Source organism: Zootoca vivipara, chromosome 13 (assembly GCF_963506605.1).
Source record: "Zootoca vivipara chromosome 13, rZooViv1.1, whole genome shotgun sequence".
Lineage (NCBI taxonomy): Eukaryota > Metazoa > Chordata > Lepidosauria > Squamata > Lacertidae > Zootoca > Zootoca vivipara.
The window spans coordinates 32,334,476-32,406,099 of NC_083288.1; the positions used below are offsets into that span (position 1 = coordinate 32,334,476).

General features: G+C 40.9%; 5 protein-coding genes across 5 annotated transcripts; 1 reads left to right on the top strand and 4 right to left on the bottom strand.

The window, feature by feature from the left end:
* The first annotated feature begins 2,740 nt into the window (after positions 1 to 2,740).
* Positions 2,741 to 3,631, top strand: LOC118095427 (vomeronasal type-2 receptor 26-like). The gene has a single exon (XM_035136677.2). It carries the CDS (start codon positions 2,741 to 2,743, stop codon positions 3,629 to 3,631), a length of 891 nt encoding a protein of 296 aa, XP_034992568.2.
* A 17,010-nt stretch (positions 3,632 to 20,641) lies between these two features.
* Positions 20,642 to 32,462, bottom strand: LOC118095429 (vomeronasal type-2 receptor 26-like). Its single transcript, XM_060281216.1, has 6 exons — positions 32,275 to 32,462; positions 30,350 to 30,641; positions 28,983 to 29,065; positions 26,241 to 26,427; positions 22,859 to 22,985; positions 20,642 to 21,546 (listed from the first exon to the last, which is right to left on the bottom strand). The coding sequence occupies exons 1-6, from the start codon at positions 32,460 to 32,462 to the stop codon at positions 20,642 to 20,644; spliced, it is 1,782 nt and encodes a 593-aa protein (XP_060137199.1).
* A 1,370-nt stretch (positions 32,463 to 33,832) lies between these two features.
* Positions 33,833 to 43,533, bottom strand: LOC118095431 (vomeronasal type-2 receptor 26-like). The gene is made up of 7 exons (XM_060281217.1): positions 43,502 to 43,533; positions 42,678 to 42,791; positions 41,068 to 41,359; positions 37,434 to 38,234; positions 36,219 to 36,449; positions 34,814 to 34,940; positions 33,833 to 34,737 (listed from the first exon to the last, which is right to left on the bottom strand). The coding sequence occupies exons 1-7, from the start codon at positions 43,531 to 43,533 to the stop codon at positions 33,833 to 33,835; spliced, it is 2,502 nt and encodes an 833-aa protein (XP_060137200.1).
* A 3,165-nt stretch (positions 43,534 to 46,698) lies between these two features.
* Positions 46,699 to 49,662, bottom strand: LOC118095432 (vomeronasal type-2 receptor 26-like). Its single transcript, XM_035136681.2, has 2 exons — positions 49,548 to 49,662; positions 46,699 to 47,603 (listed from the first exon to the last, which is right to left on the bottom strand). Exons 1-2 carry the CDS (start codon positions 49,618 to 49,620, stop codon positions 46,699 to 46,701), a joined length of 978 nt encoding a protein of 325 aa, XP_034992572.2. The 5' UTR covers positions 49,621 to 49,662.
* A 13,226-nt stretch (positions 49,663 to 62,888) lies between these two features.
* On the bottom strand, positions 62,889 to 71,178 carry LOC118095095 (vomeronasal type-2 receptor 26-like). Its single transcript, XM_035136064.2, has 5 exons — positions 70,961 to 71,178; positions 69,611 to 69,902; positions 68,113 to 68,973; positions 66,022 to 66,148; positions 62,889 to 63,793 (listed from the first exon to the last, which is right to left on the bottom strand). The coding sequence occupies exons 1-5, from the start codon at positions 71,176 to 71,178 to the stop codon at positions 62,889 to 62,891; spliced, it is 2,403 nt and encodes an 800-aa protein (XP_034991955.2).
* Positions 71,179 to 71,624: the final 446 nt, after the last annotated feature.

The following is a 71,624-nucleotide window of genomic DNA, read 5'->3' on the forward strand; positions in this document are numbered from 1 at the left end:
TCCTTCATCTACACCCTTCTTTTCTGATCAAGGAATCAGAAATGAATTATTTGATAACGTGATAGCTTTTAGTCCAGAATAAGAGCAATCTGTGCAAGTAATATTGTGAATGATGAGTGGTGAAGAGTCCAACATTAGGAGTGGGATAAAATGCAGCTCCAACCATTGCTTTTTCCATAGTGAAACAGTGGCCTATTGCTGGGAAGAAGCATATATGGGATATATATGGCATTTTCCAGAACAACATGAGAGATATACTTTTGTGCTGTATTACTTCATGTTTCTTATTTTGGCATACTTTTTATACCACAGGCCTTTTGCTAGGCAAAACAAAATAGTCCATATATATCCTTTGGGCCAACAGGTCTCCAATTTATTCACCAGTCTCCTATGCATTAATAGAATGGTGTTCTTCAGTCAACGATGTTTTGAATAATAGGTCCTCTTGAGTCTGCCCAGTAGATCTTGTATAATTTCTGTGAAGTGGAGTAATAGTACTGATATTACTAGAAAATAATTTCATATGTAAGCCTTTGAAATCTTTGAAGAAAATATAATTTCTTTCTCATCTTAGCTCCACCACTTTGTGAAGAGAGTCTCATTTAATAACAGTGCTGGAGATGAGATTTCTTTTGACCAGAATGGAGAACTGGAAGCTGGATTTGATATTATCAACTGGGTCATTTTCCTAAATCAGTCCTTTCGAAGAGTGAAAGTTGGCAGATTGCAAGCCAGAGCAAAAGCATTGAGCATTAATGAAGGTGCCATCACATGGCACAGTGGTTTCAAGCAGGTAATTTCAAGTAATTTTGAAAGTTTGCCACGTAAGACCAAACACTAAGGGAGCTTTCGTGAGGATGGGAACCCACCACAAATTATGCCATCTTAAAGTAAGCAATCATAAAGTACATAGGATCGAACTTCCATGCAGGAGCAGGGCTACTCATGGTTGAGTTTCTTGAGCTCAGCAGAGAGAAAACAAGACTTTAAGATACAGTTAGAATTACACCAGAGAAAAGGAGCAGATCCCACATTGATCTGATCATTTTTAATTGTTCAGCCATCAATTGTTGAACAATACCAGCAGTCATTGGGAGATCCAAAAGTATTTTTACTACCCTGGATGCTTTGGATTCTCTGTTTAATATTAGCAACTCAGTTTAATATTTCCTTTTCTTTTTTATAATTATTATTACAGATTTTCTTGGTTTACAAATGTAATTTCCACCTCAAAATCAGTGCTGTAATGTGTTATCTCATTTAAAAAAAAATCATTTTTCATGGCTAGCAATAGCCACTTTACTTTCTTTGTCTTCAGTTTTTCTTCAGTTCAATGAGACAGCTGAACAGCAATTCCTATATCCCAGACATCGCCAAGAACCTGTAATCATGGATATTGCCCTTTTTGGCTTCTAACAATGTGAACACATTTGAAAACATTGAGTTCCTGATTCTTTCCATTTGTATATAGTTGCAAGGGGTTGCAAACATTGGCGTAGCCACGATTTATGTTAGCAGGGGGGAAAAGAACCTCAGTTAGTTAAGTATTTTAATTGATTTTTATTTATTTATTGGGGGGCAGCTACCCATGGTATACACCCATGGTTGCAAAGTAGCGTAAAAGTTTCTATTTATTTGAACAAAAGGGCACATATCAAAATGATGACTTTAAACAAAGCTAGATCCTTCATGTTGACTAGGATAACATTCTAAATTTTAAGATGGAACAGAGGTTGATATGCGTACTAAATTATAATCAGAATAGACTCACCGAAATCAGTAGACCCATTGAAATCAGTAAATTAAGACACTGCCATTGCTTTGCTGAAATCAAGTCATGTATTCAGTTTTCTATCTTTCCACCATTTTATGTTGAAAATTGATGGGAGAAGACGGAAAAGTAAAAGAAAGAGGGGGGGAGAGATAGCTATAATTTTGAGCCCCCGTGATATATTCAGAAATATAGAGGGAATTGAATTTGTGTAAAATGTCTATGTAGTTGCCCAAATATATTTGCTGAATAATTTTTGTTTGTCATTTTGAAATTTCTGGGTTAGCCATTATGTGTTTCACTGGTATGTAATGACAAGGTTTTCATTATTTTCTGTCATTTATGCAAAGGCCCAGCCTATTTCTGTATGTTCAGACAAGTGCCATCCAGGTTATAGCAAGAAAATGAAGGAAGGGGCACCATTTTGCTGCTATGATTGCATCCCATGTCCAAATGGGAAGGTTTCAAGCCTTGAGGGTAAGGCCTTTGGTGTACAAGGTTATCATAACCCAAAAAAGATCTGTGAAACAAATGACAGTTGAGGAGAGAGGACACAGATTCCCACCTTCCCCGTCCCTTGACAGCAGAAGGAGTAAAAATACTGGTTTTCATTAAAGGGTGGGTGAAAATACTGGTTTTTATTAAAGAGTGGGTGGAAATATTGTGTAGTTGTTGTTATTTATTGTAACAATACATATCACATTGAATTTAATGTAGTTTCCAAAGCACATGACAATTCAGGTTGTGCTGTTGCTGATGATGTTGTTTTTAATTGGCTGAATCAGAATCTCCAGAAAGGTTTCTCTGAGGGTTTAAAAAATCAACAAAATCCAACTCAAACCTCTATGATAAGCTCTCGTGCCAAATAACACTGTCACTACCCTATTACAATGTTGCAGTATTAGGATGAGACGAGTACATGGAGGTTTGAGAAATGAGAATAAACCTTTTCTCTCCCGATTTTCAGACATGGATGACTGTTCTGAATGTGCAGAAGACCAGTATCCCAACAAGGACCAGGATTTGTGTGTTTGCAAGACAGTAACCTTCTTGTCTTATGAAGAACCACTTGGGATCATCTTAGCCATTTTTTCAATTTTCTTTTCTTTCTGCACAGCTTTGGTGCTAGGAATATTTACAAAGCAACATGACACTCCCATTGTCAAAGCCAACAACCGAAGTCTTTCGTATACTCTCCTCATTGCCCTCTTGTTCTGCTTCCTTTGTGCTTTGATTTTCATTGGCCCACCTCAGAAAGCAACATGCCTTCTCCAACAAATTAGTTTTGGTACAGTTTTCTGTGTTGCTGTTTCTTGCATATTGGCCAAAACCATGACAGTGGTTCTGGCTTTCATGGCTACCAAACCAGGAAGCATGATGAGGAAATGGCTGGGCAAACCACTGGGCATATCCATTGTCCTTTCATGCTCTCTTATCCAAGCATCAATTGGTGTTACATGGTTGGCAACCTTTCCCCCATTCCCAGATGCTGACATGCACTCAGAGGCTGAAGAAATTATACTGGGATGTAATGATGGGTCTGTGATTATGTTTTTCTGTCTTCTTGGCTATATGAGTTTTCTTTCCATGGTCTGTTTCTGCATAGCTTTCCTTGCTAGGAAGTTACCTGACAGTTTCAATGAAGCCAAGTTTATCACTTTCAGCATGTTGGTCTTCTGCAGTGTTTGGTTGACCTTTGTTCCAACCTACCTGAGTACCAAGGGAAAATACATGGTGGCAGTGGAGGTCTTCTCAATTTTAGCCTCTGGTGCTGGTTTACTGGCTTTCATCTTTTTACCAAAATGTTACATTATTGTGCTGAGGCCTGATTTGAACAACAGGGAACAACTAATTAAGTGAAAATGTTAAAATTTTTAATTGTAAGCAGTTTTTTTAACAGCATTTCATTCAATATCTGCAAACACAAAATTCTCCTTGTCTCTCACATATACAGAATCTTTCCATCTCTCTTCCCTTTCTACTTTCTCAATCTGTATATTTTCCTCTATACGGGAAAAATTCTACAGCACGATCCAGCAGTATGAGTTGGGTAAGGATCCAAAAGACCTCAAGCAGAACTGGTAAATTTCCAGTACAGTCAGGCTATTCTGTTGAAACTCTGCATCCATGGCTCAGAAATACACAAGTATACACCCCCTCTCCCAGCTCACTTGGATTCAGCTCTCTGAGCTTAAATGTGTGACTCTGATACTAGCATAAGCCATGAAAAGGGGTTGTTGTTGAGGCAGGATTGGGGGTGGGCTAAGTTGGAACCTGAGCACATTCTGCTGGTTATGTGAGCTGGCAATTTCTTATAATTTGAGACATCAAAAAGGAAGGTGCACCTCTAAATACTTGGCAGGATAATTGTGTTGCATTTTTTTAAAAGATGGCTGCATTACAGTTCACATACTATTTTGTAAAGTGTGAATTAGGAATGTTCACCTTTCACTGCAAAATGAATGGAATTTCTCCTTTTTTTCCACAGGCAGTAAACAGGGAATGTTAGGGGATCCAGTCAGGGGCGGGGTGGACTTGTGCCAGTTCTGCTACAATTGGCCAACTCAGTTCAATAAATCTTTATTTTAAATAGGTCAATTTAATCTTGATGATGTGGTTGCTAATCAATATCATATCGTTAAATGGTGGGTAGCTGAGTTAGTGTCTTGCAGAAAAGAACAACAATGGCTCTCCTAGCACTTTTGGTGAGACTGAAAATGGACCTTCTCGTCCTTCCATACTGCACCTATATAACCTCTTGCTATATAACCTCTCTGCCCCAATGCCCTCATCCCTTCTCTCAAATTTTAAGATGAGGAAAATAATACAATTATACAACCACCAGACTTAATATGGACACTGGTACCAGAGCCTGCAATAAACCCAGATGCCAACTTTGCTGTCAGATACACCCAGACAACACCATTACTCGCCCCAACAACATCCAACATACCATCTCAGGACTATTTAATCGCTCATCTTCTAACATTGTGTATGCCATCAAATGCCAACAGTGCCCTTCAGCTCTCTATATTGGACAAACAGGCTAGACCCTACGCCAAAGGATAAATGGACATAAATCTGACATCAGGAATCACAAGACAGAGAAACCAGTAGGAGAACACTTCATTCTCCAAGGACATTCTATACAAGATCTCAAAGTATCTGTTTTATTGCAAAAGAATTTCAGAAAAAGACTGGAAAGAGAATTTGCTGAACTGCAACTTATTACCAAGCTTAAAACCATGGAGAGACCAGGTCTGAAAAAAGACATTGGATTCTTATCTCATTCAACAAGACAACGACAGAAACCCACCAACAGCATACAAATCAATTTGGCTAACCTGACTCAGAACACCCACCCACCCCACTCACATAAAACAGACCACCACAGCCAACCACAAAATAAAACTATATCCTAGGCCAACCCCAACAACTCTCACCACCAAAGGAAAACAAATACACAACAAGCATTGCTGACAACCCCCCCCCACACATTAAGTAAAACAGAAACATTGCCACACACCCCCACCCCCTTCCCTTATCTACCACTCTCCCCCTTTTCCTCCCCATTGTCTCAACAATTGAAACTGATCTGTAAAAATGTTATGAGAGACATTGTACACGTCTTTGTAAACTGAGAAAACCTTCAATAAAAAAAAAGGTTTAAAAAAAATTATGCATGATAAAGCTATCTTTAGCTATCTCACCCCTTGCTTTTTTCCTGTAAGACCAATTGCAGTCGTTAACAGTCGCCAACAGCTATCAGTCGGTCAATCACCCACTCCCACCACACGGAGGGAGTAATACCCCTCCCCACCCTCTTACTATATATAAGCATCTGGTGACTTCTGTTTCAGTGAATCTGAAGAAGTGTGCATGCACACAAAAGCTCATACCAATGACAAACTTAGTTGGTCTCTAAGGTGCTGCTGGAAGGAATTTTTTTAAGATGAGGAAGATTTTCATCCCCTGTTCTCCCCTGAACTTCTTTATCACCTAACCACTTCTACTTGACTTACAAATGATTTCTGATGCTGAACAAGCAGGGGAGCCAGGTGAAAAAGCACTGAGCAGGCCGTGGCACCAACACCGTCTTGAAAGTTACCCAATGCCCACTAGTGGTTGTCAGCCCAGTATATGAGAAACGCTGAAATAGAATGTGTAAGACCTTTACCGGAGAGGAGGGAAATACAGAAGCTACTGCAAATTTGACTGTGCAAGCCCCACCCAGATGAAGTGGAATATTTGCAAAGGCTAGGAGACCTAGCAGCCTGATTTGTTGTTCTAAGGTAAAGGTAAAGGGACCCCTGACCATTATTGGCCGAGGGAGCCGGCGTATAGCTTCCAGGTCATGTGGCCAGCATGACAAAGCTGCTTCTGGCAAACCAGAGCAGCACATGGAAACGCCGTTTACCTTCCTGCTGTAGCGGTTCCTATTTATCTACTTGCATTTTGACGTGCTTTCAAACTGCTAGGTTGGCAGGAGCTGGGACCAAGCAACGGGAGCTCACCCCGTCACAGGGATTCGAACCGCCGACCTTCTGATCGGCAAGCCCTAGGCTCAGTGGTTTAACCACAGCGCCACCTGGGTCACCTATTACGCCTTCGTTAATCAAGCATTGGAATGGGCCATTCTGATGTTTTCGACATCCTTCTTTGGTACCCTTACTGCCAACCACACCTAGGAGCCCTCCTTTGGTCCTGCAGTTAAGAACATGGGCTATGTGGGTTCTCTGGCCATAATCACCTTCATTGTGGCTTTTCTAGTCAGTTTCAATGAAGCAACGCTCATCACCTTCAACATGTTGGTCTTTTGCAAACTTAGCATTACCATTGCATGCTTCTCTCATCCCATCTCTCAAAGTATCAGGCCAGGAAGGGGAAGCACAGTAAAAGGGGAAGAGAATTCTCTCAGGAACATGCTTTGTGATCACAGCATGCCTCTGACAGCTGGCTTAGGAGATGGGGTGGTTTTAAAAAAATAATGAGCCTCTTTGCCATATGTACAGGTTTTACTGGACATTTTGCATATATATATATGGGATCCTTTGAAGGAAGGGTGGAATAATAAATAAATAGATAGCACTCCCCCCCAAAAAAAATATATCTTTGGATTTTTTTTAAATAAAAGACCAGCACAAGTAAATTAACTTTTTATTTTTGACCTATGTAAGCCAGTATATGGTAAATTGGAATAAAATGCATGCAGTAGTGAAAGTCAAATTACAGAGCATTCTATTTGGAAATAAAAAATATAAAAAAATATGTATATTTGGTGAAACTCTGTACAAAATGTGAATATTAAGATAAATGTGCACTAGAATTTTCATGATAATTTAAAAGGAAACAATAATAATCACAAAGAAATGTGAAGAACTAAATTTAACAATGGAAAAATAAGAAACTGAGGAAGACCCACCCAGGTACAGCCATATTTGCATTGAAAGCATAATTTTCATTTTTAGCTATCTCAAATTTCTTGAGATGTAACTTCAAAATAAGTATTCCCCTAAAGAATTGTGTTTCAGAGAGACAAACATGCTTGCTGAAGCAATACCACAGAGGAACTTTTTGAAAACAGGTAATTTTCATCCACCTCCCTCGATCATTAAATTGAGTGTGGTCAGTTTTGCTCCCTCTTGAATACACTGCCCAAGTTGTGCAGGCACTAGCAAAACAAGTAATCAAGAGCATAGTGAGTGGTTTAAATACCCCCTACACTGCTGCTACCTGGGGCTCCAACATACGAGGCTTTAAGGTTTGTACTGCAGGCTGCAGAGTAGGGTATCAGTAAAGTGGAATCAGACTAGCATACTCCTGTTCTATGGAGGATGGGGAAACAAGGAATTTGGTGTTTTGAGGGAAGATCTGAGGGAAGATTTGCATTTGCGATATTACTGGTCTTGTTGCATATTGTGATGCCTCACACAGCACTCGAAAGTAATCCTTGCATTATTAGTGATCCCATCACTGTTCGTCACAGGTATCTACAGTCTGGTGATCTCATAATTGGTGGAATTATGTCTCAGTTCTTGCTGCCTGATCAACTGCATAGCTTCGATAAAGACCCTCATGGTGAACAAATTGAAGAAACTCTGTAAGCCTGCCTGCCTGCCCTCCTTCTCTCCTTTCCAGCCTTCCTCCCTTCCCTTAAGTAGAGCTTTCCAGGTCATACGCTCACAAAGACCAGCTGCATGGATTGAATTTAGCAACAATAATATGTGAACTGTTTTCTTTGCGTAGAGTATATGCATGGGCAGCAGCCAGTAAAAGAGCATGTATCAGTGGGATTAACATGGGCACCACAAAAGGCTCATGCATGCTTGGTTTACCTCTGCACTTTCTAGGAAGGCTGCTCCCCCTCCCGGGGGGGGGGGGCTGTTGCAGGCAGGCCACGAGTTCTCCCCATGTATGGCGTGGCGCGTGGCAGTGCCGCCTGCATCACAGGGAGTCTGGACCGCATCATGCCCCCCACTGTCCAATCCAGAAGGCCGGGTGCATGGCTTGCGCTATTACTTTGCAAGTTTTGGCGGTTAGGCATTGGTAAAACCTGGTTTATAGGAGGGGAGGCTGTGTTCATCACCTGCCCCTCCTTTTTAAGGGTATTCTATTAAAGGGATCCGGGGGTGTGGATCTCATCTGAAGCCCGGGTATGGGCTAGGGCCATGCCACGCCCCCACCGGGGACCCTGGAGGAGCTCTGAGTTGATGTACATCAACAGGGCACCCCCTACTGGTGGGTGACACTTACTAGACTACCCGCATGGCAGGCTGGAGTCAGGATATAGTCAGTCCTATTCCAGTGCCTAACCCGATACCACTCACATTCTGTAACCAATGAAGTCGCGGTCTCAATTATTCCATTAACCTGAAATACTGCTGTCCATGTGTTTCGTTGGAGGAGGGCTCGGGGCTTTGACATGCAAAACATTAGGCTTTTCAGATCTAGGTCTGAGTGATTCAGCGGTAAAACACAGGTTTTCCTGGGGAACACTGTGGCAAACAAACAAACAAACCCACTGAGAGCTGGACCTGGAAACTCCAGAAATGCAGCCCAAAGTGTGGATGAGCCCAGAGTGTGGGCAGAGGCGGCTTAATCCTCTCCTTTACTGTGGCCTTGGTAAAATCATGGCTGAGAAAGGAGAGCTTAAACCTTCCCTTCCCAAATGATATGGTGTTCATGATAATGCCTACACACACACACACACACACACACACACACACACACACTCATGTTTGGCATTTAATTTTTAAGCTCTCATGGTGTGAATACCAATCATGCCATTGTTATAGAAAATTGTCTATTAAAGGAAGAAAAAAAATATTTTTCATTTCAGTTTTCTGACAAGACAATTTCCACTGTGAATTCAAGCTTTTAAAAGGTTAAGCCCTCAACTATATCGGAAGCCAACTATTTTGCTACTGATATTAATCTCTTTTTCATTTTCCCTAAAGAATACTGGCAATTACATCAATTATTACAAATACAGGCTTATACTGAATTGTAGCCCTTTACCTCTTTCCCAAAAGCTTATCACCAGTTACCAAGCAGCCATAGAATGGGTTTGCATGCATCCCTATTCCAAATATATTAATTAGCGGAAAAGTTGGGTGAGGGGTATCTGCTGTAGCATATGTTTCTGGTGAAGAGCAACACTGTAAATTTTTACTAAGACTTTTACTATACTTTCATATTTCATCCAAATCTCATTATAGTATAGTGACTAAGAACTATCTGCACACCCTAGCATTGGTGTATGCTGTGAAGGAGATAAATGAAAACCACTATATCTTACCAAATGTTACCTTGGGCTTCCATATCTATGAATGTTATTCCATTGAACATTGGACCTACCTTGGCGTATTGCAACTTCTCTCAGCAGAGAACAGATTTTCCCCCAACTATAAGTGTGGTGTTCAGAACCAACTGATGGCTGTCATTGGGTCTCTTTATTCTGCAATCTCCCTCCACATGGCAACACTATTGGGCCTGCACAAAGTTCCACAGGTAGGATATGTCATGGCAAGTCACAAATAACTTTGTGCTGTGGATACATCATGTTTGAGATAAGCTTTCAGAACTGCACATAAGACATACAGCAAAGCTAAATGACAAAGTCACTTGATCTTTGCATGTGGTTATGAGCCCCATGTTGGACAAAATATTCCTGCATTGCAAGGATATATCCAGCAAGGCAACTTGTAACTGGGGTTGGACTAGATGGCCCTTGTGGTCCCTTCTTACTCCACATTTCTATGATTCTATGAGGCAAAATTTATTTGGCCGTCACTGTGCACACTCCTATATGAATGCTATATAGATACACTATAAATGTAAATAATTATATAAACATTATAAATCAATTATATACTGTATATATATAATTAAAATAACTTATTAAAAATAACTAATAACTAACTAACTTGTTAATAATAACTGTGATGACATTTAAAGTAAATAATTATTACACATACAATATATAAACACATTGTAATGTGGATTCTAAGTATACAGATATTTAGTAATGGTTAGTTGTTATTATTACACTCAGGCTTCTTCATTTCTCTGAACATATCCCATTCCACCCTCTCCCCCTTATATCTTTCCACAGTTCACATATGGCTCTGTTCCACTGATATTTGATAAAGCTGAAACTTATTCATTCTACCAGATGGTCCCAAATGAAACCTATGAGCATAAAGCGATTCTCCTGTTGCTTTTGCACTTCCAATGGACATGGGTTGGAGTCATTGCCGCAAACGATGAGAATGGAGATAGATTTGTGCGGACAGTAACAACAATGTTTCCCCAATGGGGAATCTGTTTTTCCTTCATAGAAAGAATTGAAGCATTTTCTTTCAATGATATGTATGGAGCTATAGGTTTAATGGTGAGAACATATAATACTTCCATGGACAGTAATGCCAATGCAGTTGTTGTTTATGCAGAAGACATAGTAACTTTCAGGTGGCTGTTATACATTTCAGAAATGGAAAATGATATAATGAAGCCCAAATGTAAAGTGTGGATTCTAACAGTCCAGCAAGAACTCAGTTCATACCCTTATCAAAAGGGTTGGGATTTACAAGTCATCCAAGGTGCTTTGGGCTTCACCATTCAGTCCAATGAGTTGTTAGGATTCCACGATTTCCTAAAGACCAGAAACCATCTGGGGACCAAAGAAGATGGTTTTATCAGTGATTTCTGGGCACAGGCATTCAGGTGCCGTTTACCACACATATTTGTTAGCACAGAGGGTGAGAGGTCCTGCACTGGAAATGAGAAGCTGGACAGCCTCCCTGGGGATTTTTTTGAAATGAAGATGGTTGGCCACAGCTACAACATCTACAATGCTGTCCATGCTGTGGCCCATGGCTTGCATGCCATGCAATTATTCAAACACGGAAGAAGTATGAAACTTCAGAATCCACAGCCATGGCAGGTAATGACCCAAGTATGAAAATATGAGTTAGCACCATGTGTTTGAAGGGTGTTTAACAATTCCAACTTGTGCAACATTTTCATGAACTTATCTTCTTTACCACTTTCATCTCATCACCATATCTAAATGTAAAATGTGGATAGATAGATGAATAGATAGATAGATAGATAGATAGATAGATAGAAAGATAGATGTAGATAAATATTCCCTAATACCTTTTTATATGGAAACTGTTATGTTTTAGGATCCACAACACACATTGTAGTCCTCCAGTTATCTATTGGCCCCAGAAAAGTATTCTTTTCTCCCAGCACAATCAAATGTATCATCCTGATATTTCTAAAACAATCCAAAGGAGAGGAATGAATTCTCATGGACACTCCATTCCCTTCTCCTTCATCTACATCGTTTTTTCTGATCAAGGAATCAGAAATGAATTATCTGAAAACGTGATGGCTTTTAGTCCAGAATAAGAGCAATTTAGTCCAGAATAAGAGCAATAAGTACCCAGGTGGCACTGTGGGTTAAACCACTGAGCCTAGGACTTGCTGATCAGAAGGTCGGCGGTTCGAATCCCTGTGACGGGGTGAGCTCCCGTTGCTTGGTCCCAGCTCCTGCCAACCTAGCAGTTCGAAAGCACGTCAAAATGCAAGTAGATAAATAGGAACAGCTACAGCGGGAAGGTAAACGGCGTTTCCATGTGCTGCTCTGGTTTGCCAGAAGCGTCTTTGTCATGCTGTCCACATGACCTGGAAGTTATATGCCGGCTCCCTCGAGATGAGCGCGCAACCCCATAGTCGGACACGACTGGACCTAATGGTCAGGGGTCCCTTTACCTTTACCCTTAAGAGCAATTTGTGCAAGTAATATAGTGAATGATGAGTGGTGAAGAGTCCAACATTAGGAGTGGAATAAAATGCAGCTCCAACCATTGCTTTTTCCATAGTGAAACAATGGCTATCGTTGGGAAGAAGCATATATGGGATGTATCTGGAATGTTCCAGAACAACATAAAATATATCCTTTTGTGCTGTATTTCTTCATGATTCTTCTTTTGACCTGCTTTTTATACCACAGGCATTTGATTAGGCAAAACAAAACTTAAAATAGCTTAAATATGTCCTTTGGGCCAACAGGTCTCCCATTTACCCACCAGTCTGCTATGCATTAATAGAATCAGGGCCGTCTCAAGCCGGTCGGGCACGGATATCACTCCGGCACCCCCGCCCTGGTGGGCGGGCGCAGCACCCTCCTGCCAGCCTGGCGCCCTGGCGCCCCGCGCCACTGAGACTACTCCTAGAGCCGGCCCTGAATAGAATGGTGTTCTTCAATCAAAGATGTTTTGAATCATGGGCTGTTCTAGCTCCCCTTGACTCTCCCCAGTAGATCTTGTAGAATTTGTTTCAAGTGGAGTAGACAGTACTGATATTACTAGAAAACAGTTTCATATGTAAGCCATTGAAATCTTTGAAGAAAATATATTTTCTTTCTCATCTTAGCTCCACCACTTTGTGAAGAGAGTCTCATTTAACAACAGTGCTGGGGATGAGATTTCTTTTGACCAGAATGGAGAACTGGAAGCTGGATTTGATATTATCAACTGGGTCATTTTCCTAAATCAGTCCTTTCGAAGAGTGAAAGTTGGCAGGTTGCAAGCCAGAGCAAAAGCATTAACCATTAATGAAGGTGCCATCACATGGCACAGTGGTTTCAAGCAGGTAATTTCAAGTAATTTTGAAAGTTTGCTAATTAAGACCAAACACTAAGGGAGCTTTCGTGAGGATGGGAACCTACCACAAATGCTTCTAGCTACCATCCCAAATATACAAAACAATCCATTGTATATAGCCAGGCCCTACATTATAAGTGCATCTGTTCCAACTCTACAGAGAGAGACTCTCACCTAAGAGATCTACAGCAAACCTTTTTAGAACTAAAATATCCACCCGATGAAGTTAATTAACAGATCAACAGAGCCAGACTGATACCCAGAGAGAACTTGCTGCAGGACAGACCCCAAAAAGAAAATAACAGAACACCACTAGTAATCACATACAGCTCCCAAGTTAAAACAGTACAACGCATCATCAGAGATCTAGAACCTCTCCTAGACAATGACAGCTCTCTTTCTCAAGCTCTGAGAGGAAGAGATTTCATTGTATCTGAAGAAGTGTGCATGCACACGAAAGCTCATACCCAATGACAAACTTAGTTGGTCTCTAAAGTGCTGCTGGAAGGAATTTTTTTATTTTGTTTCTATAAAGTAAAAAGGGACCCCTGACCATTAGGTCCAGTTGTGACCGACTCTGGGGTTGCGGCTCTCATCTCGCTTTATTGGCTGAGGGAGCCGGCGTACAGCTTCCGGGTTATGTGGCCAGCTTAACTAAGCCGCTTTTGGTCAACCAGATCAGCACACGGAATAGCCGTTTACCTTCCCGCCGGAGCGGTACCTATTTATCTACTTGCACTTTGACGTGTTTTGAACTGTAGCCACGATTTATGTTGGCGGGGGGGGGGGGGAGAACCACAGTTACTTAAGTATTTTCATTTATTTTTTGTTCATTTTGGGGGGCAGTTACCCCCTGCCCCCTGTATATATACCCATGGTTGCAAAGTAGCATAAAAGTTCATATTTATTTGAACAAAAGGGAACATATCAAAATTATGACTTTAAACAAAGCTAGATCCTTCATGTTGACTAGGATAACATTCTAAAGTTTAAGATTGAATAGAGGCTGATATGCATACTAAATTATAATCAGAATAGACTCACCGAAATCAGTAGACCCATTGAAATCAGTAAATTAAGACACTGCCATTGCATTGCTGAAATCAAATCATGTATTCAGTTTCCTATCTTTCCACCATTTTATGTTGGAAATTAATGGGAGAAGATGGAAAAGTAAAAGAAAGGGGGGGGGGAGATAGCTATAATTTTGAGCCCTGTGATATATTCAGAAATATAGAGGGAATTGAACTTGTGTAAAATGTCTATGTAGTTGCCCAAATATATTTGCTGAATAATTTTTGTTCGTCATTTTGAATTTTCTGGGTTAGCCATTTCAGTGGTACCTCGGTTTAAGTACACAATTGGTTCCAGAAGCGTACTTAACCTGAAGCAAACATTCCCATTGAAAGTATTGGAAAGTGGATTAATCTGTTCCGGACGGGTCCACGGAGTACTTAAACTGAAGCGTACTTAACTCGTGGTATGACTGTAATTGGTTCCGGAAGTCCGCACTTAACCTGAAGCATACTTAACCTGAAGCGAACTTTCCTATTGAAAGTAATGGAAAGTCGTTTAATCCGTTTCAGACGGGTCCGTGGAGTACTTAAACTGAAAGTACTCAAACCAAAGCGTACTTAAACCGAGGTATGACTGTATTTGTATCACTGGTATGTAATGACAAGATTTTCATTATTTTTTTCTCATTTATGCAAAGGCCCAGCCTATTTCTATATGTTCAGACAAGTGCCATCCAGGTTATAGCAAGAAAATGAAGGAAGGGGCACCATTTTGCTGCTATGATTGCATCCCATGTCCATATGGGAAGGTTTCAAGCCTTGAGGGTAAGGCTTTTGGTGTACAGGGTTATCATATCCCAAATAACTTATATGAAAGATCCATGGACAAATGACAGTTGAGGAGAGAGCACACATAAATTTTCCCCACCTTCCCCATCCCCTGACAGCAGATACCCACATGAAGGAGTAAAAATACTGGTTTTCATTAAATTGTGTGTGAAAATACTGGTTTTTATGAAAGAGTGGGTGGAAATATTGTGGTAGTAGTTGTTATTTATTGTAATATTGAATTTAACATAGTTTCCAAAGCACATGACAATTCAGGTTGTGCTGTTGCTGATGATGTTGTTTGCGTGCTGGGGTTACCAGACACCCCCCCCCCTAAATAACTCACACCACACACATAATTCTAGTTTGGGTTTTGGCATTAATTTGGCCACAACTTTATTTAAATACAATTTAACTTTCTGTGTTGGCTTAGGCATTGGTTAATCTCTCTGTCGCCCGCTTGGGACAGATCAGCTCCGACTTCCCTAGCCGTATAGGGAAGTCAAGTAAACACCCCATGGGAGAGGAGGTAGCTGTGTGCAGGTACCCTCCCCTCGACCAGAAATGTTCCCCAAGGCTCACGCTCTGTAATGGCCCCAGCCCCGCCCATTGCGGGGGTGTATGTATGGGAGCCCCGGAGCCCCAGGATTCCTTTAACGGAATACTTCTATGAGCAGCAACATTTTATCGAGGGGTAGGCATCTCCATACCATACCCCTCCAACAACCAAGAATTATTAACCAATGCCTAACCGCCATCCTAACAAGTTGTGAGGATTTGCTAAGCAGTAGGCAAAAACCAAATGTCAACCTCCAATCAGACAAATGGCAAAATTCCTACTGGGCCCCTGCAAAAGGCGACCCCATGAGAGGCAAAGCAATGTCAGGTTAAACCTTTAGGAAAAAAAGTGGCGGGTGGGAGGGAGTTTCAAACACCTTCCAAAAGTGAAACTAAACTGCAGGACGCTGAGATTATAAGGGACCCTTCCTGTCAATCAAAAGTTGATACAGTGGAACCTCGGTTTACGAACACCTTGGCTTACGAATTTTCAGTTTATTAACGCCGCGGACCCATCTGGAACGGATTAATTCACTTTCCATTACTTTCAATGGGAAAGTTCGCTTCAGTTTATGAATGCTTCAGTTTACGAACAGACTTCCGGAACCAATTACACCCATGCTTCGGGTTAAGTACGCTTCAGGTTGAGTACTCCGCGGACCGTCTGGAACAGATTAATCCACTTTCCATTACTTTCAATGGGAAAGTTCTCTTCAGTTTATGAATGCTTCAGTTTATGAACAGACTTCCGGAACCAATTGTGTTCATAAACCGAGGTACCACTGTACATGCTTTCTCCCCTCAGCAACAAAAAAGGGGCCCTATCACACACGCTCCCACTCAACCTACACCTCCCCCAACCCAGGGAATGTCTTTTAACCCTTCCCCAACCTGGCTCTCCTTGATAGGAGAATGGGCTTTTTAATTGGCTGAATCAGAATTCCCAGAAAGGTTTCTCTGAGGCTTTATAAAATCAACAAAATCCCATTCGTACTCTATGATAAGCTCTCATGCCGAATAACACTTTCACTACCCTATTACAATGTTGCAGTATTAGGACGAGACAAATACATGGAGGTTTGAGAAATGAGAATAAACCTTTTTCCTCTCCTGATTTTCAGACATGGATGACTGTTCTGAATGTGCAGAAGACCAGTATCCCAACAAGGACCAGGATTTGTGTGTTTGCAAGACAGTAACCTTCTTGTCTTATGAAGAACCACTTGGGATCATCTTAGCCATTTTTTCAATTTTCTTTTCTTTCTGCACAGCTTTGGTGCTAGGAATATTTATAAAGCAACATGACACTCCCATTGTCAAAGCCAACAACCGAAGTCTTTCGTATACTCTCCTTGTTGCCCTCTTGTTCTGCTTCCTTTGTGCTTTGATTTTCATTGGCCCACCTCAGAAAGCAACATGCCTTCTCCAACAAATTAGTTTTGGTACAGTTTTCTGTGTTGCTGTTTCTTGCATATTGGCCAAAACCATGACAGTGGTTCTGGCTTTCATGGCTACCAAACCAGGAAGCATGATTAGGAAATGGGTGCGCAAACCACTGGCCATATCCATTGTCCTTTCATGCTCTCTTATCCAAGCATCAATTGGTGTTATATGGTTGGCAACCTTTCCCCCATTCCCAGATGCTGACATGCACTCAGAGGCTGAAGAAATTATACTGGGATGTAATGAGGGGTCTGTGATTATGTTTTTCTGTCTTCTTGGCTATATGGGTTTTCTTTCCATTGTCTGTTTCTGCATAGCTTTCCTTGCCAGGAAGTTACCTGACAGTTTCAATGAAGCCAAGTTTATCACTTTCAGCATGTTGGTTTTCTGCAGTGTTTGGCTAACTTTTGTTCCAACCTACCTGAGTACCAAGGGAAAATACATGGTGGCTGTGGAGGTCTTCTCCATTTTAGCCTCTGGTGCTGGTTTACTGGCTTTCATCTTTTTACCAAAATGTTACATTATTGTGCTGAGGCCTGATTTGAACAACAGGAAACGACTAATTAAGTGAAAACGTTAGAATTATTAATTGTAAGCAGTTTTATTTATTAGAATGCATTTCATTTTTTTTTAACAGCATTTCCTTCAATACTTGCAAATACAAAATTCTCCTTGCCCCTGACATTTATAGATATCTTTAAATTGTGGGTAGTTCAGTTAGTCTCCTACAGAAAAGAACAACAACGGCTCTTCCGGCACATTAAAGACTAACAAATTAATTATGGCATAAGTTTTCTCCTGAAGCCCATGTTTTGTGTCAATTGCAAATTAGTGGCAATGATTTGTTCCAAGTACAGTACAGAATTTCCCTGTGAAGCTGCATGCAACTCTCATTGTAGTGTCCTTACTAAAAACTACCAGCATACTTTGGCCTTGACATTTGTGGTGAAGGAGATCAATCAAAACCACCATCTCCTGCCCAATGCTACCATGGGCTTCTGCATCTATGACAGATACTTCAGTGAAAGGTGGAGCTATCGTGCCACAATGGAATTTTTCTCAACACCGACCAGATTTGTCCCCAACTACAAGTGTGATGCATGGGATAATCTGAGAGCAGTCATTGGAGAATTTTACTCTGAAATCTCCCTGGTGATGGCAACTGTTTTAGGCAGTGCTTTATTTTTCTGGGGGACGCAGGGTTACATATACTGCACACCTAAACATTTTGTGAATCTAAGTTTGGCCTCATTGAGGGGCAGTATTTCAATATGAGTAGGAAAATGAGGGTACCCCTAAACATTTTTGTTTAGGAAATAAGCACTGATTTTAGGTCTCTACAAGGTTCCACAGGTGAGGTGCGCATGTGTATAGTGTATTTCCAGATATTTTTGTGTAGTTTGGGGATGAGAGAAGGACATGTTTGAGATGAACATGCAGACTATCCATTCTCTTTAGAAAACCCATCACAACCATATATATAACTTTCATCCAGCATAATTTGTTCACACAAAAAATAATATGTGGAACAATAAACATGCAGGATTTAAGAGTTACAATTCATACCTGTGACTGGACAGGTTTGAATCCTCTAATTTTCTGTTCTCTTATTTTATATGCTTTTATGTGTTCTTATATTACTGCTTTAATGGTTTCAATATGCTGTTAACTGGGAGCAACTGATGACATTTTTAAACAACTTGGTAATTATCTTGCAAACCCACTCGCAGCACCCCTACCCCTGTGGACGAAAATGAAGGCAACACTAGGTATAAACAACTAGACAAGACACTATTCAGGAAATTAAAATTGGTCACAACTTTTATTGATTACAGATGTAGGTAGACTTTGTCTCAAGTACTGGGCGTGTAGACATTATTAGCCGCCAGGTGGAGGGCTGAACCACACACACACACACACACACACACACACACACACACACACACACACACCCCTCTATTTCTATTTCTGCTTCTACTGCTTGCGGACTGCCTCGCCAGAGTGGTGCATGCTCTAGTTATCTCTCGCTTGGATTACTGCAATGCGCTCTATGTGGGGCTACCTTTGAAGGTGACCCGGAAACTACAACTAATGCAGAATATGGCAGCTAGACTGGTGACCGAGAGCGGCCGCCAAGACCACATAACACCAGTCTTGAACGACCTACATTAGCTCCCAGCATGTTTCTGAGCACAATTCAAAATGTTGATGCTGACCTTTAAAGCCCTAAACGGCCTCGGTCCAGTATACCTGAAGGAGCGTCTCCACCCCCATCGTTCTGCCCGGACACTGAGGTCCAGCGCTGAGGGCCTTCTGGCAGTTCTCTCACTGTGAGAAGCAAAGCTACAGGGAACCAGGCAGAGGGCCTTCTCAGTAGTGGCGCCCACCCTGTGGAACGCCCTCCCATCAGATGTCAAAGAGAATAACAACTACCAGACTTTTAGAAGACATCTGAAGGCAGCCCTGTTTAGGGAAGCTTTTAATGTTTAATGGATTATTGTATTTTAATCCGTTGGAAGCGGCCCAGAGTGGCTGGGGAGGCCCAGCCAGATGGGTGGGGTATAAATAATAAATAATAAATTATATCACTTCTTGGCCTTTTGGCTAAGATCAAGTGTAATAAATGATGATGATGATGATGATGATGATGATGATGATGATGATGATTTCACCATTCTCTAGTTCACATATGGCTCGGCTCCATTTATTAATGAGGACACCAAAGCCCTTTCATTTTACCAAATGGCGCCAAATGAGGCCCATCAGTACAAGGGGATTCTTTGATTGCTTATGCATTCCCACTGGCCATGGGCAGGACCCCTTGTTGCAGATGATAGCAACGGCGAAAGATTCTTGGAAATAGTGATGCCAGAGTTTTCACAGTGTGGCATTTGCTTTTGCTTTAATAGAAAGAGTCAAGGCAGTTTACATCACTGATGTTTTTAATATGCTGGAATGGGGAGCATAGCTATATGATAATATTATGGAGAACAAAGCCAATGTGCTCATGATCTCTGTAGAAACACAGTCTATGATAAATTGGAGGTAGTTGCTACATCTACCTGAAATAAAATAAGTCCAAGCTGACAGAACTTGAAAGATCAGCAACATGCAACAACCAACAACAACACGATCATAGAAATTGAGATGGTGAAGGGGGGTGGGTTAGAATATCTAATAATTAAAAATGGGGGGGGGGAGTAGAATCCATCCTTCTGCCTTGGGTCGTCTTTTTTCAAAAAAACCCAAAAACAAAGCCAAGCCAAAGTTTTCTTCTTTTTGCAAGCTGTTAGGAACTGGAAAATAGATGGGCAGTGGTGTAACTACTTGCTCGGGCACCTGGAGGGGTACACATGCCGTGCACCTGGGGGCGCGGCAAGCCACCATGGGGGCAATCGGAGTGGCAATCCCTCCCAGGAGGGATTTTGTCAACCCCCCCCCCAAGGGATGATACACAGGGTGATGGGGTGGTGTGGGGGTGGTGTGGCTGAGGCTAGGAAGGGAAGTCTGCAAAGTTAAGAGCCCACAGACTTTCCTTGTGGACTTTCCTTCATTGGAGGTTTTTAGGCATCTGTCATAGGTGCTTGAGTGGAGATCCTTACCTTGCAGACTGTTGGACTAGATGAAGAGGTGGTCCATTTTCAGTCTCCCCAAAAGTCATTCAAAGTAAAATGCTGTCTGAATTTGAGATTAGAGTTGGGTGAAATGTTTTTTTATTATTATTTAAAATTGAGTTTATGAACCATCACAGTTGTCTCTTCAGAATGGCATCAGCATTTAGATCAGAAACAAAGGTCTCTCTCTCTCACACACACACACACAGTTTGTATTGCTAGAAAATTATATTGTATTCAGGTTTTTTTCCTGAGGAGTTGCTCCCTATTGTTCAGCTCAGGCCTCAGCAGAATAATGTAGCATTTCGGGAAAAAGATACAACCCAGCAAGCCAAAACTGGATGATATGATGGAAAAAATTTCCACAGCCACCATGTATTTCCCCTTGGTGCTCAGGTAGGTTGGGACAAAAGATAACCAGACACTGCAAAATATCAACATACTAAATGTGATAAACTTGGCTTCGTTGAAACTGTCAGGCAACTTCCTGGCAAAGAAAGCTACCGTGAAGCTAACAATGGCCAGGAAGCCCAAGTACCCCAAGACACAGTAAAACATAGTCACAGACCCTTCATTGCATTCTAGTAAAATTTCCTCAGTCACTGAATGCATGTCAACATCTGGGAATGGGGGAGAGGTTGCCAGCCATATAGCACAAATACCTGCTTGAACAAGGGAGCAGGAGAGAACAATGGTGTTCGCCAGTCTTTTCCCCACCCATTTCCTCATTGTAGAACCAGGCTTGGTGGCAATGAAAGCCAGAACAACAGTGATAGATTTTGCCAATACAGAAGAAACAGCCATGGAGAAGATGATGCCAAAGGCAGTTTGTCGGAATAGACACCCCAGTGTCCAAGGTCTGCCAATGAAGAGCAATACACAGAGAGGGCAGAGCAGGAGGGAGAGAAGGAGCAGGTAGGTAAGATTCCTGTTGTTAGCTTTGACAATAGGAGTGTCGTGATTCTTCATGAATGCCACGAGCACAAGAGCTGTGATCAAAGAACATGAAAGAGCACCGGTGACTAAGCTGATCCCCAAGGGCTCTTCAAAACCCAGGAAGCTTACAACTTTGGGAGTGCAAAAATCCTGATCTTCATTTGGGTGATGATCTTCTGAGCACCAGAAACAGTCATTCATGTCTGAAAAACAATATTCCCTGTCAGTCTTCCCAAACATTTCCTGATCGTCAATTAGAATTTCAATCTGAATGGCTAGCCCTTGTGCTGCATGTGGCGCTGTGGTCTAAACCACCGAGCCTCTTGGGCTTGCTGATTGTGAGGTTGGCAGTTCGAATCCCCGCATAGGAGTGAGCTCCCGTTGCTGTGTCCCAGCTGCTGCCACCCTAGCAGTTTGAAAGCACACCAGTGCAAAGTAGATAAATAGGTACTGCTGTAATAGTAGGAAGGTAAATGATGTTTCCATGCACTCTGGTTTCTGCCACAGTGTTACGATGCGCCAGAAGCAGTTTAGTCATGCTGGCCACATGACGTGGAAAGCTGTCTGTGGACAAATGCTTGCTCCCTCAGCCTGAAAGTGAGATGAGTGCCGCAACCCCATAGTCACCTTTGACTGGACTTAACTGTCCAGGGATCCTTTACCTTTACTTTTACCTTTACCTATGTGAAAGCAGAATATTTCTATCCTACAGCACAGATGTGGGAAAGCCTTGTTCCATGCCCAATATGTGTGGGGCACCTTTTCCTGGCAGCACTGAGGCCCAGAGACAGCAGCAAAATACTGGGCCCAAATATTGCTTGGTATCTTCCCGATGCCATGGGTTCATGGGGAAAAGTTGTCCCATTAGCCCTTGCAAAGGGAAGTGGAAATATTTCATCAGTTGTATCATTGGATGAAAGTGTCCTGAAGTGCCAGTGCAGTATCGTGTGTGTGTGTGTGTGTGTGTGTGTGTGTGTGTGTGTGTGTGTACAGTGGTACCTCAGAAGTTGAACGAAATATGTTCCGGAAATCCATCCAACATCCAAAACCTTTGAAAACCAAAGAACAGTTCCTGATTCACTGCAGGAAGCTCCTGCAGCCAATCGGAAGCCATGGAAGCCCCATGAAACATTCGGGTTCCAAAGAATGTTCACAAACTGGAACACTCACTTCTAGGTTTGCGGCATTCAGGAGCCAGAACATTTGACTCGCAAGGCATTCAGGATCCAAGGTATGACTGTATATTAAACCAGGCATATTCATCTCTTGTCATCACTTGTCAGCGACTTTCCTATCAACGCCTACAGGTCTTCAAATGGTATTTTGTATATTGCTGAGATTACATATTCACCCTGAAATTGCTTTTACAATGAAAATTCTATAATTGATTTTTATATGTGAGATTGTTAATTAATTGGTTTTACTATTGATATTTTTAAGGTTGCAATATTTTATGAGAAGCAATTCATAAAATACAACAAACAAACAAACAACATATGAGGCCCATATACTCCTTGCCTTTCTGGTTGGAAATCTTCCCTTCTGGACACGGGATGCAATCATGGCAGCAAAATGGCGCCCCTTCCTTCCTTTTTTTGTGATAACCAGGAATGCAACTGTCTGTACACACAGAAATAGGCAGTGTCTGACCCAGAATGAAATAAAACAATGTTACCATTTAGAAGATAAGCAGCAGGAAATTGTATTTTCTTAGTAAATCTTTACAGTAGTTCAACAGTAGGCATTGAGATTTTTGAAAACCTTTGGTATTTGATACTTTACTAAGGATTTTAGGCAATATGAATGAAATTTACCTCTAGTTTCATACACATGTTGGTGTTGGGAGATTCATTCCCCATCTGCAGTCATAGGTTTATTGTATATCATATGACTGTATGTGTTTTCATTCCACAGAGCTGGAAGTGACGTAGACAGGATGTTTGTCTTATGTGTTCCTGAAGTGGGAGTGTTGTTTCCTTTGTTCTTTCTGCCTGCTGTGCTAGAGAGAGGCAGCCATGCTAAACAGCTCTGAATGTCTGAGCTGGGCAAACAGAGAAAGACTCTGCATTTTGCCACAATAAAATAGTTTAGCCTTTTCCAATGTGTGTGTTGTTTTTCAAGCTGAGAGCAACCACAGATAATTGTACCACCGGACTCAAGTAGCCGGGCCTGTGTGCACTGGCTTTTTCCTTGCCCTGGGCAGTCTCACAACTGGCCTGGGCGACAAATGCTAACAGTTGGACCTTGGCCCAAAATGTTATCAAAGAAGGGAATGAGGGGATTCATGAGCTTCGTTCATTTATCTTTTCCAGGTTCACTCTGACCTGTGTTCCATTTCTCAGAATTTTGGATATATTAGGATAATTGCCAAAATTAATTCTGAGATTGAAGCAAGAACAGTTTGTTTCAGTGTTCTTTCCATCCATTTCTCTAATTTCCACATAACAACAAGAAAATTGATGTAGCTGTTAGTGTACGGTATGTTATAATCACAATGAGAACTGAGGCACATCTTGATGCAATTGTAAATATAATCACTTAGTTTGCATATGTTCTCTCCCTCTTTCTCTTGGATTATTTTATCAATGTGCACAGGATACAGACACAGTGGTGTAACACCACATTAAGTTTATAATTATATTAAATGAAAATATGCATGACCATTTTGGCCATCGCATATTTTTTCACCATATACATGTGTAACCTCTTTGTGTGTTGAAGCAATGATTCTTCGCCATCAACTTCGTTGGACTAGTCATGTTGTGCGGATGCCTGATGATCTTCTTCCAAAGCAACTACTCTATTCCGAACTTAAAAATGGAAAGTGTAGTGCTGGTGGTCAACAAAAGAGGTTCAAAGACTGTCTCAAGGCAAATCTTTTAAAATGTAGTATAAACACTGACAAGTGGGAAACACTGGCCTATGAGTGCTTCAGTTGGAGAACAGCCTTTTCCAAAGGTGTCATGGGTTTTGAAGAAACTCAATGTCAGGACGCAAGGGAGAAATGTGCTAAGAGGAAGGCATGCTTGGCAAATCCACACGGTGATCAACTCCCGCCTGGAAACCAATGTTCCCACTGTGGAAGGATATGTGGATCCAGAATTGGCCTCCACAGTCACTTACAGACCCATTGTTAAAATCGTGTTTATGGAAGACAATCTTACTCAGCTACGAGTGATCGCCAAAGAAGAAGAAGATTTTTTTGTATATTTGAAGGTTGATTTCAGTCTCTTCTTGCCTTCTCATTACTAAAATACTTATCCTATATAATAAAGTCCAAGTTGTCCCTGCATCCAGTCCCTGTGTCCCGTTTTCGCGCTAATGCGCATGTGTCCCGGGGACACAGGGATTGGACGCAGAGATTGGACCGTTTCCCTAACCATTTCCCTGCGGCCGCCAACCGCCAATATTTTTTTTTTGCCTCACGCGTGCGGTGGGTCGCGTTCCTCTTCCCGCCGAACTCACATGGACGTAGAGCGCGGCGGCCGCCTCCACTTCCTGAGCGGGAGGCTGAGGGCGGAGGCGCCTCCGAAGAGCCTCTCTGGCGGCTGAACTGCCCGCAGGCCAGCCAGGAGCGCCGCCTTGAGCTTGCCAAGGGCGCCCATGCCGCTCCGCGCTGCTCTCAGGTCCCGGAGATCTCTTCCAGTGCCTGACGGGCGGAGGCGACGAGGAGTCCGCCCATAGCGACGGGAAGGGCAGGGGGCGGGAGAGGCTGGGCTCGACTGGAGCTTCTCTGGCCCACGTTGCTTTTCACACAAGCGCGGTGGTCTGAGGGTGGGAGAGGGAAACAGGCTGCTTGCCTCCCTCAGCCCCCGGACAGCTCGGAAACCTTCCTCAGGCCTCATTCTGCCCCCTTCGGAGGCCGGCTGGGGAAATGCCTTGACGACGAGCGGGGCTCACGGCTTCCCCTCAGCCCCCTCTTCCCTTTGTCTCGCCTCCCTACCCCCTTTTCCCAGCGGCGGGAGCGGTGCTTGCTCCGGAACTCATTGTTGGGCAGCAACACCTCTGGGCGTGTGCAGAGTGCCCACACTTTTCTAGCGCCCGTTTTCTAAACGGGCTGAATGACACTAGTAAACAATATTACCCCTCATATTTCAGACAGTCAATGGGCAGAGAGCTAGTCACCACCCCACTCAAAGCTGCTTGAGTGTGCTTACCTGAGCTACCTAAGATATATTGCATTCTTGTGCATACTAAATTAAAAAGCAATGAAAAGGAATATCAGATGCTCAAATCCTTAAATCAAACAATAAAACACCCAATCTGTAGCAGTACACCCTTTATCTAAACATCTGTATGGAGTGGAATAATAACAATAATATAATCATCATCATAATCAACAACAACAACCAATAGCTAATCAGGGTCACCATTTGATAATCAAAGTAGCCTCCTGATCCGTGACTAGATAATCTCAGAGGGTAGATCAGATTAAAGTGGATAGATGGTAGCATCCCTGTGAATGAGATCACATCACATTTAAATATATCAACTGGATATATATGGCCATATTGAGCAGAAGCACCCTCAACCACTTTTTTGGGTTGGAAAACATGACTTCATAGTATTGAAGGAGGGATGGCCAGTGCTTTTTCTGGGAGTAGTCAAGGTCACACAGTACTGGCACCTCCCTCTACCCCAATGTTAAAAGTGTGGCACTTACTGTAACAACTTCCTGGTGATCACAATTAAAGCACCGGGGATGGTTGTACTCACATTCAAATAGTAGTAAAGTCTATCCCTATCTGGGCATTCAGACTCCTTGTGTATAAACATTTATGTGAGGGAGAACAAAAGTGCACTACGAAGTCCCTCATTCTCCAGCAGAAGTGGGGGAACTCTCCTCATGAAAAGTCCTAATGAAATTCAAACCCTGAATGTTCAAACCCTCAAATCATACCTGGTTAAATCCAATGTGCCATGTAATAGTAGACTCATTAATAGTGAATAATTTTACAGGAGTCTGGAGATTCACTTTTCCAACTTTCACTCTGAGGAAGGATTGATTTGGGAATGTGATCCAGTTGACAATGTCAAATCCTGCTTCCAGGGCCCCATTGTGATCAAAGGAAATTTTGTCCCCAGCACTGTTGTTAAATGAAATACTCCGAAAAAAGTGGTGGAGCTAGGTTGGGGTGTGTGCAGAAGAAGAGAAATGCAGGAATGTAGTAAGTTGCAACAAACTGATTCCAGAAATTCTAAGAATTCTACCCAAACACACACACACACACACACAGAGAGAGAGAGAGAGAGAGAGAGAGAGCGCCAAATATTGTAGCAGCATTTCTGGATAGACAAGTGAACATACTGTGGAGGGACCCACTTCCTATTTCTACTAGGTCCTCTTGATATACCTAAAGATCCCAGATAAATTATCTGAAATCATTACCTGCCATGGCAGCCAATTCTTAAGCTTCTCTTCATGCACCGTTGCTAGTGGGCCTGAATTTGCCACACACCTTATTTCTGAAAAACACCTCCAATCAATTTTCCTGAGAGGAGGGTTTGCTTAGAAGTTTGACAGGCCGACAGGGTACACATAATTAGTATGACCCTCTGGGGAGAACTACATAGAATTTATGTTATCTTTCTCACAGGCTCAGGACAGAAATATTAAGATGTATAATATACATAAACAACATACAAATGAAATGCTAATCATAATCATAGTCATTAAATAGGTAAAGGTAAAGGGGCCCCTGACCATCTGGTCCAGTCGTGTCCGACTCTGGGGTTGCGGCGTGCATCTCGCTCTATAGGCCGAGGGAGCTGGTGTTTATTTGCAGACAGCTTCCGGGTCATGTGGCCAGCATGACAAAGCCGCTTCTGGCGAACCAGAGCAGTCCACAGAAACGCCGTTTACCTTCCCGCTGGAGCGGTCCCTATTTATCTACTTGCACTTTGATGTGCTTTCGAACTGCTAGGTTGGCAGTAGCTGGGACCGAGCAACGGGAACTCACCCCATTGCAGGGATTCGAACCCCCAACCTTCTGATCAGCAAGCCCTCTAGACTCTGTGGTTTAACCCACAGTGCCACCTGGGCCCCAATCATTGAATAAGATGCAGTAAATTAAAACAGTCACCTCTGTGTTCCCCATTACCTGTGCTTTGTTGAAACTTTGGTACTTGCTATCTGGCCTCTAGGCCTTCCAGAAAACAAAGTCCCATTATTACCTAGAGACCCAGTCATTTATTAAATAATAACTCCCAAAAATGTATTTGTCAAAAAGAAAAACAGAGGCTGCTGTTTTAATGATGGATCTCGAGGCTTCTTGCTGTGTGGTCTTGTTCTTGATGTGTGTCTGTGCTCAATCATGGAGTCCCTTCAGCTCCCTCTGGAGCTTTGAAAACTCTATGAGAGTGTTCACTGACACTGCTGGACTCTCCGGAACCCAAAGTAAAACCTTCGGGGTTTTTTTGTTTTGTTTTTTGAGAAGGTGCATTGTCTTCACCACCTTCTTTTCTCCTCACAGCGAGCGGGTCGCTCGGAACGAGCAATCTCCGCCATCCGCCATTGCCTGCGGAAGACCCAGAAATCTCCTCTTCATAGAATTAGCAGACATTCTGTCCAATTTAGCACAATTGTCTAGAATTTGGGCTGGAAATGGTGGAGCAAGATAAGCTCAAATATCCCAATATTTGGGAGAAGATACATCAGAGGTGCATACTGACTTAAAGGTACATGTGTGGGGCCAACATCAGCTATGATAACTGTTTGCATCTACATATCTATCAATCTGTCTATAAACACACACACACACACACACACACACACACACACACACACAGTGTTTGAAATGCATGACCTAAAATTTGTGGCTATGAATATTTTCACAAAGCAGTGAAATATGAAAATATCCAGCAAGAATTAACTCAAAACATTACCTGCCAAGGCTGTGGATTCAGAAACTTCTCTCTGTCTCTGTGTTTTGACTTGAATGAAAGCATGGCGTGCAGCGCATGGGTCACAGCATACACAGCGTTGTAGATACTGTAGCTGTGGCCAGTTATTCTCATTTCAAAAACAGGATCAGGGAGGCTCTCCAGCCTCTCCTCCCCAGTGCATGTTTCATCAAACATCTTCTTCAACACTGAGAAATGACAGAGGAATGCCTGTTCCCAGAAGTCCATGATGAAACCATCTTCTTTTGTCAAGAGAGGATTTCTACTCATAAGAAATTGCTGGAAGCCTTGGGGTTCATTTGTGTGCACTGTGAAAGATAAGGCACCATGGATGATATGGATATCCCAACTCCTTTGGAAATAAAATGAGATGAAATCCATCTGTGCTGTCATAACCCACACTTTCCCCTTTGGCCTCACTGTCATGTATCCCATCTCTGAAAATTTTCCCATCCATCTCATATATATAAGAGACTCAATTTCTCCATGAAAGACCAACGTGTTGGCTTTACTCTCCATTACAGTGTCAAATGTTTTCCACATCAGTTGCGCCAAGTGAAAATAATCATTGAAATAAGTCATTTGGGGAATTTTTTTTATAAAGTCAAAACAGATGCCATTCTTCCAAAGCATGGGAAGCATGGTCTGCTCAAATCTTTCTCCATTGTCATCTTCCACAGTAATGATTCCTATCCATGTCCACCTGAAATGCAAAAGTAACTTCAGAATTCCTGTGTACTGAAAGTTTTCATTTGGGACCATCTGGTAGAAGGAAAGCCTTGTGGATTCATCACTCATATCTGGAGCAGAGCCGTAGGTCACCTAAATTTAAAATAAGAGAAGACGCAGAGAAAGAGACATGAATTTTTAGAATGAAATAAAACTAAGTTTATTAAAGCAAGATAGAAATAGACTTCTAAATGTATTAATGTTAGTTAATATTAACCAAAATTGATTAAACCTATACCAAATGCTATGAAATGCTGCTGGGTGATATTTTGAAAAATTATTTTCTTTTCTTGCCCAGAAGTCCCCAGAGTGAATGTTGGAAGTTATTACCCTGGTTTTGTTTCATGACAGCCTTCAATAAGCTGTGGATATGTATTGATGTGTGAAGCCAAATTAAAGTAAGGCTAATACTTCCCACCCAGGACTGGTGATTTGTTAGGCAAAATGCAAGTACAACAATAATCAGTGACTGCGTAGAACACCTGTATATTTTTTAAAAATTATCAAAGATTTTATTAGTTTACAAACGTATGTGCACTCTCTCTTTTCTCACGTTGTAAAGTCTTTTCTATATATCAGATACATCTGATGTGAAACATTGGTGTTATACGCAGAATAAGGTTGGGGAAGAAGAAAAGAGGGGGTAGGGGGTAGTGGTAAACTTATATTTTTATACTTAGTGTGTATGTGGGGTTTTTATGTCAGCCTCATTTGGGTAGGTTCTCTTTCTGTTTGTTTATTATCCTTCCTTGGTAGTGAGAAAGGTTGGGTGTGGGGCCCAGGGGATGGTTGATTGTGTTTAGCTGCCTGTGGTGAGATTTGTTTGTGGGGGAGGAATTGTTGGGTTAAGTTACCCAGATTGATTCATAGGCTGTCAGTGGGTTCTTGTTGCTGTCTTGTTGGGCTGTGATGTGATAAAGGGGAGCCATACTGGGGTGAAGACACCCTCTTTTATCTGTCCCCATGTCAGTTTCAGACTATTGGTTAGTTTTTCTAATGAGGTTGTTTCGCATAGTTTAATACCACTGGCCCATGTTTACTCCTGACAAGTCTCTTCAGTGTCTGGCTATGATGCTTCTGGCTGCTGAGAGTAGGTGGGTTATGAGCTCTTTATAGTGTGCATTGGCATTATTATCTTGGAAGATCTGCCTGATTGTTACATATACACCCCAGATGTCTCAAACCAGCCATTGTATGTGTATATTGCCTTTATATGAACTATTATAGTGGTAGTGATTTGGAGAGAAGTTCCATACTCAGGTCCCCCAATAACTGCAAAAAAGATGTCAAAAATCTCCCTGATTACTCACATATCCATACTTGTCGATAGATCAACAAGACACTTCTTAAATTCAATTGTATATGCGCACTGCCTACCTGTGGAATATTATAGATCCGTATGATAGTAGCAATATGCAGAGACGTTTCAGATTCAAGTCCCCCAATGACTGCAACCAGATTGTTCCAGGTGTCACATTTGTAGTTGGGGATAAGCCTTCTGCTTGTGCTCAGAAGTTTTAAGGTGGCATGATAGGTCTGCCTTGTACTGAAAGTGGTGTCGTAGATATGGAAGCCCAACGTGACATTGGGTAGGAGGTGGCTGTTTTTGTTGATTTGCTTTACGGCAAATGCCAAGGCCAGGACATGCTGGTAGTTCTTAGTCAGTACACTGCAATGAGAGTTGCATGTGGTGTCACTATGTCATATGCCAACCATGCTATTCTTGATCAGGAGGCCCTGAATCAAAATGCAATGCTCATTTCACCATACAATATCAAACAGATTGTTATTATTATTACATGCGATAAAAACAAATGCTATAGATTTGTTTGTGTTTTGGTTGTATTATGCAGATGAACGGTGTTATAATAATTTAATAAATACTATAATTAATAATAATCCCTGGAAGTCTGCAGAAAGTTTCAAAATGAGCTGTATATCCTTTCCGCTATATCCCCAAGTTTTCCATGATGAATGACCACGATTCTATCTGTCTACAGAGAAGCATATTTCTAACATGAGTTCTACCAATAAAATTAATTCAACACCACAGAGCTGAAGTTAATATTTACAAGTATTCAAAATTCACAAAAGCTTTTTATTTTTAGTCTGCCCAGGAATTAAGAATTCTGAATTAGTCTTTATAGTGTGAAATGTATACTGCTTTCAAAGATATTTTTAAAATGGTAACAGCTACATCAATAAATAGAGATACATGAACAAGTGTTTCTGAGCTCATATTACTAGGGGTGAAAAGAAATTTTAATCCACGTTTAAAGTTGAATGTACCAAATTCATGCTGTGTGAACCAAAGCAAAATCATTCTCCAAGATTTGCAGTTTTCAAAATTTTGCAATGCATTTCTCCAGTCAAGTAATGTGTTCAAAAATGAATCTACAGGGGTAAAGTGTGCATTAAAATTCATTTATTAGTGAAAATAATGGACACAAATGCATTTTATTAAGGGAAATTGGTCTACAAAAATTAGTTTCTTAGTGAAATTGCATACAAACCTGTATGTTAAGAAAAATTTGCACTAAAATTCTGATGAGTTTTAATGAGAGCCCTTTACTTTTAAAAAATAAAATACACACAAATGGATGCGGAAATGTGGAGAACTGAACTTAAGATGGGAAAAAATGAGGAATAGAGAGAGAGAATATTAACAAATTTATCCATTCCGACATATCTGATATACAACAGTTATTGAAAAATGCCTTGTATATATGTGAGTATTGTACTTCTTCAAGTAGGTAACAATTTTAGATTTAAAGCCTAATGCATGACATACTAGTCCGTCAATAATCCGTAGAACGTCTCCTGAAGGACTAGGGGGTGTTTAAGGTCCCCTGGATTATAATAAATATAACAGAGGAAGGGTGTCCTATCATTAAACCTTCATTCAATGTCAAAACAAAATCTGTCAAAACAAAATATAGACTCTAGATCATATGTGTGTCTTTGGTGTCACATGTAGTGTGTATAACATGCCCAAACAACCAGAGGCTGAAAACACTAATTCAGAGAAGGTAGTTGTTGTTTATGTCTGTGCAGTAAACGTTTGCTCCTGCCTTTCTGCATATTGAGTAAAGTGTTCTGACAATATTGTAAACTATCAAAAAAAATACTTTATTGCAACTGAAAACTAAACAGTGTGGAGAAGATTCGGCAATATTCACAAGAAAGTATTTTGAGGATTTAAAAATAAATTAAAATAATCCACCAGACTGAACTGACACTAATAAAAAATCAAGCATGCAGTTGTACAATTGTATGAAGTATGTTGGGGGGGGGGGACTTACACAGACTCTTCAATCACTGCCTCACTGGGATGGTGCTTGAAGGAAGTCAGCTCTGAAAGGATAAGTGAATGTGACACAATTCCACCAACAATGAAGTCTCCTGGTTGATAATATTTGTGAAGAATTGGAAGACGATCACTGATGGTGTGTGGCAGCAGCAACAGTGCCAATGCCACTAATAAAATCATCCTGCTGCGAACTTCTGCTTTGCCTCAGGTTTTCCTTTTAAGAAGTCACATTGCTGAAAATGACACTGAGGAATCCTTTGATTGGTTTCCAAGCTTCTTGCCAGCAGTAAATGAGGTTAGATGTTTGCAGAGACATTGAGGAGGGCTTAATCATATAAAAGAACAGATTGGTATGGTCACAGCTCCCTCTAATCTTCTGTTCCAACTCAGAATTCCATGGGGCACTTTTATATAACATCCTTCATAGACATAGCTATTAATTTTGCTAGCAACCACTAGAACTCTCTAGGAGTTTTGGCAAGATTAATTATAGCTTTTTGATTATTACAGGGCAGACAATCAATGACTAAAATTGAGATTTAATTATGGTGCTGTTGAAGAAATCATGTTTGCCACATCTTTAGTAGAAGGACAGAGAACACATGAACAGGAAATAAAACTCCACCAGAAAACACTGTAGAAAAATCAAGACCTAACTCGTGTGAGTCATGAGAAACCTAACTCTACTATGCACACAACACAACAAAAACAATCAGTTTCTGGGAATCTTTTCAGAGACAATATCACAGCAAGAGATGTGAAGGTATGGGGGGGACTGAATAAGATAAGGAATGGACATTTTAATTTTACATTTTAAAAAAAATCTGAAAAAAATTGGAGGGCAACAGAAAAATGGGGGGAATAGGGGTTTATCCCCAATTATTCCAGGTCTTGACAATACTTAGCACAGCCCACTTTGAGTGCCATCACGCTCAGAATATGTTTGCACCTCTTGCATTCAGTACTGAATAGGTTTACACCTCTGTGGTTTCTGTAAATTGTTGGACCTCATATTTCATTAGTCCTAGCCAGCATGGACAAAGGCCAGAAGTTACAGAAGTTGTTGTTTGACAACATCTACAGGGTCACATGTTCCCCACCCCTGCCCATCAGTCTGCCTTTACAAGATTGCCATGCTTTTTGTACACTTTGAACCCATAAAATAAAGTAGGAAGGCCTAGGCTATTCATTCTACCCTGCTCATCAGTGTGAACATATCTATTTCCTGTTTTGCCAATATGTGTGTTACTCTATTTCTTTTAGTCTTATTATTTAATCCGTTTACATTCCAAGATAATATTTTAAGATTCATTCTAGTATGTTAAGATGTTTATTCAGTTCTGCACGAGCCACTTCAGGTTTTATTCATTCATTCATTTATACTCCTTTTCTTCCTCCTCTTTCTCTTCTTCCCCCTCCTGTTGAACTTCCCCAAATTCTTTTTCATACAGTATTTTGTGGGAAATAGCAATATGGTGCAGTTCCAGGCTAGGATAGTTCAAACAGAAAATAAAGTCCATGTAAAACATCACTTTTGTTACATTACCTGATTATTTGAAATTTTTACTGATTAGTAGTTCCCTTTTGTTCAAATGAGGCTTTATTACAATGACGTAACATTTTGGGGAAAAGATGCAGCCCATCACCCCACTACTGGAGGCTAAGATTGAGAAGATCTGCACAGCTACTGTATATTTCCCCTTGGAACTCAGGTAGGTTGGAACAAAAGAGAACCAAACACTGCAAAATCCTAACATGCTGAAAGTGATGAACTTGGCTTCATTGAAACTATCTGGTAGCTTCCTGGCATGGAAAGCCACAGTGAAGCTGGCAAGTGCCAGGAAACCCATGTAGCCCAAAGCACAGAAAAACATGGTACTTGAACCCTCATTACATTCCAATACAATTTCATTAGGCATTGAATGTTTACCAACATTTGGGAATGGGGGAGAGATTGCCAACCATGTAATACAAATAGCTGTTTGGATAAAGGAGCAAGAAATCACAACAGAGGTGGACAGTTTTCTACCCACCCACTTCCTCACCCTGGATCCTGGCTTGGTGGCCATGAAAGCCAGAACCACAGTCAAGGTTTTTGCCAGCATGCAAGAAACAGCCACTGAGAAGATGATGGCAAAAGCAGTTTGCCGGAGAAGACACATTACCTTCTCAGGTCGGCCAATGAATAGCAATGCAGACAGGAAGCAGAACAAAAGAGAGATAAGGAGAATGTAGGAGAGAGAACGGTTGTTGGCTTTGACAATGGGAGTGTCATAGTGCTTTGCAAAAATGCCTAGCACCAGAGCTGTGATCAAAGAACATGAAAGAGCAGCAGTAGCTAAACTGATCCCCAATGGTTCTTCATATGACAAAAAGGTTACAAGCTTAGGAATGCATGTCTTTTTATCCTTGCTTGGATAATGATCTTCTTGATATTGAAAACATTCAGCCATGTCTGGAAGAGAAGATGAGATAATATTTCTCTGAATTATGTACACATTTTTTATAGTACTCTACAAAATCATTCTCACCATTCTTATCAGATATCCTCTCTTCTGGACATGGAAAGCAATCATAGCAGCAGAATGGCTCCCCTTCCTTCTTTTTCTTGCTATAACCAGGAAAGCAGGAATCAGTGCATACAGAAATGGGATGTGTCTAATGCGGCAAGGAAATAAGAGGGTGTTAATTTTTGTGTCACTTTAATGGCTGTTGTTTGTTAAGGAAGCTTAGCATGATTCAAATAGAATATGGAGAAAAATGTGAGCATTAAAAAGTGCAACAATTGCCTCTCACTATAGCCTAAAGTGTGGAAGTTACCCACTGAGATACAGCTATTTATTTATTTACTTTATTTATTTATTTATTTATTTATTTATTTATTTATTGAATTTGGATACCGTCTTTCATCTGAAGATCTCAGGACAGTTCACAACATAAAAGTACAGAATAAAACCACAAAGTACAAAATGAAAACAAGAAGAGCAACATAAATCAATAACCTCCACCCTCCCACATCTAAAATGACATTGACTGTTAATCAGCCAAATCCCTTGTTGAAGAGAAACTTTATTGCCTGGCACATAAAGATATATAATGAAAGTGCCAGACAAACCTCCCTGGGAGAACATTTGCCAAACATGGAACCACTGCAGAAAATGCTCATTCTCATGTTGCTACTTTCCAACCCCTTGTGGATGAGGCACATGAAGAAGGGCCTCAGATGATGCTCACAGTCTTGGTCAGTTTATATGGGAAAAGAAGGTCTTGAGGTGAGCTATTTATAGGTCAAAACCAGACCCAACCAGACCAAGGCACCACCACATAGAATGTATGGCAGTAATCAAGACTTGCATCTCATGAAGTACACAGTGATGGGGGTACAGAGGTGCCTTGCTAGACGAATGCCCTGTAAGACGAATTTTTCGCTTAACGAAGAGATTTTTCGAGTGGAGGTTGCCTCGCAAGACGAATTCATTTTGTGAAAAATTCGTCTAGTGAATTGCAGTTTCCCATAGGAATGCATTGAAATTCAATTAATGCGTTCCTATGGGCAAAAAATTAAAAAAAATTCAATGCATTCCTATGGGATTCGCTAGACGAATTTTTCGTAATACGAATTGACTCCCAGAACGAATTAAATTCATCTAGCGAGGCACCACTGTACACAGTCCATTCATTGTCTAGTCAGCTTTCTCACTGTGTGTCACGTATTGTAAGTCTTATAATATTGCCATTTAATTGCCTCCTGGAAAGATAAGGGAGAGCTAGAAGATGTCTCTACAGTTCCAGTGGCAATTTTGTGATTAGTGATGGCGTTCCTGTGCACCAAATGGCTATACACAATACAGCATTTCATATATGAAAAGTTTCTTTGGTGCCCCTGTGAAAATTCAAAATGAGGTTACTTCATTAACTATTGTATTTAAATCCTACCTCATTAAAACATCTGTGCCACACAATGGCATCTTCTTTAATGCTGATTGCTTGGTCTTCACTTGGAGCTTTGAGGTGAATATTTCCAACTTTCACTCTAACAAAAGATTTGTTTGGGAATGTGACCCAGTTTACAATATCAAATCCTGCCACTAATACCCGATTCTGGTCAAAGGAAACCACATCCCCAGCACTGTTGTTAAACAAGCCTTGTTTCAGAAAGTTGTGGACCTAGATTGAAAAGGCAAATACTGACATTTAATAAAATGGTGTTAATGTACAACAAGAAGCTGAACCTTTCTCTCTTAAACAGTAAATAATACAGATATAATAACCCACACTTTTTCATTGCAGTAAATCACCTTTTCCAAAGTTAAGGGAATTATTAAAAACAAACTTTAAGAGAAGTAGAGAGGGAATATAGGACATTTTCAAATTCACCCATGCACCAAAAAGTATAGACAGGATAAGATGGGTTTCTTTGCAACTTACAACCAAGCAAACACAGTTAAGGACTTCATCACATAACATTTGAGGGGAGTAGCTAGGAGAGCGAGCTGTCCTTAAAAGGTAGTACTTTCCACAAATGCTTCCTTATGCTACTTTTTGGGGTTGAGTAGAAATGTTGGGGTACATTTTGATTGGGCATTTCATGTTCATTTTCTTAATTGAATAGGCTTGCAGTGACCTGGTTTATTTGGCATTTACTGTGGGAAGGTAAGCATAACAACACATGGTGAGTGAAAAGTGGCATAGAAATATAATAAATGAAATGAACCTTTCTACCAGTTATTATTGTCAACTCTTCATTCTAGGTGTAGGGAAATGTATACAGCTCCCATTTTCAGCTTCCTCGCGTTGTTGGGCTTCAAATAAGATTAGCTGCAACCAGCATTACTAATGGTCAGGGATCTCACAAGCTGGAATCCAACAACCTCTAGAGTGCCAGCTTCCCCATTCCTGATGTACACTCTTTGCAACAACACTATACCTGGTTTTCCATCCCTAGTCCTTGTCCTATATACATCCCATGTACATCCTATGAACAGCAGCACCCAGGAAATTATTATGAGAGTGGCCCAGGGCATTATGAGGACTATTATCACCAAGTCTTCTGTATACAACTTCATCTGGGTTAGAGAATACCATAGGTCACTAGGAAAAGTTTGGGCAAATGCAGAAAATGTGAAAGGAAATGACATTGCCAGCCATTACCTGCCATGGTTGATTCCTCTGAAGTTTCTTTCTTTCTCCCTCTGCCATTGTTCTGTGTTTGGATGTGGATGAAAGCATATGCAGCGCATGGGCCACTGCATAGACAGCATTGTAGATACAGTAGCTGTGACCAGTCATGCTCATTTCAAAAATAGGTCCAGGAAGATTCTCCAGACTCTCATCTCCAGTACAGATATCACCCACCACATCATCCAAAGCAGAGCTTGGGAAAACACAGCCAAATGCCTGTCCCCAGAAATCTCTGATAAAACCATCATCTGTTGTACTGGAAGGGTTTCTGCCCTGAAGAAATTCTCTGAATCCCTGTACCTCATTGGAGTGGATTGAAAAAGATATAGCACCATGGAAGGCTTGGATATCCCAATCTCGTTGGTAGGATAATGTCTTGAACTCTATCTGTGCTGTCAGGATCCAGACTATACCTCTTGGCATTTGTGTTGTATATTCCACTTCTGGTAGATATAGCACCCATCTCAAAAATATTATGGAATCTGCTTCTCCATAGCAAACAAGTGCATTGGCTGTGATGCTCATAACTCTGTCAAACAGTTCAACTCCTTTTTTTATTATGTCTCCATTCTCATCATCAAAGCTGAGGTTTTGGAGACACGTTTCTACAAAAGCTAAACATATGCCACTCTGGGATAATAAGGGAAGCATGTGTTGCAGAAACATTTCTACCTTTTCATTGTCATCAGCAATGAATCCAATCCATATCCATTTGAAATGGATGAGTAACTGGAGAATCCCCAGGAACTGAATGCTATCATTTGGGACCATCTGATAGGATGAAAGGAATTCAGTGATATATGTCCTCTGAGGAGTGGAGCCATACAAAAGCTAAAAGTTTATTGGCAGAGGAGTGGGTGGAATACCAAAAAGAAAAAGAAAAGAAATAAGATTTTTATATATATTAAAAGAAAACATATATATATAATGAATTCAAGTCAATTCATTCCTTTCAATGCTATCTCAAATGGATTTAATTAGGACAAAGGTTTGTTTGTTTTTTAATTACACTATATGCTTCAATAGTCTTATCAATTCTGGGCAGACTGTCATTCCAAAAGCCACTGTTCTGTAATGAATCTGTTGATAGTACACTAATGTGCTTGTTTTGGAGATGTTGAATTTGGTACTATGGCATGATAAAGTTTTCAGTCATAATTTTGGGAGTATGAACAGGTATACTTCTTTTTCTTAATGGAGAAACAGGAAACTTTGGGTCCTTCCTGCTGCTCTGGCATTAGACCTCACTCCTATAGGCTGGAAAAGTACCACCATAATCAAGGAGTAGAAATGATTTGTGGCTAGAATAAAGAATCCCTTCTCCATTTCAGGTCAGACCAGAAAAATGTTCTGATTAAGTTTAAGGTAAAGGTAAAGGGACCCCTGACCATTAGGTCCAGTTGTGACTGACTCTGGGGTTGAGACGCTCATCTCTCGTTATTGGCCGAGGGAGCCGGCGTACAGCTTCCAGGTCATGTGGCCAGCATGACAAAGCCACTTCTGGCAAACCAGAGCAGTGCATGGAAACGCCATTTACCTTCCCGCTGTAGCTGTACCTATTTATCTATTTGTACTTTGACGTGCTTTTGAACTGCTAGGTGGGCAGGAGCTGGGACCAAGCAATGGGAGCTCACCCCATCGCAGGAATTCGAACCGCCAACCTTCTGATCAGCAAGCCCTAGGCTCTGTGGTTTAACCCACAGCGCCACCTGCGTCCCTGATTAAGTTTACTACATTCCCTGATTACATTACTAAATGGGTGGGGGGAACAGGATGACTTGATTATGTCATTCAAATGGGTTACATTATTTCTAGTTAATAGCAATTGTGGGCAAATAGTAGGAAAGACACCAGGACAATGGGAAACTAGGAGTTCCTTATGCAGATTTTGCATGGATCACCAATTAGATGTCATGTGTAGTTCCTTCTGATAATAACAATAAACAACTCTTTGTGGCTTCCAGCACATATAAAAACATAATAAAATGTCAAACATTAAAAACTTCCTGATACAGGGCTGCCTTCAGATGTCTTCTTAAAGTTGTGCCGTTCTTTATCTCATTGACATCTGATGGGAGGGCGTTCCACAGGGAGGGCCTGGTTCCCTCTAACTTCACTACTTGCAGTGAGAAAACTGCTCGAAGACCCTCGGAGGTGAACCTCAGTATCTGGGCTAAACAGTGGGGGTCCTTCAGGTATACTGGGTTTTCCGTTATTTTATTTTTAAAATAAAAATGGCTGGTCAATAGTTCAATTAGGTGATTACTACAAATGGTCTTATATGAGGTTCACTATAAATATTATCCTCACATACATCCAAGTGTAATAAAATGAATTGTGTTACCCTTGACAGCAAGCTTGTGGTTATTATTAACATCTGTACATTTCTCCTGTTGTGTTTACGTCCAGTAAACAGGCCATAACCTGGTGCGTTATGGGCTTCCCCAGTGCGATCATGCACCAAAAGTCCCAGGATCTGCAATGGCGTCTCTGTGTGTCTCTGCTATGCCTTACAGCGACTCCCGGATCCCGCAGAGTTTCTTCACAGCGTGTGTGTCTGCAGAAGGTGTCGGCACAATAATGAATCTCACGGACACAGCTACTTCTGTTCTAAGAAGCATTTATTTACAGCAGCAATAAATCAGCCGGGAGAGAGATCAGGCATGATGTTTCTCCGCTCGTGACCAAAAACGAAAGTAAAGAACCATTCACATAACAGACAATGCACCCCAGCGACAGGACGTCACTTCCACAAAGCTATTAACCCTGTAAGCTCTGGGTCTCCTCACATCTTTTTTGTCACTAAATAAAATGTCCTTCCTTGGTAAGAGTAGGGCTATGGCAATGGAAGTTGTGATCCCAAACCAGAACAGAATTGTACTTGCATTGTACTGAGCATTGTAATTACTCAGCAGCAGAATACTTCCTTCTAAAATATTATAAAGGAGAATGTGAGATCCAAATGCAAAAGGATAGCAAATGGATCCAGGAATGTTTGAAATGTCCCTCACAATGAACAATAGGCTAATTAATGGCCCTAAAGAACTTTAAGCACTTTTGAATAACTCTTCTTTATGGCCTAAAAGTATATTTTGGTCTTTTCATCCACCATAAATGATTTACTGTTTTCCCTTATCTGCATATCTTCTTCTTCTTCATTTGGCAATCACTCATAGCTCAGTAAGATTGTCTTCCATAAACCTGGTTTTAACAGTTGGCCCATAAGTGACTGTGGAGACAATTCTGGATCCCCGCATCCTTCCACAGTGGGGACATAGGTCTCCAGGAGGGAGTTGATCATGGTGAGGGTGTGTCAAGCATGCCTTGCTCTTAGCACATTTCTCCCTTGCGTTCTGAGTACTAGCATCTTCAAAACCCATGACACTTTTGATAAAGGTTGTTCTCCAATTGGAGCACTCGCAGGTGAGTGTTTCCCAGTTGTTGGTGTATCTGCATATGGCATTCATATAAATGGTAAGGTCTACATGTTTCCATGAAATGTACCTATTTCTGTCTTTCAAAGATTAGGCTACATCTGGTAAAAAAAGAAAAAAAGGGGGAAAACAACAACCGTACATTTCTAAACTCTGCACACACATCCTACCTGTGGAATCTTGTAGATACTCAAAACATTAGCTATGTGGTGAGACGTTTCTGAGTGAAGTCCCCCAATGACTGAAATAAGATTATCCTGGAAGTCACATTTATAGTTGGGTATAAACCTGTCTCTTGTTGAAAGAAGTTTCATTGTAGCATGATAGGTGAATGCAGCACTGGAATATATGTCATACATATGAAATCCCAGGGTGACATTTGGTAGGATCTTGGGGTTTTCGTTGATCTCGTTTATAGCAAACACCAAGGCCAGGGTGTGCTGGTAGTTCTTAGTCACTACACTATGAAAAATAAAAAAATTCCTTCAGTAGCACCTTAAAGACCAACTAAGTTTATATTTTGGTATGAGCTTTCGTGTGCATGCACACTTCTTCACTTCTTCTTCTGAAGAAGTGTGCATGCACACGAAAGCTCATACCAAAATATAAACTTAGTTGGTCTTTAAGGTGCTACTGAAGGAATTTTTTTATTTTGCTTCGACTCAGACCAACACGGCTACCTACCTGTAACTACACTATGAAAAGATTTGCATTTTGTGTTATATTTATTTTCTAACTTTGTAATAATATTTCTATTGCATCATGCACATTTCTCATTATTATTAAGTTATTTATTGTTGTTGGCTTTGACCAGTACAGTACTGGAGTCCAGCACTTCATAAAGTAATCCTTTTTTCAGGTGCTCAGCATTATGTTAGCATATCAAATATACATCAACAAGTAAGGTACCATGTCACCTGGATTAAGAATGAGTTCAGAACTGTAGACTTCATAATTTATCTTATAATCCCGTTGCTTGGTCCCAGCTCCTGCCAACCTAGCAGTTCGAAAGCACGTCAAAATGCAAGTAGATAAATAGGAACCGCTACAGCGGGAAGGTAAATGGCGTTTCCATGTGCTGCTCTGGTTCGCCAGAAGCGGCTTTGTCATGCTGGCCACATGACCTGGAAGCTATACGCCGGCTCCCTCGGCCAATAATGCAAGATGAGCGTGCAACCCCAGAGTCGGTCACGACTGGACCTAATGGTCAGGGGTCCCTTTACCCTTTACCTTTATCTACTTATTTAGCCTTCTTTCCCATACCTTATCAGCAATAAAATAAAACAGATCACAAAATTCTATTTTCAAATGCCTATTTATTCTATTTTCAATTGCCACATTATCTCTATGTGGAATATTTCCAGGGTGTGTTGTATTGAGACTCTATATTCAAGTTCTAAGCTTAAATATTTCCTGTCCCATAAAATGAAAAAGTACTTAAAATGCCTCTCTCTTTCTCATTTATTTTGCTACGACTTGGGTCCATCCTTCTGCAATTGATGGTCATGCAACTCCAAAGTAGCAATGAAGCTGGATTACAATACCATATCAATATTAGGCAATACCACTGATGCATAAACATCATGCTTGCTAAAGCTGTGGCCCTTAACAGCTGTACTTTCTTGTCATCTTGGAGTGTGGGTCAACATAGAAATACCTTAACACATCATGCTAAAAGGTTTAGTAATGAAAATACATCTTTCATGCACTGCTACAGAACAAATTTGCCAATTCTATTGGGACCTTGTAAGTACACGGTAGAAAAATTTTTTTTTCTTACATTGATTCTTCAGATAGTGTCTGGGGAGGTTGCTGGTCAAAAGCCTTTGGACTGGAAAGGATTATGCTCTGAGAACCAATGCTTCCAAAGATGATGTCTCCAGGCTGATAATACCTGTGAAGAATATCAAAGGGTTCCTGCATTCCATATTTAACAACAGAAGTGGCCAATATTTGGGACAGTAGGAGCATATGCAATACCACTGATGCAGGCATCCCGAATACTAATCTTTAGTAGAGATCTTGCTCCCTGTCTTCAGATGTAACATAATAATCAATGTTCCTTCATTGTCGAGCCTTGTAGGTCCCTGCTCCCTAACATTGGAGTTTAAGATCTTGCATCTGAAACAGGAAACTCATGGAGCTTTATCTCTCCCAAATTATGCTCCTTAGTTCAGAACTGTATGGGATTGGGTTATATTTATTCCAAAGTTGCAGTATTTAAATTAGTTCTGTTCTTGACTATGCTACTATAGTTCTCAGGGGGATTCTGCAAGCAGCAGAATAATTTGCAGTTTGTTAGCTAATTACAGGGGACTCAGATGAAAGATGTATTAACTCTGGAGAACAATGAAATAAATACATGATTGTCATCTCTGAAGGGAAGTATTATCTCTTACTCAGTTGGGTAGCCTTGAGTAACAAGAAGAAAATGGCGCTAGTAGTTAAAGAAATTGATCTGGATCCAAATTTGGACCCAAAATCAGAAACATGAGAAGCTGCCTTAAACTAAGTAAGACAATTTGTACATCTAGCCCCATATTGTTTATTATGCTGACTGGCATGGGTTATGCACCTTTTCAAACAGGGGTCTCTGAATCCTACCTGCAGATACCAGGATTTGAACCTGGTACCATCACTATTGTTAGCTGAAGCTCTACCACTGAACTATGGCCTATCCCCCAAATTGGTAGATGAAAGCAGTGCTAGATGAAAGTGGCATAGCTGCCAAGTTATCCTCCTTTTTAAGGGATTTTCCCTTATGCTGAATAGGCTTCCTCGCGAGAAAAGGAAAAACTTGGCAGCTATGGAAAGTGGTGACAATACGTTGGAGGACAGGACTGTATGTGTTCATTAGCTTGCAATGTAGTTTCCAAGTTGGTCAATTGGAGTTGGTCAGAGCAGTGTTAAAGGGTGATTCCACTCTCACTCCAGTCACCTTCTGTAGTTGGAATGGAAAGGGGGCTGCAATTTAGTTCTTCACCTCAACAATAAAATGTATTGGGCTGGCCCTGCTACCTTCCCTTACGTGTTTTCTCCACACTTCGTGGTTATGATGGTAGAGGGCTTGGTTATGATTACCAGCCTACTTCTGTTTGTGGATAGCTTTGCATATAGAAGCATTTTGATGGCCTTGAATTCTTGTAGTGAAGAAGAAGCTGAAGAAGTTTAGGAGAGATGGACAAAGATCTAAAAAGAAGGTGGCAATGAGGAAGTGCTATGTTGAAAAAGGTATTCAGGTAGAGGAAACTAGTATACTGATTTTCAAAAACTGTTTACCACCTTGGATATCTATGGATTAAATAAATTAAGTGCTGCAGGACCACAGCCATCCCTCCCCAGCCCCCCACATTATATCATATGAGAAAAATGGTGGAGAGAAAATGGCAGTCTTGATGTCATGTCAGTATTATGAATCAACTAGATGCTCCCCAGAGGTCTGGAAAAGTCTGTTTCCCCTAGAGACTGCATCAATGATACCATCAGTATTTCTCAAGACTAAATAATAATAAATAATAATAATAATAATAATAATAATATTTTATTTATACCCCGCCCTCCCCAGTCGAAACTGGGCTAAGGGCAGCTGACACCAGTAAAATTACAATAAGACATAAAGAAAGAAAAACAATTAGTTAAAATACAGATTAAAATACAATTTACATTTAAAATTTTAAATGCAGCCTCATTTTTTAAAAGGCCCAAGTCAAAAACCATAAGGGAGGAAAACATAGGGGTCAGACTGAGTCCAGGCCAAAGGCCAGGCGGAACAGCTCTGTCTTGCAGGCCCTGCGGAAAGATGTCAAATCCCGCAGGGCCCTAGTCTCCTGTGTGAGAGCGTTCCACCAAGTTGGGGCCAATACTGAAAAGGCCCTCACCCTAGTTGAGCACAATCTAACCACCTTATAGCTCGGTGTGGTGAGGTTACCCAGTAAAGGCCCCCAGACGTTTCATGGTCTATTGACCCAGTTCCTCCCTCGTCTATATTCTTCCTTGCTGCCACCAACCAGTAAGTCTGCGTACTGGTACACAGTATTGGATTCTAGTCAGGTGAAAGGTAAACCAAACAATTAAGTTTATTAAGGTGATGATCTTACAAGCATATAAATTATTCACGGTTTCTCAGGTACTTTTGCTTAAACTTAACCTTTAGTGCTAGTTCCTCCCTTTTCCTCCCTGACTGAAGTTCCCTTTTTATTACTCTCTCAGATTCAGCACCACAGCTCACCTCACTAGCTTCTCTAACCCTCTCTCTATCTCAAATCCTCTCCACCTCACTCATCAACCACACCCTTCTGACTGACTGCTTCTCCCTGTATACCCCTGCTTCTTCCTGAAGAACTCCTATTGGCTATTCACATCCCATACAACTTAACTCTTGCTGGTCCCCTAGAGGTGAAACGCCACACTCGGGATCTCCAATGTGTTGTTATTTGTAGACCTTAGGGTCCTCCGCAGGGCATACCAGGAGAGGCGTGAGGTAAAATGAGCTCATTTTAGAAGCTGCATGCTGGGTCATGTAAACGAGCCGGACTGAAGTTGGTTGGCAGCAGCTGGGACTGAGCAATGGGAGCTCACCCTGTCATGGGGATTTGAATCGCCGACCTTCTGAATGGCGAGCCCAAGAGGCTCAATGCTTTAGACCATAGCGCGACCTGCATTGTGTTACTGACTACTGAAAAAAAAGGTCTCCAATGATACGGAAAGAATGTCAGTTTGCGATCAAATATGTATTAACAACATTTTTAAAACTCTGGAACATATACAGAGAAGAAAACAAAATCTATCGCATGTCACTGAGATTCATTTCCATGGAAAGATGTGCCACAACATAATTCTAAATTAATAAATATGAACCTAAGGTATGCAAGCTTCTATAAGTCAGTGAAAAGAAATTTATCTTTATTATGTTGTATTATCCTGTTATGTAGAACCCAGAACATCCTTAATTGCATTATTTATATTTTTCCTTGTTCAAAATCAATATGCCACAGCTTTCAGTATTCAGTGAAAGAAACTAAGAAAAACAGAAAGAGATAAAGAAAGAGCAACTCCTTACGCAAGCTCTTCGGGCAATGCCTGTGGGGGTTCTTTGGTGAAAGCGAATGCATTGGAAACAATGAAGCTGTGAGAAGCTATGCCAACAAGGATGAGTCACAAGGACTGCTTATCCCCAAATGAACTGACCCAGACCAAGGACTGCTTATCCCCAAATGAACTGACCCAGACTGCTTATCCCCAAATGAACTGACTCATAACCTGAGGCCCTTCTTCCTGTGCCTGCTCAACAAGAGGTCAAGAGGGTGGCAAAATGAGAACAGGCCTTTTCTGCAGTGGAGAAAAGCCCCTGATTGTGGAGTGCTCTCCCCAGGGAGGCTCGCATGGTACCGTCATGATATATATTTAGGAACCAGGCAAAATCTTTCCTATATAACCAAGCCTTTGGTCTCTATAACATGTTTACTTTGTAATAGGTCATGCACATTTATTGTTTGGCTAAATTCTCTTAGAGTATACAAGTTGCACAGCTCTCATCAAGATGTGTTATAGGCTCATGGGTTTCAAGATGACTTGCTCTAAATAATTCAGGTTTATGGTCACATGTATGTACATAATGAGATCTAGCTACAGAGTGCAATGATTTTTTTTTTAAGAAGAGAGAGTATGTATACATGTTTAAAAGAAAGAGAGGTCCAAAGAAAATTGAGATAGAACAGATTTAACAAGAGAATAATTCATAAGCAACCAAACAACCAAATAACCATTGGTTATGCAGACTAGAGCAAAACATACCCACACATTCATTCAGCTTTTCGTCTTATAAGCTGTTCCTTATCATTCAGTTCAGGCCTTAAAACAATGATATAACATTTAGGGGAAAAGATGCACCCCAGCACCCCAGCACCGGAGGCTAAGATAGAAAAGATCTCCACAGCTACCATGTACTTCCCCTTTGTGCTCAGGTAGGATGGAATAAAGGATAACCAAACACTGCAAAAGACCAACATGCTGAAAGTGATGAACTTGGCTTCATTGAAACTGTCAGGCAACTTCCTGGCAAGGAAAGCCACAGTGAAACTGGCAATAGCCAGAAAACCCATGTAGCCCAAGACACAGTAAAACATAGTTACAGAACCCTCATTGCATTCTAGAACAATTTCTACATAAGTTGAGTGCTTATCGACATCTGGGAATGGGGGAGAAAAGGCCAACCACATAATACAAATGGTTGCTTGAATAAAGGAACAGGAAAAGACAATGGAGTTGGCCAGCCTCTTCCCCACCCATTTCCTCATCCTGGATCCTGGTTTGGTGGCCATGAAAGCCAGAATCACTGTGATAGTTTTTGCCAGCACACAAGAAACAGCCACTGAGAAGATGATGCCAAAAACAGTTTGTCGCAGAAGACATGTCACCTTCTGAGGCTGTCCAATGAATAGCAATGCACAAAGGAAGCAGAGCAGGAGGGAGAGGAGGAGCATGTAGGTGAGATCCCGGTTGTTGGCTTTGACAATGGGAGTCTTGTGGTACTTCAGAAATGTCCCTAGCACCAAAGCTGTGATGGTTGAAGAGGAAAGAGAAAAACAGGCTAAACTGATCCCCAAAGGTTCTTCATAAGACAAGAAGCTTACTTCCTTCAGAATACATAAATCCTGTATTTTGTTGGGATAATATTCATCTGGACATTTAAAACAGTCATTCATATCTGAAGAGGAAGCAAAGAGTTATGAGGTTTATATTGGTGTGCCAAACAATAAAATAAATGTTAATCTCATAGATTAAGGTTATGTAATCCTGTCATCCCAAGCAATGATTTTCCTATGAGAATTTATCTATGAGATTTGGGCATTTTTGAATATATACAACAAAACCTCAAATATAGTGCTTTACCAAGGACAATGTTACACCAGGTCCTGATTTTCCTCTGCCAAGGCCTTTTATCATGAATGTTCAAGACATTTCATTAAAGCGTTCTGCTGGTTTTTTTTTCTTTACTCTTTATGCTTTGATTTAAAAATTCTTAATCAAAGGTGAATTAAAATGTAAACTTTCTTCTCAATGAATACATTGTGTTTTCTTCTCATTCCACACTCCTCTCTCTCTCTCTCTCCCTCCAGCTTTTGGAGAAGGAGAAAAGGACAGAGGTTGAAGAAGGATGAAGGCCGCTCCCTGAAAGGCCCTTTCCACCTGCCCTAGGGGGCGGGGTCCAGACTCACCCAGCCCTACTATGTTAAATATGTATTCTTCAGTTGACCTCCTTTGTAATGTTTTCTTTGAAATCTTTAATATAATATTTTAGTTTTCTGTTATGTTTCTTTGACTGCATACTCTATATTTTACTTTCTTCAAAATGTTTTATTTATGTTTTATTGATTTAATAAGTTGTAAACCACTTCAAGATTTTTCTTAAAAATATAAAGTGGTATAGAAAAAAAATAAGAAAGAGACCTCTGTGTATAGAGCGGTATATAAATTCAAAAAAATAAATTAATAAAGAATAATAATAATAAATTAAAAGGCCCGTAAGTGAAGAAGTGCCCTTTCACCAACCTTTGGACCACGTGGGAAACTCAACAAACCTGCTGCTCCTGGAACTGGATGTGCAGCTGAATGGGACACAACTGTAGACAGCCTGAGGTAGTACCACGCCCTCATTCCTTGTTATCAGGAACTCTTCTCATTGCAAGGCTTTTGTGGTTGAGCTGAGAGTTTGTTTAGACCCTAGGTAAGAACCCAGAGACTGGAAGGCAGTCATACCTTGGTTTGCGACCACCTCCGTTTGTGACCGCTTCCGTTTCTGACCACCGTGGAACCCGAAGTGTTTTACATACGGGTTCCGTGACACTCAGATGTGCAGAAGCGATCTGTGCAGCGCGCGCATGTGCAGAAGTGATCTGCACAGCACATGTGTGTGCAGAAGTGCTCTATCGGTGCTTCGCGGACGCGCAGAAGTGTGCATCGGGGAACGACCGATTTGGGGAGCAACCGGGGAACGACCGATTTGGGAAGGAACAGATTGCGGTTGCAAACCAAGGTATGACTGTATGTCAGAAGGAAAATGTCTCTCTCTCTCTCTCTCTCTCTCTCTCTCTCTCGTATAAATGTAACATTTTTATATGCAACTGTGTATCTTATATAAAAAAAGTTTCCAGAAGCCAAACCCCTTGTTCTCCTATTATGAGAAAACAGGATAGGGGAAGCAGAATATGTAACACAGACGGCATAAGCTTCCAAACCTATCTCAACTTCGCTATTGTTGAACCAATAAACAATTAGTCACACTGCAGTTGTGGACATGAATGAGACTTCAAGGAGGAGATTGCTTATAATCACAGAAACTCATACAAGGATGACAGGTAAAACCCACTCCTCTTTTTGCCTCTTCTGAGGTCCTGGGATGAAGTTGACGCAAAGAGGCCATGGGCCGATCAGGTCACATTTGACACAAGGGCAATTTTTTCCACCAAGAAAACCAGATTGGATTTTTGCATCTTCAACAAGGCCCTCTGCATCACTCGGATTTAGCATCCCCCCCATTTTTTTTAAAGAATAAAACCGTAACCATATTGTACACACATATTTATGCCTATTCTTATTCCTCTGAATTACTGGCCATCTGCTTCCTATTTCTGTATGTGATATTGCTTACCTATCTGGTCTGAAACCTTCCCTTCTGGACAGGGAGTGCAATCGTAGCAGCAAAATGGCTCCCCCTCCTTCATTTTCTTGCTTGAACCAGGACTGCAACTCTCACTGCACACAGAAATAGGCCTTGCCTAATCCATGAAACAAAGGAAAATATAGAGCTGGAAATCTTTATGGTTCCAGTAGAGGAGGCTCCTGTTACTGGAAAACTGGGCAGAGACCTGACAGGAATCCAACTCCCTCCCCAATCACCAAGGATGGCTCAGGCTTTCTCCTATTACCCACAAGCATATTAATACATTTTCTGCAACTGAGATGTTTTCTAGAGGTTTGGGTCCATCGTCCAGTCATAAAAACCACTAGCAGCAGATTCCAACCTGGTCTGCAGAGAGGGAAGACACTTAAAGAAAGGAAAGTCCTTAAACTATGACAGGCATAGCAATTGTCCATTCCTTTTATTCCCTTAGAAGCTAAAGCAGGAGAAGCCTCAAAGGCACACAAACAAACAAAAAAGCAGTTGCATGGCAGGCTTTTGACTGCCCACCATAAGCAAATAAGGACAATGTGTTCTTCAGATGATTGCTGCTCTTTGCAAATTTGCATAGATCATCCCATCCCTAGCTTGTGTTTGTGTCTGAGAGAAGAGAGAGAGAAATAGAGAGAAACAGGGGGGGGGGGGGAGAGAAAGATTTTATTTCTTTTTCTTAACCAAAAGGTACAGGACAGGAAAATTCTAAATGGGTTTCTTGTTTGAAGAGGAAAGAAGTAAAAAGAAATGCTTATAGTTGCATTTTTAAATTGGCCATTAGTGAGGTGGTAGAGTTAGTGTGCTAAAAAGTGAAGTTCTGGTTTGATAAAGGCAAGCAAGAAATAAAGTTTTCCACTTGGTGAAAACTTTGGGAACAAAAGAGGAGATTCTACCTGGTTTTCTCACTTCCTTCATTTTCACAGAGCTGGTTTCAACCACACTGCCGAAGATTATTTCATAAATAAAATGAATAAAGGTTACATATACAGTGGTACCTCAGGTTATTAACTTAATTCATTCTGGAGGTCCGTTTTTAACCCGAAACTGTTCTTAACCTGAAGTGTGCTTTCACTAATGGGGCCTCCCACTGACGCCGCAACACCGGCACACAATTTCCGTTCTCATCCTGGGGCAAAGTTTGTAACCCGAGGTACTACTACTGGGTTAGTGGAGTTTGTAACCCAAAGCATTTATAACCCAAGGTACCACTGTACTTTGGTCCTATTGGTGGAATTTTGAATGTTTCGAATGAAAACAATCATAAGTGATATTCAAAGATGGAGTGCTCTGGGCTGACTCAATGAAATAAACGTGCATGACTAACTTTGGACTGAACCTCAACATCAAAAAACCCAAGATCATGGCCACTGGTCCCATCACCTCCTGGCAAATAAAAGGGGAAGAAATGGAGGCAGTATGAGATTTTACTTTCTTGGGCTCCTTGATCACTGCAGATGGTGACAGCAGTCACAAAATTAAAAGATGCCTGGTTCTTGGGAGAAAAGCAATGACAAACCTAGACAGCATCTTAAAAAGCAGAGACATCATCTTGCCGACAAAGGTCCATATAGTTAAAGCTATGGTTTTCCCAGTAGTGAGAGCTGGACCATAAAGAAGGCTGATCGCCGAAGAATTGATGCTTTTGAATTATGGTGCTGGAGGAGACTCTTGAGAGTCCCATGGACTGCAAGAAGATCAAACCTATCCATTCTTAAGGAAATCAGCCCTGAGTGCTCACTGGAAGGACAGATCCTGAAGCTGAGGCTACAATACTTTGGCCACCTCATGAGAAGAGAAGACTCCCTGGAAAACACCCTGATGCTGGGAAAGATGGAGGGCACAAGGAGAAGGGGACGACAGAGGATGTGATGGTTGGACAGTGTTCTCGAAGCTATGAATATGAGTTTGACCAAACTGTGGGAGGCAGTGGAAGACAGGAGTGCCTGACGTGCTCTGGTGCATGGGGTCACGGAGAGTCGGACACAACTAAACGACTAAAGAACAAAAACAACAACTTTGGATCTCAACCAAAGATCATCATTTGACATCAATGTTCTTTCCAAACTGGAAGTCTCCCTACCTTGTTAAACCGCCTTTGCCATGTTATAGCATCCTCATGAATGGTGAAAACCTGATGTGAAGAAGTCTGGGGATCCATCCTCCCAACTTTACTTTTATGAAAGGATTGGTTTAAGGAAGCAATCCAGTTAATAACATCCAACCCAACTTTCAACTCCCCATTCTGGTTAAAGGAAACCTCCTCTCCAGCACTATTATTAAATAATACACCTCTGAGGAAATGATGGAACTAGATTTTAAAAAGGAAATGAGAAGAAGAGGATGTGCATCAGTGTTACAAATATATTCAGTGTCAACGGTAGCACAGAAGAACAAGCAAGCAAACAAAAATCAAGGAGATAATATATTAAATGAGTCATGGACTATTTCGGCACCCATTATATGGGGCGCTACTGCAAGAGAAAATTAGCTTCATTACCTGCCATGGCTGTTGATTTTGAAATGACAACTGCCCTTGGTCCTTTAACATTCTTGATTTGAGTCTCCATGAGAACATGTCCTGAACAGCATGTGCCATGGCATAAACAGCCATGTAGATACTGTAGCTGTGGCCAATCATGTTCATTTCGAAGAAAGGCCCAGGAAGAGTCCTAACATTCTCATCTCCAGTGCAGATATCCCCATCCACATCTTCTGCACCTGCACTTGGGAATGAGCAGGCAAAGGCTTGCTGCCAGAAGTCCTTGATGAAATAATCTTCTTTTGATGTGGCAGGTTTTCTGCTGGCAGTAAATTGCTGAAATCCTGATATATCATTGGAGTGAATTGCGAAGGACAGAGCCCCATGGATTATTTCGTTATCCCAAGTCCTTTGATAAACGAGAGAAGTCAGCTCCACTTGGGCTGTCATTATCAACACTGTACCTTTTGGCTTAATATTCACATGTTCTTGCTCAGATAAATATGGAAGCCATCTCAGAAATATCATTGCATAAGATTCTCCATAGAGGACTATCACATTTGCTTTGCTACTCATTACTTTATCATATATTTTTGCACCCTGCTGTAATAAGTCTTTAAGATCAGTGACTAGAGATAATTTGGAAACTCTTTCTATAAAGGCAAAACAAATGCCACTAGAAGAAAACATTGGAACCACAGTTTGCACAAATCTTTCTCCGTTCTCAAGATCCATAGTAAGGAGTCCAACCCATGTCCACCTGAAATGCAGAAGTAAGAAGAGAATCCCCTCATACTGAAGGGCTTCCTGTGGGACCATTTGGTAGAACGAAAGGCCTGGAGTCTTATCCTTCATGACTGGAGCAGGGCTATATATGAGCTAAAAGGGATTTCAGAAAAAGAAAGAAAGAACAGGAATGGTTTTATGGATATATTCAGTCATTTTTATTCAACGTTTCAAGTTACCTTGTGAGGAAGGACCGTGTTGCTCCATTATTCAACACAAGATGCAGAAAATAATAGTACTGAAATACTTCTTGAGTCTTATGTGTTACTATAGCCAATTAGGCGTACGCCCCAAATAAAACAAGATTGGGGGCTCTCGACTGTCACTATAAGAAAGAGGAAGAAGGGTACCATGTTTCCAAGAAAAGCAGTGTCCTAATGTATTTAAACCCTGGACACTCTTCATTGCTGTATCTTTCTTTTTCAGTCAAAACACACTTCCCAGCTTTTCTTATAACATGGACTTGTACTCCCGGCATAAAGGTACACAGACACCCTTCTGCTCACATTTTGCATGCCCATGTTGATCCTATACTATGGCACCACAAATCCTTAGCAAATGCAAAATCCCTTCATAAAGACATCAATACACCCTTCTGCCTGCATTCCTGTGAACAAAATGTGGGCATTAACATCAACTTTATGTAGTACAGTCTAGTAGATACTCAGTACCATTTGTGGTTAATTTTAGCATAGTCCAAAGAATACTCATCAAAATGTTCCTTCAATGAGATTTATGTTCCACAACTTTTCACTCCATTTCTAAGAAGAACAATCCAAAAGCTGCCATTTTCAATTCCCATTCCATCGCCATCATTTCAATCTCTTCGGACTAAATTTGTGAGGCAATGATATTTACATCCCTGAGACTTTTTTACATTTCCCCGCAAAAGATTGGTGACTGAATGGGAAACAACCTGCATCATTAGCCCCTCTTCAAATTAAAAGTATTTATTTGCCCCCCCAATTGTATCAATAAATTCAAAACTGCATCCCCTATAGAAGAGTCTTGCTGAGGTATTTAAGCTTATGCTTTATTCACCACACCAGTTCAAATATTGTGGCCCACTCGCTGAACCAGAGAGTGAAATGCAGTCATACCTTGGTTTAAGTACACCTCGGTTTGAGTATTTTCAGTTTAAGTACTCTGCGGACCTGTCTGGAATGGATTAATCCACTTTTCATTACTTTCAATGGGAAAGTTCTCTTCAGGTTAAGTATGCTTCAGGTTAAGTATGGACTTCCAGAACCAATTACACTCATACCTCGGGTTAAGTACACTTCAAGTTAAGTACAGACTTCTGGAACCAATTGTGTTTGTAAACCGAGGTACCACTGTATGGCAGGCAATGGAATCATGGAAGGAAAACAACAACCTTAAATCCATGGTGCTCAGCACAGAGATGGATAAAGTATACCTGTGGAATTTTATAGATATCCAAGACGGTTGCAGCATGAAGAGAGGTTAGGGGGTCCAGTCCCCCAATGACTGCTATCAAATGATGATGGATGTCACATTTGTAGTTGGGGACCAATCTGTCTGGGCTGGACGTTAGCAGCATTGTAGCATGATAGGTCCCTTTTGCAATGAAATAGCTGTCAAATATGTGGAAGCCCAAGGTGGTATTGGGTAAGATCTGAGGGTTGTCATTGATCTCCTTCACTGCAAATGCCAAGGCCAGGATGTGCTGGTAATTCTTAGTCACCACGCTGAAATGAGAATTACATTTTGTACTAAAAAGATATCTCTCATTTTATAAATCACTATTATTGCCTTCTCATCATTGTTTGCATTATGAAATAGTACAGTATTTTAAGCCACATTTGTGGATGCAGTCCAGGGTGGTGTAGAAAATTGTGTGGTTGTTTTGTTTTTTAGTAAACATTATAAGAAGCCTGGAACATATAAAGGAAGAAAACGAAATCCATATGACTGTGATCTTTTTCCATGATAAGATTGACAACAACAGATTTCAAAATTAATAGATATGAAACTATGCTATGCAAGCCTAGTCAGTGAAAGAAATTTATCTTTATTATGTTCGCTTATCTTGTTATGGGGAACCTGGAACATCCTTAATTGCAATATTTATACTTTCCTATGTTGAAAAATCAGGATTCCACAGCTTTCAGTATTCAGAGAAAGAAGCTAAGAAAAACAGAAAGAGATAAAGAAAGAGCAACTCCTTACGCAAGCTCTTCGGGCAATGCCTGTGGGGGTTCTTTAGTGAAGGCTAATGCATTGGAAATGATGAAGCTGTGAGAAGCTATGCCACCAAGGATGAGGTCTCCTGACTGGTGATACTTGTGAAGTGGAGGGTGTGGCTCATGGATATGACACTTCACAATGTGAGTCTTGCATGTCATTTCAGGAAGCAGTGCCAGCAGCAAAATAACAAAAGTTGCCATCCTGAGTGGGAAAGCAAATCTTCACTTGAGAAACATGACATTCTATGCACAGAAAACTCCCTTATTTCAATGTCAGCAGTTGCAGAGGCTGATTTAAATGTTTATTCAGTTTTTAAATAGACCAGAACTCTGAAGTATAAACACCACTAATCTCTAATGGTAGTTATAAATTCTAGTGTGTAGATTTTATAAATAACAACTTTCAATCCCCCCCGTTTGAATTTCACAGGGGGTTCAGCATGCAATGTAATTAATTATAGTCATTGCTATAATGACAGAGGGAAATAATTACAAAGTCATGTTTGGGGTTCCTCTGTGAAATTGCAGAAGGAAACTTGTTTGTTACATCTGAAGATTCCCCTCGGCATCCACCTACCTGAGTGTCAAAGGATGCTTTGGCTTGGATGAGAAAGACAGGAATGCTTTAGATGTATAACATCATAGTTTGGAGTTAATGTACACTGAAACATGTACACTCAAACCTCTGTTTACGTAACCCTCTGGTTACATAAACTTCAGGATGCACACACGGCAAACCCGGAAGTATTTTACCGGCTTTCGCTGCGTGCGCATGCGCAAAAGCAGTACTCAGGTTATGGAAACCTCGGGATCCAACCAGACCTCCGGAATGGATCCCGTCCGCAACTGGAGGTACCACTGTATTAGGAGATTCGGGTAGCTAACCGTGTTGGTCTGACACTGTTGAAATAAAAATAAAATAAAATAAATTGTCCACTAGCACCTTATAGACCAACTATGTTTGTTCTGGTATAAGCTTATACGAGAACAAACTTAGTTGGTCTATAAGGTACTACCCGACATATTCTTATTCCTATTCTTATGTATTAGGAGCACTGTGCTGAAGATTTGTTTTTTAAAAAACAGAAACAACATGTACCAAGCTTTAGTCTTACAATACATTACATATATATAGTACAACTCTTAAACTAAATTGAAATTTCAATCATGTACACAAACAAAAAGAAGAAGAAAAAACCATATACTCATCTTTTCTTACATAATTATGAACCTTAAGCTGTATTTATGCTACTTTTTATGCAGATATCAACAAAGATTATTAACAAAGATTATCAACAAAAATATCATAAAGACTTTGGATTTCCTGTCAATTCCTGTTGTATGATTTTATTCTAATAGTGAATGTACCTACCATTATTAATCTATTCTTTATATATTCTCTAATACATTCTTACAGCAATTTGTACCATTGCTCTTATTTCACATATCGTTCTTTATCCAAGGTCAATCAAATGCTGCCATAGATGAAAAACCTCTGGTATACTTTTGTACATATCTCTTATATTTATCCCATTTTTGTGCAAATTCTTGTCTTGAACTTAGGCTGTTGGTCAATTGTGCCATTTCCACATATTCTTGTAACTTATTCTGCCAATCCATTATAGTCAGAACATTTTCCTCTTTCCAGTTCTTTGCTACTAGTGTTTGGGCTGCTGCTGTAGCATATAGAAATATTTTTCTTAATTTTTTTGGGATATCTTTACCAACAATGTTTAACAAGAACACTTCTGGCTTTTTAAAGAAATGTTATTCCAAAGATTTTTTCCAGCTCATCATAGACAAAGCCCAAACACTCTCCCATTTTTCTACATGTCCACCACATGTGGTACATGTCTCCATTATGTTCCCCACACCTCCAGCAGTTACTTGCAATATTTTTATAGATCTTGGAAAGCCTTGATGGGGTAAGATACCATCTATACTGCATCTTTAACATGTTCTCTTTAATATTGTAGCACACCGTAAAATGAATAGTTGTTTTCCAAAGATTTTCTCATTGCATAGACAGGCGGAGTCCCCCTAAGGCGACTCCCGAGTGGAATAATGACTCAAGACAACATGCTATGGGATTAAAGTTGCAGTGGAAATTGGAGTTCTTGGAAGAGTCCAGAAATAAATGATAAATTACAAGAACTCAGGCCAAAGAAGGATGATTTCAAAAGAGTATCTTCACAGAGTTTTAATAAGGATAAATTCCAGTAAACATCAACATCAGGACAAGGCCCTGTTTCAATTATTCTTCATCAGCTGGAATGTAGAAAGTAAAATAAACCTTAGAATAGTTCTCCTTGTAATGAAAAATCATTGAACTCTCTAAACATAAGTTTTACCATATATAGAGGACAGAGATTGTATTTAAATGAACATAACTTTCATAATTTTCTAAAGACAAAGATATAATAACTTTCATAATTTTCTAAAGACAAAGATATAATACTTGTAATAAACAAAAGTAGCTTACCACAGTTTTACAGGTCAAAGTGTACCAAATGTGTTTGCCTTACTAGCTCAAATTGTTTGCTGCACTTAAATGGTAGAGGAAACGAGGTTATAACAGAATTAAAGAGACAGTATTACATCTAGGCATACTAAGAGTGTTAAAATAATTTAAAGGCATAGGGTCATAGTTAAGTTCACTGTTGTTTCAAAATGCAAAGATGATTATAGAAATGATGTGAAGTCTAGACTGTTGTTCAAGCCCCCTGGATGTAATGTGTTGAAGAGATGGATAAATTTGGATTCCTGTTGGAGAAGGAGTCTGTCATTGTTCATACTTTGAAAGCGGGTTTGCGGCAATGTCCAAATTACAAAGAATGAGAAGTCATCCTCTGTGTGTTTAAATCGAGTATAATGTTCAACTAATGGCGCCTCCAAAATGTGATTACGGATTCTGGAGCGGTGCTCGCTTATTCTAAGTTTGATGGGCCTAGAGCATTTTCCAATGTACATTTTTTGGCAAGGGCAAATCCATGCATACATACAGTTTTTTGTGTTACAGTTGCTGAAATGTTTGATGGTGAACTTAAACTTAGAGTGTTGATCAGAAAACTCCTTTACCTGTAAAGAATATTTGCATACATTGCATCTTCCACACTTGAAGTGACCTAAGGGAAAATCTTCTCTCATTGTGGTTTTTGGGAGTATATCTGATTTCACCAAGAGATCTTTGAACGATTGTGTTTTTTTGAGTCCGAAGAGAGGTGGCTTTTGACATCCAGGAATGTTGGAAAGTAAATGCCAGTGTTTGTAGATAATGGCTTTAATCGCCGGTGTACGAGATGTATACTGCAGAGTGGAAGTGATACGACTATTATTCACCTTGTCTGGGCGTGGTTTGAATAAATCTTGCCTATTTATCTTTTCCGTTCTTCTTAGTGCTTCACTTAGTCTTTTCTGTGAGTATCCCCGTTGGACAAGGGAAGCAGTCATCTTCCTTGCAGAAATGTCAAAGTCTTGGTGTAATGAAGAGTTTCTTTTCAATCTTAGAAATTGGCCGTACGGAAGATTCTTAAGTAAATGAGGTGGGTGGAAAGAAAATGCATGAAGCATGGTGTTGCGGTCTGTGGGTTTGTGAAAGACAGTACTTTGAGAAGTTGATGGTTGTCTCGAAATACTGTGGTATCTAAGAAGTTGACTTGTACATCATGAATGTTGCTCGATAGGCGAATATGAGAATCGCAGGTGTTAATTCATTGTACAAAGTTCCCAGCCAAATGGCGGTCTTTCAGAATCATAAAAAGATCATCAATATAACGGTAATATTGGAGAATATGTGATTTAAATCTATCATGTATATGTTGGCGATGGAAGGTGCGCACGCCGAGCCCATAGCCACCCCTTTCACCTGTAGATAAAACTGATCCAGATGTCTGAAGTAATTGTGATCCAGAATGACATCAAGTATATCAATGAGAAAATGAGTGGGGGGCTCTTTCACAGTTCTTGAATCCAAAAGTTCCTTAATGATCTGTCTAACTTCAGGAAGGGGGAAATTTGTGTAGAGGGATTCTACGTCCAGAGTAAGTAAGCATGCTGATGCTGGTATCACTTTGTTTTCAATAGTTTTGATGAATGTCTTTGTGTCCTTAATGTAGGACAAGGTATCGATTGCAAAGGGGTGAAGGAATTGTTCAATATATTTACATAGTGGTTCCAGTAATGACCAGACACAATAGGTCTGCCCGGTGGTTTTTCTAAGGATTTATGGATCTTAGGCAGTATGTAGAAAACTGGAGTGCGCGGGAAAGGATTGAGTAAAATTTTTGCAGTTTTTGAATCAATATAATGCAACATGATGGCTTCGGATAAAACCATATGTATTATCCGTGAGATATCCTCCGTTGGATCCTTATTTAGAAGTTTGTAGAAAGAGGTATTGCATAGTTGTCTGTCAATTTCATTTAGGTAATCATAAGAGTTAAGGATCACTATTGCACCTCCTTTGTCAGCGGGTTTAATGACGATATTGGAGTCATTAGCTAGATTGTGTATTAGTTGTTGTTCATAGGTTGTGATGTTCTTTTGAAGTTTGGGTGGTCTTTGTTTTTCCATTTTCGTAATGTCCTCCAGTATAAGCTGATAAAATACGTTCAAACGTGCATTCTCCACAGGTGGAACAAAGGTAGAGCGGGAGCTGAGTTGTTGCTTTTGAAGGGGAGTGTCGCCAAAGAAACATCTCAATTTGATGAGTCAAATCAATTTAAATAAATCCACTCGGGTTTGAAATGAATCATATTTAGGAGTGGGGACAAAACTGAGGCCTTTATTTAATATTCTTTCTTCATCAGCGCTCAGAGTCCGGTCAGAAAGATTAACGACTAGGGACGTTTCCGGAATCGGCGGCGGGAGGGAAAATCCTGCGGACGGGATTGAGTTAATGAATGCGATCTCAGGGAGTATTGTCAGGGTCGAGTCCAGGTATGTGTCATGGTTTGTGAGTCGCTGTAATCTGAAAATTCCGTGCTACTGGACGAAGAAAAGGTTAACATGCAAAAGAAGGCTTAACTGAGGGAGGGCAGGATGGGAGAAACTCTGGAGCCAACTGACGCTTCACAGGTAAAAGGTAAAGGGACCCCTGACCATTAGGTCCAGTCATGACTGACTCTGGGGTTGCACACTCATCTCACATTATTGGCCAAGGGAGCCGGCGTATAGCTTCCAGGTCATGTGGCCAGCATGACTAAGCCACTTCTGGCGAACCAGAGCAGCACACGGAAATGCTGTTTACCTTCCCGCTGTAGTGGTTCCTATTTATCTACTTGCATTTTGGCGTGCTTTCGAACTGCTACGTTAGAGTCACCAAACTTTGTGAGGGCAGGGCAGTCCCTCTGCCTAACTGGCCAATCCCCTGGCAATACCTACCCAGGCAGGATTGGGCGATTGGCTGAGCTAAGTGGCGACCTCAAGGTATCCCTCCTGGGGAGGGCAAAGCCAGCCCGTACTACCAGGAGCCACACTGGGATCCGGGGACTGTGCGCGACCACACAAAAGGCATGTGGGGAGCGCCTTTCTGCTAGCATTATCAGGTGACCAATATCTTGTGCCCATCTAATCATAACTGCCTTGACCTCTTCCTCCTTGACTTCCCAGTCAAGGAGGAGTCGGTACATTCTTGAGATTGTCTTAACTTTATTATTTAGTGATTCCTTTTCAAATTTTGAGGGCTCATTGTCAAATCCGTTCCTTTTTGTCCCGTTTATATGTCTCATAAATTTGATGGTATTCCAGACAACCTGAAAGCTGATATTTATTTTCCTCGTATTTTCTAAATTTAAATTGGCCATCCTCCTCTATCAATAATGAATTATATGTTAGCCAGGTTCCTTTCATGTTCTTTCTTTTGACAGCCTTTGCCTCTATTGGCGATATCCTGTTGGTGAGTGAGTGTCTCATGGAGAATGAAGGACACGCATCTGAAGTCAACCTGCAGTGAACTGGAAGTCCTAACTGTGGTTACTTATACTAACTTGCTCTCAAAACTGTAAAATGGTGACAGCAGCTGCCTCACCCTGCCTCACAGGTCGGTGGCCATCTTGAATCTCTCTGTGCTGAAGATTTAAAGACTACTTAAAAGCACATACTGCAGGTTGTGGGGAGGGAGGCATTTTCTAAATAGGGAATGTGGCGGAAATGTGGTGGGAAGAATTATCAATGAAGTTGGAGGGGAGAGCGAGTCCTTTTCTTTTAGAAGAGCAAAGCCTAATTGGCAACAACCAAGCTGCTGAGTCCTTTCAATCTGTAGCCTCAAATACCTCCTTTGCCACTTTTCTTGTCTTGCTTCTGAATGCCGGAGAAAGAACCCCTTAGCCTTTGGGAAGAAAGAGAGGGACTGATGCAGGGTCCCAAGAAGGTTGCCCATGCCTGCAGCTTCACAAGGGTTTTGCTTGTTCCCGCTATTACATTACTGTCCATCACCCCAAGGTCCCAGAGGTGATTTACAACAACTGAAGTAATATTTTAAACAACATAACATTTAATAAATATGGCAGTAATAGAAATTGGCATATCAAGTGTCTAGAGCCAGGGTAAAGAGATGAGACTTCTTCAATTGCTGAAGGTTGTACAATGAAGTACCCTCTCTGTTTCAGTTGGAACAGTTCAGGCATTTGGCACTGGGCACCATGCACAAGTTAATGAGGATTCCGCCAGAGCTCTGGAGCCTTGAGAGTTGACAACCCAGCAAGTCACTATGTTTGCCTTAGTGCTTAGCACCCGGTGATTATACTACTGCTTACTCTATGAATTTGAGATCTTCTGGGTTTCTTCTAATCTGCAGCCTTCATGGCCCATATTTGTTTACCATTTAATGCAATTCTTAGTATATTTGAAGAGCTATGGTATGGCAGTATCTACCTTTGCGGGACATTAGTGGGAGGCTCCTTAGACTGTATGGATGGAAGCTGAACAGCTCTTGATGTTTACACTACCTCTGAAGGAGAGTGCACACAACGCAGGGGTAATTATCGATTCACTTCTGTCACTTGAAGCTCAGGTGGCCTTGGTGGCCCAGTTGTGCTCCTATCTAGACAAGTATGGCCTAATGTCATTCGTCTGACTGTATGTGGGACTGCCTCTGAAGATGGTTTGGAAACTACAGCTGGTGCAGAATTCAGTGGCTAGGTTGCTCACCTGTGCAAGAAAGTTTGAGCATATAACACCAATCCTGGAACAATTGCACTGGTTGCCGAGGCCAAATAAAAGTGATGGTTTTGACGTATTAAGCCTTCAGTTGCACAGAACCACAATGTCACAAGGGCTGCCTCTCCCCAAATGAACTGACCCAGACCGTGTGCTCATCATCTGAAGCCCTTCTTCATGTGCCTGCTCCACAAGAGGTTCAGAGGGTGGCAAAGCGAGAACAGGCCTTTTCTGTCATGATTCCCTATTTGTGGAGTGCCCTCTCCAGGGAGGCTCACCTGCTACCATCATTATACGGTATATCTTTAGGCACCAGGCAAAATCTTTCCTATATAACCAAGCCATGCACATTCATTATTTGGCTAAATTCCCTAAGCCCTTACTCTTAGAGTATAAGTTGCACAACTCTGATCAAGATGTGTTTATATTTTAAGGGTTTCCAAGATGACTTGCTCTAAATAATTCAGGTTTATGGCCACATGTATATAAATAAGGAGATCTGGTTACAGAGTGCAAGGGTTTATTTTTTTTTTTTTTAAGAAGAGAGAGAGAGTATACATGTTTAAAACATAGAGACGTCCAAAGAAAACTGTGATAGAACAGATGTACCAAGAGAATAATTCATAAACACCCAAACAACCAAATATCCATTGGTTGTGCAGACTAGAGCAAAACACACCCACACATTCATCCAGCCTTTTGTCTTATAAGCTGTTCCTTATCATTCAGTTCAGGCCTGAAAACAATGATATAACATTTAGGGGGAAAGATGCACCCCAGCACCCCAGCACTGGAGGCTAAGATAGAAAAGATCTCCACAGCTACCATGTACTTCCCCTTTGTGCTCAGGTAGGATGGAATAAAGGATAACCAAACACTGCAAAAGACCAACATGCTGAAAGTGATGAATTTGGCTTCATTGAAACTGTCAGGCAACTTCCTGGCAAGGAAAGCCACAGTGAAACTGGCAATAGCCAGAAAGCCCATGTAACCCAGGACACAGGAAAACATAGTTACAGAACCCTCATTGCATTCTAGAACAATTTCACCATGAGTTGAGTGCTTATCGACATCTGGGAAAGGGGGAGAAAATGTCAACCACATAAGACAAATGGTTGCTTGAATAAAGGAGCAGGAAATGACAATGGAGTTGGCCAGCCTCTTCCCCACCCATTTCCTCATCCTGGATCCTGGCTTGGTGGCCATGAAAGCCAGAATCACTGTGATAGTTTTTGCCAGCACACAAGAAATAGCCACTGAGAAGATGATGCCAAAAACAGTTTGTCGCAGAAGACATGTCACCTTCTGAGGCTGTCCAATGAATAGCAATGCACAAAGGAAGCAGAGCAGGAGGGAGAGGAGGAGCATGTAGGTGAGATCCCGGTTGTTGGCTTTGACAATGGGGGTGTTGTGGTGCTTCAGAAACGTCCCTAGCACCAGAGCTGTGATGGTTGAAGAGGAAAGAGAAAAACAGGCTAAACTGATCCCCAAAGGTTCTTCATAAGACAAGAAGCTTATTTCTTTCAGAATACATAAATCCTGTTTTTTGTTGGGATAATATTCATCTGGACATTTAAAACAGTCATTCATATCTGAAGAAGAAGCAATAAGTTATGAGGTTTATATTGGTGTGCCAAACAATAAAATAAATGCTAATCTGGCATAGATTAAAGTTTATGTAATCCAGTCATCCCAAGCAATGATTTTCCTATGAGAATTGGTCATTTTTGAATATATACAAAAAAACCTCAAATGTAGTGCTTTTCCCTGGACAATGTTATCCCAGGTCCTGATTTTCCTCTGCCATGGCAGCTTATCATGGATGTTAAAAACATTTCATTAAAGCGTTATGCTGCTTTCTCTTTTACTGTACTCTTTATGCCCTTTAAAAATAAATAAAACTTAATCTCTTCTCATGTCACACCTCTCTCTCTGTGTCCCTCCAGCAGTTGGAGGAGGAGAAAAGAACAAAGGGTGAAGAAGGCATGAGGCATGAAGGCCGCACCCTGCAAGTCCCTGGCCTAGCAGGGGAGCTCACACTCACCCAGCCCTGCTATGTTAAATATGTTTTCTGTAGTTGAGCTCCTTTGTAATGTTTTGTTTTGAAATCTTTAAGATAATATTTTAGTTTTCTGTTTCTTTGATTGTGTATTCTATATTTGACTTTCTTCAGATTGTTTTATTTATCTTTTATTGATTTAGTATCCTGTAAACCGCTTTGAGATTTTTCTTAATAATATAAAGTGGTAGGGAAATAAAAAATAAAAATAAAGAGACCTCCGGGTATTGGGCAGTATAAAAACTCATTAAATAAATAAATAAATAAATAAAATAATACCCTACCTGCCCGCGGTCTCGCCAGAGTGGTGCATGCTCTAGTTATCTCTCGCGTGGACTACCGCAATGTGCTCTACGTGGGACTACCTTTGAAGGTGACCTGGAAACTACAAATAACCCAGAATGCGGCAGCTAGACTGGTGACTGGGAGCGGCCGCCGAGACCACATAACACCGGTCCTGAGAGACCTATATTGGCTCCCAGTATGTTTCCGAGCACAGTTCAAAGTGTTGGTGCTGACCTTTAAAGCCCTAAACAGCCTCGGTCCAGTATACCTGAAGGAGTGTCTCCTCCCCCATCGTTCTGCCCAGACACTGAGGTCCAGCACCGAGGGCCTTCTGGCGGTTCCCTCGCTACGAGAAGCCAAGTTACAGGGAACCAGGCAGAGGGCCTTCTTGGTAGTGGCACCCACCCTGTGGAATGCCCTCCCACCAGAGGTCAAAGAGAACAACAACTACCAGACCTTTAGAAGGCATCTTAAGGCGGCCCTATTTAGAGAAGCTTTTAATGTTTGATGGATTTCTGTATTTTGATATTTTGTTGGAGGCCGCCCAGAGTGCCTGGGGGAACCCGGCCAGATGGGCTGGGTATAAATAAATAAATAAATAATAAATAAATAAATAAAATAAAATAAAATAAAAGGGCTGTGAATAGGAGAATAAGGGATTTGGTTTCTGGAAACTATGTTTATATAAATTACACAGTTGCATATAAAAATGTTACATTTACATATACACACACAAACATTTTCCTTCTGGCATGCTCTGCCTCCCAGCCTTTGGGTTCTCACCTAGGGTCCAAACCAAATCTGAGCTCAAACACAAGTCTTACAATAAAAAGAGTTCCTGGAAACAGCGGGCACCACTCTAGTCTCTTGTTTCATATGGGCAGGCAGAAGAGGAATGGTACTTCCTAAGGCTGCCCACAGCTGTGTCCCATTCAGTTGCACACCCAGTTCAAGGAGCAGCAGGTTTGTTGAGTTTCCCACGTGATCCAAAGGGTGGGGAAAGGGCACTTCTTCATTACAAAAAAAAACAGGAGTGGGGAAGGTGAATATGAAACAAAAAGGCCATAATCTTCCAAGCCTATCACAACTTCCCTACTGTTGAGCTGATAAACAATTAGCCAAACTGCATTTGTGGTCTTGAATGAGACTTGAAGGAGGAGATTGCTCATACACACAGAAACTCATACAAGGATGACAGGTGAAACCAACCCCTGTTTTCACCTGTTCTGAGGTCACGGGATGAAGCTCACATTCAACACGAGGGCAAGTGATTCCACCAAGAAAACCATATTGGATTTTTGCATCTTCAACAAGGCCCTCTGCATCACTCAGACTTGCCATTCTCCACCCCCCCAAAAATCTTTTTTTTTAAAGAATAAAACTTGTAAGCATATTGCATGCATATATTTATGCTTATACCCATCCCTCTGAATTACTGGCCATCTGCTTCCTATTTCTGTATGTGATATTGCTTACCCATCTGGTCTGAAACCTTCCCTTCTGGACAGGGAGTGCAATCGTAGCAGCAAAATGGCTCCCCCTCCTTCATTTTCTTGCTTGAACCAGGACTGCAACTCTCACTGCATAGAGAAATAGGCCTTGCCTAATCCATGAAACAAAGGAAAACATAGAGCTGCGAATCTTTATGGTTCCAGTAGAGGAGGCTCCTGTTACCGGAAAACTGGGCAGAGACTTGACAAGAATCCAACTCCCTCCCCAATCACCAAGGATGGTTCAGGCTTTCTCCTGTCACCCACAATCATATTAATACATTTTCTGTAACTGAGATGTTTTCTAGAGGTTCATGTCCAACATCCGGTCATAAAAACCACTAACAGCAAATTCCAACCTGGAGGGAAGACACTTAAAGAAAGGAAAGGTCTTAAAATATGACAGGCATAGTAATTGTCCATTCCTTTTACTCCCTTAGAAGTTAAAGCAGGAGAAACCTCAAAGGCACAACAGGAAAAAAGCAGTTCCATGGCAGGCTTTTGACTGCCCACCATAAGCAAATCAGAACAATGTGTTCTTCAGATGATTGCTGCTCTTTGCAAATTTGCATAGATCATCCTTTCCCTAGCTTGTGTTTGTGTTTGTGAGAGAGAAGGGAGGGAGGGAGGGAGAAGGGGAGGGGAGAAGGAGAACATAGCTGTCAACTTTCCCTTTTTTTTGTGGGAAACTCCCTTTTTCCAAGCCACAGCTGTCAACCTTCCCTTCTTTTGCTGGAAATTCCCTTATTCCAGTGCCGTTTCCCACTGCTATCCTGGATTTTAGATATATTGTAGACTGTCCCCGGGACAGGTGAGGCTGCTGATCCCTTATTTTCAAATCCAAAAGTTGACAGCTATGAGGGAGAGGGAGATCAATTTTATTTCTCTTTTTTATTAAAGATTTTCTTGGTTTACAAAAATATGTGCAATGTCTCTCGTAACATTTTTGCAAATCAGTTTCATTTGTTGAGACATTAGGATTTTATTTCCCTTTTCAACCAAAAGTTGGAGAACAGGAGAAGAATTCTGAATGGGTTTCCTTGTTTGAGGGGGAAAGAAGTAAAAACAAATGCTTATAATGCCTTTTTTATTGGCCATTAGTGAGGTAGTAGAGATAGTGTGCTGAAGAGTGAAGTAATGGTTTGATAGAGGCAAGCAGGAAATAGAAGTTCTCCACTTGATGAAAAGGTGGAGAACAAAGGAGGTGATTCTGCCTGGTGTTCTCACTACCTTCATTTTCACAGAGCTGGTTTCAGCCACATTGCGGAAGATTATTTCATAAATAAAACGAATAAAGGTTACATATACTTTGGTCCTATTGGAATTCGGAATATTGCGAATGAAAACGATCTTAAGTGATATTCAAAGATGTGGTGCTCTCAGCTGGCTCAGTGAAATCAATGTGCATGACTAACTTTGGATCTCAACCAATGACCATAATTTGACATATATTCCAAGCAAAAGATGGATATATTTAGCTCATCCAATAATTTCTCAATAGATAAAATCTAGAACACTGCCCCAGTGAATAAATTCATGAAATGTAATTTCCCTAACCAGCTCAAGAGTTCTTCCTACATCACAAAATTATTATGGTCAAGTGAAACGATCTTTACAAACAGTACGGAAGTCAATGTTCTTTCCAAACTGGAAGTCTGCCTACCTTGTTAAACCGCCTTTGCCATGCTATAGCATCCTCATGAATGGTGAAAACTTGATGTGAAGAAGTCTGGGGATCCATCCTCCCAACTTTAATTTTACGAAAGGATTGATTTAAGGAAACAATCCAATTAATAACATCCAACCCAACTTTCAACTCCCCATTCTGGTTAAAGGAAACCTCCTCTCCAGCACTATTATTAAATAAGACATTTCTGAGGAAATGGTGGAACTTTATTTTAAAAAGGAAATGAGAAGAGTATGTGCATCAGTCTTACAAATATATTCAGTGGCAACGGTCACACACAAGAACAAGCAAGCAAACAAAAATCAGGGAGATAATTTAGTGAACAAACCATGGACTATTTCAGCACCCATGATATGGGGCACTACTGCAAGAGAAAATTGGCTTCATTACCTTCCATGGCTGTTGATTTTGAAATGACAACTGCCCTTGGTCCTTTAACATTCTTGATTTGAGTCTCCATGAGAACATGTCCTGAACAGCATGTGCCATGGAATAAACAGCCATGTAGACACTGTAGCTGTGGCCAATCATGTTCATTTCGAAGAAAGGCCCAGGAAGAGTCCCTACGTTCTCATCTCCAGTGCAGATATCCCCAGCCACATCATCTGCACCTGCACTCGGGAATGAGCAGGCAAAGGCTTGCTGCCAGAAGTCCTTGATGAAATAATCTTCTTTTGATGTGGCAGGTTTTCTGCTGGCAGTAAATTGCTGAAATCCCGATATATCATTGGAGTGAATTGCGAAAGACAGAGCCCCATGGATTATTTCTTTATCCCAAGTCCTTTGATAAACGAGAGAAGTCAGCTCCACTTGGGCTGTCATTATCCATACTGTACCCTTTGGTTTAATATTAACATGTTCTTGCTCAGATAAATATGGAAACCATCTCAGAAATATCATTGTATAAGATTCTCCATAAAAGATCATCACATTGGCTTTGCTACTCATTACTTTATCATTTATTTTTGCACATTGTTGGAACAAGTCTTTAAGATCATTGACAAGAGATAACTTGGAGATTCTTTCTATAAAGGCAAAACAAATGCCACAAGAAGAAAACATTGGAACCACGGTTTCCACAAATCTTTCTCCGTTCTCAAGATCCATAGTAAGGAGTCCAACCCATGTCCACCTGAAATGCAGAAGTAAGGAGAGAATCCCCTCATACTGAAGGGCTTCCCGTGGAACCATTTGGTAGAAGGAAAGGCCTGGAGTTTTATCCTCAATGATGGGAGCTGGACCATATATGAGCTAAAAGGTATTGCAGAGAAAGAGAAAGAATAGGAATGATTTTAAGATTTAGTGAATCATTTTTCTTCAACATTATAAAATGTACACCAGCACAATAAACAAAAACTACAGACTCATGAATTACAGATTAAGGGCCTGTTGCTCCATTACTTAATACAAGATGCAGAAAATGGTTATGGTATACTGAAATACTTATGCAGTCATTGACGTTACTCTAGCCAATTAAGGATACCCCCCCCCCAAAAAAAAACCCTGAAAATTGGAAGGTGAGGACCACACCATCCCCATCATTACAATCTCCCCAGACTAAATATGTGAGGCAATGATGTTTACAACCTTCAGACTTTTGCACATTTTTTCCCAAAAGATTGGTGACTGAATGGGAAACAAACTGCATCACTAACCAAAAAGTATTTATTTGGTTCCCCCACCCCAAATTGTATCAATAAATTGAATACATTCAAAATCACATCCCCTGTAGAAGAGTCTTGCTGAGGTATTTAAGCTTATTCACCACATCAGTTCAAATATTTTGTCCTCTGAACCACAGAGTGAAATATGGCAGGCAATGCAATCATGGAAGGAAAACAACAACCTTAAATCCATGGTGCTCAGCACAGAGATGGATAAAGTATACCTGTGGAATTTTATAGATATCCAAGACGGTTGCAGCATGAAGAGAGGTTAGGGGGTCCAGTCCCCCAATGACTGCTATCAAATGATGATGGATGTCACATTTGTAGTTGGGGACCAATCTGTCTGGGCTGGACGTTAGCAGCATTGTAGCATGATAGGTCCCTTTTGCAATGAAATAGCTGTCAAATATGTGGAAGCCCAAGGTGGTATTGGGTAAGATCTGAGGGTTGTCATTGATCTCCTTCACTGCAAATGCCAAGGCCAGGACGTGCTGGTAATTCTTAGTCACCACGCTGAAATGAGAATTGCAGTCTGTATCGGAAAGGTATCTCTCGTTTTAAAAAATTACAATTACTGTACCCTCATCATTTTTTGCATTATGAAATAGTACGGTATTTTTTTTGGGGGGGGGAACATTCGTGGAAGGAATCTAGGATGGTGTACAAAATTCCTTGGCTTTTTTAATGTAATTATTTTAGTATGTACGTATTTGTGTGGGCAATTAACCTCTTCAGTCAACCAACCTAGTGCAGAATGTAACTGTACTGGAGAGAGCACATTCATTGTTTAAAGCTGTGATTCTCCCCACTATATAATAAATTTTTTAGGGGAAAGTAGTTCTTGTTAGCAAACCATTACGGGTCATAAATCAGCATTTAACAAAGGAGTTAAAGGTAAAGGTAAAGGGAACCCTGAACATTAGGTCCAGTCGCGAACGACTCTGGGGCATAGCTGCCAAGTTATCCCTTTTTTACAGGGATTTTTCCTTATGCTGAATAGGCTTCCTCGCGAGAAAAGCGAAAACTTGGCAGCTATGCTTTGGGGTTGCGGTGCTCATCTGCTTTACTGGCTGAGGGAGCTGGTGTTTGTCCACAGACAGCTTCCGGGTCATGTGGCCAGCATGACTAAGCCACTTCTGGTGAGCCAGAGCAGCGCCTTCTCACTTGGAGCAGTACCTAGTTACTGCCAACTTAAAAAAAAAGTCTCCAATGATAGGGAAAGGATGTCAGTATGCGATCAAATATGTATTAACAACATTTTTAAAACTCTGGTACATATACAGAGAAGAAAACAAAATACATCACATATCACTCATATTCATTTCCATGGAAAGATGGACTACAACAGATTTCAAAATTAATAGATATGAACCTAGGCTCTGCAAGCTTATATGTCAGTGAAAAGAAATTTATTTTTATTATGATGTATTATCCTGCTATGTAGAACCCGGAAAATCCTTAATTGCATTATTTATATTTTTTCTGTTCAGAATCAATATGCGTCAACTTTCAGTATTCAGTGAAATAAACTAAGAAAAACAGAAAGAGAAAAAGAAAGAGCAACTCCTTACACAAGCTCTTCGGGCAATGCCTGTGGGGGTTCTTTAGTGAAGTCGAATGCACTGGATATGATGAAGCTGTGAGAAGCTATGCCACCAAGGATGAGGTCTCCTGACCGGTGATACTTGTGAAGTGGAGGGTGTGGATCCTGGACATGACACTTCACAATGTGAGTCTTGCATGTCATTTCAGGAAGCAGTGCCAGCAGCAACATAACAAAAGTTGCCATCCTGAGTGTGAAGGCAAATCTTCACTTGAGAAACATGACATTCTTTCCACCAAAAAACTCCCTTATTTCATTCTCACCAGTTGCAATGACTGATTTAAATGTTCATTCAGTTTTTAAATAGGCCAAAACCCTGGTATAAATATCACTAATGCCTGGCAGTAGTTATAAATTCAAATGAGTATATTGACTAAATACCTACTTTCTTTCTTTTTTCCTGTTCAAATTGCCAATTGCACATCATGCAATGTAACTAATTGCTGTAATGACAGAGCGAAATAATTACAATTCAAGTTTAGGATTCCTATGTGTAATTGCAGAAGGAAACTTGTTTCTTACATCTGAAGATTCCCCTTGGCATCCACCTAGTTGAGGGTCAAAGGATGCTTTGGCTTGGATGAGGAAGCCAGCAAGGTTTCAGACATAAACAACATCATAGTTTGGAGTCA

Excerpts from the sequence above, each read along its gene's own strand:
- LOC118095429 (XM_060281216.1), bottom strand. The coding sequence starts at position 32,462 with ATGATTTTATTAGTGGCATTGGCACTGTTGCTGCTGCCACACACCATC. Across the intron at positions 30,642-32,274 it reads GCAGTGATTGAAGAGTCTGT|TGTACTGACTAAGAACTACC; the intron begins GTAAGTCCCCCC and ends CTCTCATTGCAG. Across the intron at positions 21,547-22,858 it reads GAAGATTTCCAACCAGAAAG|CAGACATGAATGACTGTTTC; the intron begins GCAAGGAGTATA and ends AATATTGTTTTT.
- LOC118095431 (XM_060281217.1), bottom strand. The coding sequence starts at position 43,533 with ATGGTACCAGGTTCAAATCCTGGTATCTGCAG. Across the intron at positions 36,450-37,433 it reads AGAGGAATCAACCATGGCAG|GTCCACAACTTTCTGAAACA; the intron begins GTAATGGCTGGC and ends TTTTCAATCTAG. Across the intron at positions 34,941-36,218 it reads GGCACAGATGTTTTAATGAG|ACACATCCCATTTCTGTATG; the intron begins GTAGGATTTAAA and ends TTGCCGCATTAG.
- LOC118095095 (XM_035136064.2), bottom strand. The coding sequence starts at position 71,178 with ATGGCAACTTTTGTTATGTTGCTGCTGGCACTGCTTCCTGAAATGACA. Across the intron at positions 66,149-68,112 it reads AAAATCAACAGCCATGGAAG|GCAAGGCCTATTTCTCTATG; the intron begins GTAATGAAGCCA and ends TTCATGGATTAG. Across the intron at positions 63,794-66,021 it reads GAAGGTTTCAGACCAGATGG|ATATGAATGACTGTTTTAAA; the intron begins GTAAGCAATATC and ends CTTCTTCTTCAG.
- LOC118095432 (XM_035136681.2), bottom strand. The coding sequence starts at position 49,620 with ATGAAGGAGGGGGAGCCATTTTGCTGCTACGATTGCACTCCCTGTCCA. Across the intron at positions 47,604-49,547 it reads GAAGGTTTCAGACCAGATAG|ATATGAATGACTGTTTTAAA; the intron begins GTAAGCAATATC and ends CTTCCTCTTCAG.
- LOC118095427 (XM_035136677.2), top strand. The coding sequence starts at position 2,741 with ATGGATGACTGTTCTGAATGTGCAGAAGACCAGTATCCCAACAAGGAC.